Source organism: Dermacentor andersoni, unplaced genomic scaffold (genome assembly GCF_023375885.2).
Source record: "Dermacentor andersoni unplaced genomic scaffold, qqDerAnde1_hic_scaffold ctg00000039.1, whole genome shotgun sequence".
Lineage (NCBI taxonomy): Eukaryota > Metazoa > Arthropoda > Arachnida > Ixodida > Ixodidae > Dermacentor > Dermacentor andersoni.
The window spans coordinates 26,863,284-26,935,199 of record NW_027314752.1 but is presented as its reverse complement, the minus strand read 5'-3'; positions in this window follow the sequence as shown (position 1 = coordinate 26,935,199).

The window sequence follows — 71,916 nt, the reverse complement described above, 5'->3', positions numbered from 1 at the left end:
AATTCGTCCTGGTCCGGGACCTAAACCCGGGACCACCGCTTTTCCGGGGCAGCCGCTCTACCATCTGAGCTAACCAGGCGGCTAGCAGACGGCAGGGCGATGTCGAATTTGTCGACAACAAGAAGCAAAGGCAAGCGTTTGACGTAGTAGTTCTGCGGAAACCCGCAAGCTGGAGAGAAGTAATGAATAAACGGAAACTGAGACATCCACCCGTTCGTAGGAATTGCTACAAAGGAAACCCATACGGGTTTCTCGAAAGAAAAGCCTCATAGTTGAAGAAAAATTCATCCTGGTCCGGGACCACTGCCTTTCCGGGGCAGCCGGTCTACCATCTGAGCTAAGCAGGCGGCTAGCAGATGGCAGGGCGAAGTCGAATTTGTCGAAAACACGAAGCAAAAGCAATAGTTTGACGTAGTTTTTCTGCGGAAACCCGCAATGTGGAGAGAAGTAATGAATAAACGGAAAATGAGACATCCACCCGTTCGTAGCAATTGCTACAAAGGAAACCCATACGGGTTCCTCGAAAGAAAAGCCTTATAGATGAAGAAAAATTCGTCCTGGTCCGGGACCACCGCATTTCCGGCTACCGGTCTAAAACCTGAGCTAACCAGGCGGCTAGCAGATGGCAGGGCGAAGTCGAATTTGTCGATAACACGAAGCAAAAGCAATAGCTGGACGTAGTAGTTCTGCGGAAACCCGCAAGGTGGAGAGAAGTTATGAATAAACGGAAAATGAGACATCCACCCGTTCGTAGCAATTGCTACAAAGGAAACCCATACGGGTTGCTCGAAAGAAAAGCCTCATAGTTGAAGAAAAATTCGTCCTGGTCCGGGACCACCGCCTTTCCGGGGCAGCCGGTCTACCATCTGAGCTAACCAGCCGCCTAGTAGATGGCAGGGCGAAGTCGAATTTGTCGACAACACGAAGCAAAAGCAATAGTTTGACGTAGTAGTTCTGCGGAAACCCGCAAGGTGGAGAGAAGTAATAAATAAACGGAAAATGAGACATCCACCCGTTCGTAGCGATTGCTACAAAGGAAACCTCTACCGGTTCCTCGAAAGAAAAGCCTCATACTTGAAGAAAAATTTGTCCTGGTCAGGGACCCGAACCCGGGACCACTGCCTTTCCGGGGCAGCCGGTCTACCAATTGAGCTAACCAGGCGGCTAGCAGATGGCAGGGCGAAGTCGAATTTGTCGACAACACGAAGCAAAGGCAAGAGTTTGACGTAGTAGTTCTGCGGAAAAAACGCAAGGTGGAGAGAAGTAATGAATAAACGGAAAATGAGACATCCACCCGTTCGTAGCAATTGCTACAAAGGAAACCAATACAGGTTCCTCGAAAGAAAAGCCTCATAGTTGAAGAAAAATTCGTCCTGGTCCGCGACCACCGCCTTTCAGGGACAGCCGGTCTACCATCTGAGCAAAGCAGTCGGCTGGCAGATGGCAGGGCAAAGTCGAATTTGTCGACAAAACGAAGCAAAACCAATAGTTTGACGTAGTAGTTCTGCGGAAAACCGCAAGGTGGAGAGAAGTAATGAATAAACGGAAAATGAGACATCCACCCGTTCGTAGCAATTGCTACAAAGGAAACCCATACGGATTCCTCGAAAGAAAAGCCTCACAGTTGAAGAAAAATTCGTCCTGGTCCGGGACCACCGCCTTTCCGGGGCAGCCAGTCTACTATCTGAGCTAACCAGGCGGCTAGCAGATGGCAGGGCGAAGTCGAATTTGTCGACAACACGAAGCAAAGGCAAGAGTTTGACGTAGTAGTTCTGCGGAAACCCGCGAGCTGGAGAGAAGTAATGAATCAACGGAAAATAAGACATCCACCCATTCGTAGCAATTGCTACAAAAGAAACCCATATGGGTTCCTCGAATTAAAAGCCTCATAGTTGAAGAAAAATTCGTCCTGGTCCGGCACTCCAACCCGGGACCACCGCCTTTCCGGGGCAGCTGGTCTACCTTCTCAACTAACCAGGCCGCTAGCAGATGGCAGGGCGAAGTCGAATTCGTCGACAACACGAAGCAAAGGCAAGAGTTTGACGTAGTAGTTCTGCGGAAACCCGCAAGGTGGAGAGAAGTAATGAATAAACGGAAAATGAGACATCCACCCGTTCGTAGCAATTGCTACAAAGGAAACCCATACGGGTTTCTCGAAAGAAAAGCCTCATAGTTGAAGAAAAATTCATCCTGGTCCCGGACCACCGCCTTTCCGGGGCAGCCGGTCTACCATCTGAGCTAAGCAGGCGGCTAGCAGATGGCAGGGCGAAGTCGAATTTGTCGACAACACGAAGCAAAAGCAATAGTTTGACGTAGTTTTTCTGCGGAAACCCGCAAGGTGGAGAGAAGTAATGAATAAACGGAAAATGAGACATCCACCCGTTCGTAGCAATTGCTACAAAGGAAACCCATACGGGTTGCTCGAAAGAAAAGCCTCATAGTTGAAGAAAAATTCGTCCTGGTCCGGGACCACCGCCTTTCCAGGGCAGCCGGTCTACCATCTGGGCTAACCAGGCGGATAGCAGATGGCAGGGCGAAGTCGAATTTGTCGACAACACGAAGCAAAGGCAAGAGTTTGACGTAGTAGTTCTGCGGGAACCCGCGAGCTGGAGAGAAGTAATGAATCAACGGAAAATAAGACATCCACCCATTCGTAGCAATTGCTACAAAAGAAACCCATATGGGTTCCTCGAATTAAAAGCCTCATAGTTGAAGAAAAATTCGTCCTGGTCCGGCACTCCAACCCGGGACCACCGCCTTTCCTGGGCAGCTGGTCTACCATCTGAGCTAACCAGGCGGCTAGCAGATGGCAGGGCGAAGTCGAATTTGTCGACAACACGAAGCAGAGGCAAGAGTTTGACGTAGTAGTTCTGCAGAAACCCGCAAGGTGGAGAGAAGTAATGAATAAACGGAAAATGAGACATCCACCCGTTCGTAGCAATTGCTACAAAGGAAACCAATACGGGTTTCTCGAAAGGAAAGCCTCATAGTTGAAGAAAAATTCACCCTGGTCCGGGACCACCGCCTTTCCGGGGCAGCCAGTCCACTATCTGAGCTAACCAGGCGGCTAGCAGATGGCAGGGCGAAGTCGAATTCGTCGACAACACGAAGCAACGGCAAGAGTTTGACGTAGAAGTTCTGCGGAAACCCGCAAGGTGGAGAGAAGTAATGAATAAACGGAAAATGAGACATCCACCCGTTCGTAGCAATTGCTACAAAGGAAACCAATACGGGTTCCTCGAAAGAAAAGCCTCATAGTTGAAGAAAAATTTGTCCTGGTCCGGGACTCCAACCCGGGACCACCGCCTTTCCGGGGCAGCTGGTCTACCTTCTCAACTAACCAGGCGGCTAGCAGATGGCAGGGCGAAGTCGAATTTGTCGACAACACGAAGCAAAGGCAAGAGTTTGACGTAGTAGTTCCGCGGAAACCCGCAAGGTGGAGAGAAGTAATGAATAAACGGAAAGTGAGACATCCACCCGTACGTAGCAATTGGTACAATGGAAACCCACATGGGTTCCTCGAAAGAAAAGCCTCATAGTTGAAGAAAAATTCGTCCTGGTCCGGGACTCCAACCCAGGGCCACCACCTTTCCGGGGCAGCCGGTCTACCATCTGAGCTAACCAGGCGGCTAGCAGATGGCAGGGCGAAGTCGAATTTGTCGACAACACGAAGCAAAGGCAAGAGTTTGACGTAGTAGTTCTGCGGAAACCCGCAATGTGCAGAGAAGTAATGAATAAACGGAAAATGAGACATCCACCCGTTCGTAGGAATTGCTACAAAGGAAACCCATACGGGTTCCTCGAAAGAAAAGCCTCATAGTTGAAGAAAAACTCGTCCTGGTCCGGGACCACCGCCTTTCCGGGGCAGCCGGTCTACCATCTGAGCTAACCAGGCGGATAGCAGATGGCAGGGCGAAGTCGAATTTGTCGACAACACGAAGCAAAGGCAAGAGTTTGACGTAGTAGTTCTGCGGAAACCCGCAAGCTGGAGAGAAGTAATGAATCAACGGAAAATGAGACATCCACCCATTCGTAGCAATTGCTACAAAGGAAACCCATACGGGTTCCTCGAATTAAAAGCCTCATAGTTGAAGAAAAATTTGTCCTGGTCCGGGACTCCAACCCGGGACCACCGCCTTTCCGGGGCAGCTGGTCTACCTTCTCAACTAACCAGGCGGCTAGCAGATGGCAGGGCGAAGTCGAATTCGTCGACAACACGAAGCAAAGGCAAGAGTTTGACGTAGTAGTTCTGCGGAAACCCGCAAGGTGGAGAGAAGTAATGAATAAACGGAAAATGAGACATCCACCCGTTCGTAGCAATTGCTACAAAGGAAACCCATACGGGTTCCTCGAAAGAAAAGCCTCATACTTGAAGAAAAATTCGTCCTGGTCCGGGAATCCAACTCGGGACCACCGCCTTTCCGGGGCAGCCGGTCTACCATCTGAGCTAACCAGGCGGCTAGCAGATGGCCGGGCGAAGTCGAATTTGTCGACAACACGAAGCAAAGGCAGGAGTTTGACGTAGTAGTTCTGCGGAAAAAACGCAAGGTGGAGAGAAGTAATGAATAAACAGAAAATGAGACATCCACCCGTTCGTAGCAATTGCTACAAAGGAAAACCATACGGGTTCCTCGAAAGAAAAGCCTCATAGTTCAAGAAAAATTCGTCCTGGTCCGGGAATCCAACCCGTCACCACCGCCTTTCCGGGGCAGCCGGTCTACCTTGTGAGCTTACCAGGCGGCTAGCAGACGGCAGGGCGAAGTCGAATTTGTCGACAACTCGAAGCAAAGGCAAGAGTTTGACGTAGTAGTTCTGCGGAAACCCGCAATGTGCAGAGAAGTAATGAATAAACGGAAAATGAGACATCCACCCGTTCGTAGGAATTGCTACAAAGGAAACCCATACGGGTTCCTCGAAAGAAAAGCCTCATAGTTGAAGAAAAACTCGTCCTGGTCCGGGACCACCGCCTTTCCGGGGCAGCCGGTCTACCATCTGAGCTAACGAGGCGGATAGCAGATGGCAGGGCGAAGTCGAATTTGTCGACAACACGAAGCAAAGGCAAGAGTTTGACGTAGTAGTTCTGCGGAAACCCGCAAGCTGGAGAGAAGTAATGAATCAACGGAAAATGAGACATCCACCCATTCGTAGCAATTGCTACAAAGGAAACCCATACGGGTTCCTCGAATTAAAAGCCTCATAGTTGAAGAAAAATTTGTCCTGGTCCGGGACTCCAACCCGGGACCACCGCCTTTCCGGGGCAGCTGGTCTACCTTCTCAACTAACCAGGCGGCTAGCAGATGGCAGGGCGAAGTCGAATTCGTCGACAACACGAAGCAAAGGCAAGAGTTTGACGTAGTAGTTCTGCGGAAACCCGCAAGGTGGAGAGAAGTAATGAATAAACGGAAAATGAGACATCCACCTGTTCGTAGCAATTGCTACAAAGGAAACCCATACGGGTTCCTCGAAAGAAAAGCCTCATACTTGAAGAAAAATTCGTCCTGGTCCGGGAATCCAACTCGGGACCACCGCCTTTCCGGGGCAGCCGGTCTACCATCTGAGCTAACCAGGCGGCTAGCAGATGGCCGGGCGAAGTCGAATTTGTCGACAACACGAAGCAAAGGCAGGAGTTTGACGTAGTAGTTCTGCGGAAAAAACGCAAGGTGGAGAGAAGTAATGAATAAACAGAAAATGAGACATCCACCCGTTCGTAGCAATTGCTACAAAGGAAAACCATACGGGTTCCTCGAAAGAAAAGCCTCATAGTTCAAGAAAAATTCGTCCTGGTCCGGGAATCCAACCCGTCACCACCGCCTTTCCGGGGCAGCCGGTCTACCTTGTGAGCTTACCAGGCGGCTAGCAGACGGCAGGGCGAAGTCGAATTTGTCGACAACTCGAAGCAAAGGCAAGAGTTTGACGTAGTAGTTCTTCGCAAACCAGCAAAGTGGAGAGAAGTAATGAATAAACGGAAAATGAGACATTCACCCGTTCGAAGCAATTACTACAAAGGAAACCTATACCGGTTCCTGAAAAGAAAAGCCTCATACTTGAAGAAAAATTCGTCCTGGTCCGGGACCTAAACCCGGGACCACCGCTTTTCCGGGGCAGCCGCTCTACCATCTGAGCTAACCAGGCGGCTAGCAGACGGCAGGGCGATGTCGAATTTGTCGACAACAAGAAGCAAAGGCAAGCGTTTAACGTAGTAGTTCTGCGGAAACCCGCAAGCTGGAGAGAAGTAATGAATAAACGGAAACTGAGACATCCACCCGTTCGTAGGAATTGCTACAAAGGAAACCCATACGGGTATCTCGAAAGAAAAGCCTCATAGTTGAAGAAAAATTCATCCTGGTCCGGGACCACTGCCTTTCCGGGGCAGCCGGTCTACCATCTGAGCTAAGCAGGCGGCTAGCAGATGGCAGGGCGAAGTCGAATTTGTCGAAAACACGAAGCAAAAGCAATAGTTTGACGTAGTTTTTCTGCGGAAACCCGCAATGTGGAGAGAAGTAATGAATAAACGGAAAATGAGACATCCACCCGTTCGTAGCAATTGCTACAAAGGAAACCCATACGGGTTCCTCGAAAGAAAAGCCTTATAGATGAAGAAAAATTCGTCCTGGTCCGGGACCACCGCATTTCCGGCTACCGGTCTAAAACCTGAGCTAACCAGGCGGCTAGCAGATGGCAGGGCGAAGTCGAATTTGTCGATAACACGAAGCAAAAGCAATAGCTGGACGTAGTAGTTCTGCGGAAACCCGCAAGGTGGAGAGAAGTTATGAATAAACGGAAAATGAGACATCCACCCGTTCGTAGCAATTGCTACAAAGGAAACCCATACGGGTTGCTCGAAAGAAAAGCCTCATAGTTGAAGAAAAATTCGTCCTGGTCCGGGACCACCGCCTTTCCGGGGCAGCCGGTCTACCATCAGAGCTAACCAGCCGCCTAGTAGATGGCAGGGCGAAGTCGAATTTGTCGACAACACGAAGCAAAAGCAATAGTTTGACGTAGTAGTTCTGCGGAAACCCGCAAGGTGGAGAGAAGTAATAAATAAACGGAAAATGAGACATCCACCCGTTCGTAGCGATTGCTACAAAGGAAACCTCTACCGGTTCCTCGAAAGAAAAGCCTCATACTTGAAGAAAAATTTGTCCTGGTCAGGGACCCGAACCCGGGACCACTGCCTTTCCGGGGCAGCCGGTCTACCAATTGAGCTAACCAGGCGGCTAGCAGATGGCAGGGCGAAGTCGAATTTGTCGACAACACGAAGCAAAGGCAAGAGTTTGACGTAGTAGTTCTGCGGAAAAAACGCAAGGTGGAGAGAAGTAATGAATAAACGGAAAATGAGACATCCACCCGTTCGTAGCAATTGCTACAAAGGAAACCAATACAGGTTCCTCGAAAGAAAAGCCTCATAGTTGAAGAAAAATTCGTCCTGGTCCGTGACCACCGCCTTTCAGGGACAGCCGGTCTACCATCTGAGCAAAGCAGTCGGCTGGCAGATGGCAGGGCAAAGTCGAATTTGTCGACAAAACGAAGCAAAACCAATAGTTTGACGTAGTAGTTCTGCGGAAAACCGCAAGGTGGAGAGAAGTAATGAATAAACGGAAAATGAGACATCCACCCGTTCGTAGCAATTGCTACAAAGGAAACCCATACGGATTCCTCGAAAGAAAAGCCTCACAGTTGAAGAAAAATTCGTCCTGGTCCGGGACCACCGCCTTTCCGGGGCAGCCAGTCTACTATCTGAGCTAACCAGGCGGCTAGCAGATGGCAGGGCGAAGTCGAATTCGTCGACAACACGAAGCAAAGGCAAGAGTTTGACGTAGTAGTTCTGCGGAAACCCGCAAGGTGGAGAGAAGTAATGAATAAACGGAAAATGAGACATCCACCCGTTCGTAGCAATTGCTACAAAGGAAACCCATACGGGTTCCTCGAAAGAAAAGCCTCATAGTTGAAGAAAAATTCGTCCTGGTCCGGGACTCCAACTCGGGACCACCGCCTTTCCGGGGCAGCCGGTCTACCTTGTGAGCTTACCAGGCGGCTAGCAGACGGCAGGGCGAAGTCGAATTTGTCGACAACTCGAAGCAAAGGCAAGAGTTTGACGTAGTAGTTCTTCGCAAACCAGCAAAGTGGAGAGAAGTAATGAATAAACGGAAAATGAGACATTCACCCGTTCGAAGCAATTACTACAAAGGAAACCTATACCGGTTCCTGAAAAGAAAAGCCTCATACTTGAAGAAAAATTCGTCCTGGTCCGGGACCTAAACCCGGGACCACCGCTTTTCCGGGGCAGCCGCTCTACCATCTGAGCTAACCAGGCGGCTAGCAGACGGCAGGGCGATGTCGAATTTGTCGACAACAAGAAGCAAAGGCAAGCGTTTGACGTAGTAGTTCTGCGGAAACCCGCAAGCTGGAGAGAAGTAATGAATAAACGGAAACTGAGACATCCACCCGTTCGTAGGAATTGCTACAAAGGAAACCCATACGGGTTTCTCGAAAGAAAAGCCTCATAGTTGAAGAAAAATTCATCCTGGTCCGGGACCACTGCCTTTCCGGGGCAGCCGGTCTACCATCTGAGCTAAGCAGGCGGCTAGCAGATGGCAGGGCGAAGTCGAATTTGTCGAAAACACGAAGCAAAAGCAATAGTTTGACGTAGTTTTTCTGCGGAAACCCGCAATGTGGAGAGAAGTAATGAATAAACGGAAAATGAGACATCCACCCGTTCGTAGCAATTGCTACAAAGGAAACCCATACGGGTTCCTCGAAAGAAAAGCCTTATAGATGAAGAAAAATTCGTCCTGGTCCGGGACCACCGCATTTCCGGCTACCGGTCTAAAACCTGAGCTAACCAGGCGGCTAGCAGATGGCAGGGCGAAGTCGAATTTGTCGATAACACGAAGCAAAAGCAATAGCTGGACGTAGTAGTTCTGCGGAAACCCGCAAGGTGGGGAGAAGTTATGAATAAACGGAAAATGAGACATCCACCCGTTCGTAGCAATTGCTACAAAGGAAACCCATACGGGTTGCTCGAAAGAAAAGCCTCATAGTTGAAGAAAAATTCGTCCTGGTCCGGGACCACCGCCTTTCCGGGGCAGCCGGTCTACCATCTGAGCTAACCAGCCGCCTAGTAGATGGCAGGGCGAAGTCGAATTTGTCGACAACACGAAGCAAAAGCAATAGTTTGACGTAGTAGTTCTGCGGAAACCCGCAAGGTGGAGAGAAGTAATAAATAAACGGAAAATGAGACATCCACCCGTTCGTAGCGATTGCTACAAAGGAAACCTCTACCGGTTCCTCGAAAGAAAAGCCTCATACTTGAAGAAAAATTTGTCCTGGTCAGGGACCCGAACCCGGGACCACTGCCTTTCCGGGGCAGCCGGTCTACCAATTGAGCTAACCAGGCGGCTAGCAGATGGCAGGGCGAAGTCGAATTTGTCGACAACACGAAGCAAAGGCAAGAGTTTGACGTAGTAGTTCTGCGGAAAAAACGCAAGGTGGAGAGAAGTAATGAATAAACGGAAAATGAGACATCCACCCGTTCGTAGCAATTGCTACAAAGGAAACCAATACAGGTTCCTCGAAAGAAAAGCCTCATAGTTGAAGAAAAATTCGTCCTGGTCCGCGACCACCGCCTTTCAGGGACAGCCGGTCTACCATCTGAGCAAAGCAGTCGGCTGGCAGATGGCAGGGCAAAGTCGAATTTGTCGACAAAACGAAGCAAAACCAATAGTTTGACGTAGTAGTTCTGCGGAAAACCGCAAGGTGGAGAGAAGTAATGAATAAACGGAAAATGAGACATCCACCCGTTCGTAGCAATTGCTACAAAGGAAACCCATACGGATTCCTCGAAAGAAAAGCCTCACAGTTGAAGAAAAATTCGTCCTGGTCCGGGACCACCGCCTTTCCGGGGCAGCCAGTCTACTATCTGAGCTAACCAGGCGGCTAGCAGATGGCAGGGCGAAGTCGAATTCGTCGACAACACGAAGCAAAGGCAAGAGTTTGACGTAGTAGTTCTGCGGAAACCCGCAAGGTGGAGAGAAGTAATGAATAAACGGAAAATGAGACATCCACCCGTTCGTAGCAATTGCTACAAAGGAAACCCATACGGGTTCCTCGAAAGAAAAGCCTCATAGTTGAAGAAAAATTCGTCCTGGTCCGGGACTCCAACTCGGGACCACCGCCTTTCCGGGGCAGCCGGTCTACCATCTGAGCTAACCAGGCGGCTAGCAGATGGCCGGGCGATGTCGAATTTGTCGACAACACGAAGGAAAGGCAAGAGTTTGACGTAGTAGTTCTGCGGAAAAAACGCAAGGTGGAGAGAAGTAATGAATAAACGGAAAATGAGACATCCACCCGTTCGTAGCAATGGCTACAAAGGAAACCCATACGGATTCCTCGAAAGAAAAGCCTCATAGTTGAAGAAAAATTCGTCCTGGTCCGGGACCACCGCCTTTCCGGGGCAGCCAGTCTACCATCTGAGCTAACCAGGTGGCTAGCAGATGGCAGGGCGAAGTCGAATTCGTCGACAACACGAAGCAAAGGCAAGAGTTTGACGTAGTAGTTCTGCGGAAACCCGCAAGGTGGAGAGAAGTAATGAATAAACGGAAAATGAGACATCCACCGGTTCGTAGCAATTGCTACAAAGGAAAGCCATACGGGTTCCTCGAAAGAAAAGCCTTATAGATGAAGAAAAATTCGTCCTGGTCCGGGACCACCGCCTTTCCGGCTACCGGTCTAAAACCTGAGCTATCCAGGCGGCTAGCAGATGGCAGGGCCAAGTCGAATTTGTCGACAACACGAAGCAAAAGCAATAGTTTGACGTAGTAGTTCTGCGGAAACCCGCAAGGTGGAGAGAAGTTATGAATAAACGGAAAATGAGACATCCACCCGTTCGTAGCAATTGTTACAAAGGAAACCCAGACGGATTCCTCGAAAGAAAAGCCTCATAGTTGAAGAAAACTTCGTCCTGGTCCGGGACCACCGCCTTTCCGGGGCAGCCGGTCTACCATCTGAGCTAACCAGGCGGCTAGCAGATGGCAGGGCGAAGTCGAATTCGTCGACAACACGAAGCAAAGGCAAGAGTTTGACGTAGTAGTTCTGCGGAAACCCGCAAGGTGGAGAGAAGCTATGAATAAACGGAAAATGAGACATCCACCCGTTCGTAGCAATTGCTACAAAGGAAACCCATACGGGTTGCTCGAAAGAAAAGCCTCACAGTTGAAGAAAAATTCGTCCTGGTCCGGGACCACCGCCTTTCCGGGGCGGCCAGTCTACTATCTGAGCTAACCAGGCGGCTAGCAGATGGCAGGGCGAAGTCGAATTCGTCGACAACACGAAGCAAAGGCAAGAGTTTGACGTAGTAGTTCTGCGGAAACCCGCAAGGTGGAGAGAAGTAATGAATAAACGGAAAATGAGACATCCACCCGTTCGTAGCAATTGCTACAAAGGAAACCCATACGGGTTCCTCGAAAGAAAAGCCTCATAGTTGAAGAATAATTCGTCCTGGTCCGGGACTCCAACCCGTGACCACCGCCTTTCCAGGGCAGCCGGTCTACCATGTGAGCTTACCAGGCGGCTAGCAGACGGCAGCGCGAAGTCGAATTTGTCGACAACACGAAGCAAAGGCAAGAGTTTGACGTAGTAGTTCTTCGGAAACCAGCAAAGTGGAGAGAAGTAATGAATAAACGGAAAATGAGACATTCACCCGTTCGTAGCAATTGCTACAAAGGAAACCCATACGGGTTTCTCGAAAGAAAAGCCTTATAGTTGAAGAAAAATTCATCCTGGTCCGGGACCACCGCCTTTCCGGGGCAGCCGGTCTACCATCTGAGCTAAGCAGGCGGCTAGCAGATGGCAGGGCGAAGTCGAATTTGTCGACAACACGAAGCAAAAGCAATAGTTTGACGTAGTTTTTCTGCGGAAACCCGCAAGGTGGAGAGAAGTAATGAATAAACGGAAAATGAGACATCCACCCGTTCGTAGCAATTGCTACAAAGGAAACCCATACGGGTTGCTCGAAAGAAAAGCCTCATAGTTGAAGAAAAATTCGTCCTCGTCCGGGACCACCGCCTTTCCGGGGCAGCCGGTCTACCATCTGAGCTAACCAGGCGGATAGCAGATGGCAGGGCGAAGTCGAATTTGTCGACAACACGAAGCAAAGGCAAGAGTTTGACGTAGTAGTTCTGCGGAAACCCGCAAGCTGGAGAGAAGTAATGAATCAACGGAAAATGAGACATCCACCCATTCGTAGCAATTGCTACAAAAGAAACCCATATGGGTTCCTCGAATTAAAAGCCTCATAGTTGAAGAAAAATTCGTCCTGGTCCGGCACTCCAACCCGGGACCATCGCCTTTCCGGGGCAGCTGGTCTACCATCTGAACTAACCAGGCGGCTAGCAGATGGCAGGGCGAAGTCGAATTTGTCGACAACACGAAGCAAAGGCAAGAGTTTGACGTAGTAGTTCCGCGGAAACCCGCAAGGTGGAGAGAAGTAATGAATAAACGGAAAGTGAGACATCCACCCGTACGTAGCAATTGGTACAATGGAAACCCATATGGGTTCCTCGAAAGAAAAGCCTCATAGTTGAAGAAAAATTCGTCCTGGTCCGGGACTCCAACCCAGGGTAACCACCTTTCCGGGGCAGCCGGTCTACCATCTGAGCTAACCAGGCGGCTAGCAGATGGCAGGGCGAAGTCGAATTTGTCGACAACACGAAGCAGAGGCAAGAGTTTGACGTAGTAGTTCTGCGGAAACCCGCAAGGTGGAGAGAAGTAATGAATAAACGGAAAATGAGACATCCACCCGTTGGTAGCGACTGCTACAAAGGAAACCTCTACCGGTTCCTCGAAAGAAAAGCCTCATACTTGAAGAAAAATTCGTCCTGGTCCGGGACCCAAACGCGGGACCACCGCTTTTCCGGGGCAGCCGCTCTACCATCTGAGCTAACCAGGCGGCTAGTAGACGGGAGGGCGATGTCGAATTTGTCGACAACACGAAGCAAAGGCAAGAGTTTGACGTACTAGTTCTGCGGAAACCCGCAAGCTGGAGAGAAGTAATGAATAAACGGAAAATGAGACATCCACCCGTTCGTAGCAATTGCTACAAAGGAAACCAATACGGGTTCCTCGAAAGAAAAGCCTTATAGATGAAGAAAAATTCGTCCTGGTCCGGGACCACCGCCTTTCCGGGGAGCCGGTCTACCATCTGAGCTAACCCGGCGGCTAGCAGATGGCAGGGCGAAGTCGAATTTGTCGACAACACGAAGCAAAGGCAAGAGTTTGACGTACTAGTTCTGCGGAAACCCGCAAGCTGGAGAGAAGTTATGAATCAACGGAAAATGCGACATCCACCCATTAGTAGCAATAGCTACAAAGGAAACCCATACGGGTTCCTCGAATTAAAAGCCTCATAGTTGAAGAAAAATTTGTCCTGGTCCGGGACTCCAACCCGGGACCACCGCCTTTCTGGGGCAGCTGGTCTACCTTCTCAACTAACCAGGCGGCTAGCAGATGGCAGGGCGAAGTCGAATTTGTCGACAACACGAAGCAAAGGCAAGAGTTTGACGTAGTAGTTCCGCGGAAACCCGCAAGGTGGAGAGAAGTAATGAATAAACGGAAAGTGAGACATCCACCCGTACGTAGCAATTGGTACAATGGAAACCCACATGGGTTCCTCGAAAGAAAAGCCTCATAGTTGATGAAAAATTCGTCCTGGTCCGGGACTCCAACCCAGGGCCACCACCTTTCCGGGGCAGCCGGTCTACCATCTGAGCTAACCAGGCGGCTAGCAGATGGCAGGGCGAAGTCGAATTTGTCGACAACACGAAGCAAAGGCAAGAGTTTGACGTAGTAGTTCTGTGGAAACCCGCAATGTGCAGAGAAGTAATGAATAAACGGAAAATGAGACATCCACCCGTTCGTAGGAATTGCTACAAAGGAAACCCATACGGGTTCCTCGAAAGAAAAGCCTCATAGTTGAAGAAAAACTCGTCCTGGTCCGGGACCACCGCCTTTCCGGGGCAGCCGGTCTACCATCTGAGCTAACCAGGCGGATAGCAGATGGCAGGGCGAAGTCGAATTTGTCGACAACACGAAGCAAAGGCAAGAGTTTGACGTAGTAGTTCTGCGGAAACCCGCAAGCTGGAGAGAAGTAATGAATCAACGGAAAATGAGACATCCACCCATTCGTAGCAATTGCTACAAAGGAAACCCATACGGGTTCCTCGAATTAAAAGCCTCATAGTTGAAGAAAAATTTGTCCTGGTCCGGGACTCCAACCCGGGACCACCGCCTTTCCGGGGCAGCTGGTCTACCTTCTCAACTAACCAGGCGGCTAGCAGATGGCAGGGCGAAGTCGAATTCGTCGACAACACGAAGCAAAGGCAAGAGTTTGACGTAGTAGTTCTGCGGAAACCCGCAAGGTGGAGAGAAGTAATGAATAAACGGAAAATGAGACATCCACCCGTTCGTAACAATTGCTACAAAGGAAACCCATACGGGTTCCTCTAAAGAAAAGCCTCATACTTGAAGAAAAATTCGTCCTGGTCCGGGAATCCAACTCGGGACCACCGCCTTTCCGGGGCAGCCGGTCTACCATCTGAGCTAACCAGGCGGCTAGCAGATGGCCGGGCGAAGTCGAATTTGTCGACAACACGAAGCAAAGGCAAGAGTTTGACGTAGTAGTTCTGCGGAAAAAACGCAAGGTGGAGAGAAGTAATGAATAAACGGAAAATGAGACATCCACCCGTTCGTAGCAATTGCTACAAAGGAAAACCATACGGGTTCCTAGAAAGAAAAGCCTCATAGTTGAAGAAAAATTCGTCCTGGTCCGGGAATCCAACCCGTCACCACCGCCTTTCCGGGGCAGCCGGTCTACCATGTGAGCTTACCAGGCGGCTAGCAGACGGCAGGGCGAAGTCGAATTTGTCGACAACTCGAAGCAAAGGCAAGAGTTTGACGTAGTAGTTCTTCGCAAACCAGCAAAGTGGAGAGAAGTAATGAATAAACGGAAAATGAGACATTCACCCGTTCGAAGCAATTGCTACAAAGGAAACCTATACCGGTTCCTGAAAAGAAAAGCCTCATACTTGAAGAAAAATTCGTCCTGGTCCGGGACCTAAACCCGGGACCACCGCTTTTCCGGGGCAGCCGCTCTACCATCTGAGCTAACCAGGCGGCTAGCAGACGGCAGGGCGATGTCGAATTTGTCGACAACAAGAAGCAAAGGCAAGCGTTTGACGTAGTAGTTCTGCGGAAACCCGCAAGCTGGAGAGAAGTAATGAATAAACGGAAACTGAGACATCCACCCGTTCGTAGCAATTGCTACAAAGGAAACCCATACGGGTTTCTCGAAAGAAAAGCCTCATAGTTGAAGAAAAATTCATCCTGGTCCGGGACCACCGCCTTTCCGGGGCAGCCGGTCTACCATCTGAGCTAAGCAGGCGGCTAGCAGATGGCAGGGCGAAGTCGAATTTGTCGAAAACATGAAGCAAATGCAATAGTTTGACGTAGTTTTTCTGCGGAAACCCGCAATGTGGAGAGAAGTAATGAATAAACGGAAAATGAGACATCCACCCGTTCGTAGCAATTGCTACAAAGGAAACCCATACGGGTTCCTCGAAAGAAAAGCCTTATAGATGAAGAAAAATTCGTCCTGGTCCGGGACCACCGCATTTCCGGCTACCGGTCTAAAACCTGAGCTAACCAGGCGGCTAGCAGATGGCAGGGCGAAGTCGAATTTGTCGACAACACGAAGCAAAAGCAATAGCTGGACGTAGTAGTTCTGCGGAAACCCGCAAGGTGGAGAGAAGTTATGAATAAACGGAAAATGAGACATCCACCCGTTCGTAGCAATTGCTACAAAGGAAACCCATACGGGTTGCTCGAAAGAAAAGCCTCATAGTTGAAGAAAAATTCGTCCTGGTCCGGGACCACCGCCTTCCCGGGGCAGCCGGTCTACCATCTGAGCTAACCAGCCGCCTAGTAGATGGCAGGGCGAAGTCGAATTTGTCGACAACACGAAGCAAAGGCAAGAGTTTGACGTAGTAGTTCTGCGGAAAAAACGCAAGGTGGAGAGAAGTAATGAATAAACGGAAAATGAGACATCCACCCGTTCGTAGCAATTGCTACAAAGGAAACCAATACAGGTTCCTCGAAAGAAAAGCCTCATAGTTGAAGAAAAATTCGTCCTGGTCCGCGACCACCGCCTTTCAGGGACAGCCGGTCTACCATCTGAGCAAAGCAGTCGGCTAGCAGATGGCAGGGCAAAGTCGAATTTGTCGACAAAACGAAGCAAAACCAATAGTTTGACGTAGTAGTTCTGCGGAAAACCGCAAGGTGGAGAGAAGTAATGAATAAACGGAAAATGAGACATCCACCCGTTCGTAGCACTTGCTACAAAGGAAACCCATACGGATTCCTCGAAAGAAAAGCCTTACAGTTGAAGAAAAATTCGTCCTGGTCCGGGACCACCGCCTTTCCGGGGCAGCCGGTCTACTATCTGAGCTAACCAGGCGGCTAGCAGATGGCAGGGCGAAGTCGAATTCGTCGACAACACGAAGCAAAGGCAAGAGTTTGACGTAGTAGTTCTGCGGAAACCCGCAAGGTGGAGAGAAGTAATGAATAAACGGAAAATGAGACATCCACCCGTTCGTAGCAATTGCTACAAAGGAAACCCATACGGGTTCCTCGAAAGAAAAGCCTCATAGTTGAAGAAAAATTCGTCCTGGTCCGGGACCCAAACCCGGGACCACCGCTTTTCCGGGGCAGCCGCTCTACCATCTGAGCTAACCAGGCGGCTAGCAGATGGCAGGGCGAAGTCGAATTTGTCGAAAACACGAAGCAAAAGCAATAGTTTGACGTAGTTTTTCTGCGGAAACCCGCAAGGTGGAGAGAAGTAATGAATAAACGGAAAATGAGACATCCACCCATTCGTAGCAATTGCTACAAAGGAAACCCATACGGGTTCCTCGAAAGAAAAGCCTTATAGATAAAGAAAAATTCGTCCTGGTCCGGGACCACCGCATTTCCGGCTACCGGTCTAAAACCTGAGCTAACCAGGCGGCTCGCAGATGGCAGGGCGAAGTCGAATTTGTCGACAACACGAAGCAAAAGCAATAGTTTGACGTAGTAGTTCTGCGGAAACCCGCAAGGTGGAGGGAAGTTATGAATAAACGGAAAATGAGACATCCACCAGTTCGAAGCAATTGCTACAAAGGAAACCCAGACGGATTCCTCGAAAGAAAAGCCTCATAGTTGAAGAAAACTTCGTCCTGGTCCGGGACCACCGCCTTTCCGGGGCAGCCGGTCTACCATCTGAGCTAACCAGGCGGCTAGCAGATTGGCAGGGCGAAGTCGAATTCGTCGACAACACGAAGCAAAGGCAAGAGTTTGACGTAGTAGATCTGCGGAAACCCGCAAGGTGGAGAGAAGCAATGAATAAACGGAAAATGAGACATCCACCCGTTCGTAGCAATTGCTACAAAGGAAACCCATACGGGTTCCTCGAAAAAAAAGCCTTATAGATGAAGAAAAGTTCGTCCTGGTCCGGGACCACCGCCTTTCCGGGGCAGCCGGTCTACCATCTGAGCTAACCAGGCGGATAGCAGATGGCAGGGCGAAGTCGAATTTGCCGACAACCCGAAGCAAAGGCAAGAGTTTGACGTAGTAGTTCTGCGTAAACCCGCAAGCTGGAGAGAAGTATAGAATCAACGGAAAATGAGACATCCACCCATTCGTAGCAATTACTACAAAAGAAACGCATATGGGTTCCTCGAATTAAAAGCCTCATATTTGAAGAAAAATTCGTCCTGGTCCGGCACTCCAACCCGGGACCACCGCCTTTCCGGGGCAGCTGGTCTACCATCTGAACTAACCAGGCGGCTAGCAGATGGCAGGGCGAAGTCGAATTTGTCGACAACACGAAGCAAAGGCAAGAGTTTCACGTAGTAGTTCCGCGGAAACCCGCAAGGTGGAGAGAAGTAATGAATAAACGGAAAGTGAGACATCCACCCGTACGTAGCATTTGGTACAATGGAAACCCATATGGGTTCCTCGAAAGAAAAGCCTCATAGTTGAAGAAAAACTCGTCCTGGTCCGGGACCACCGCCTTTACGGGGCAGCTGCTCTACCATCTGAGCTAACCAGGCGGCTAGAAGATGGCAGGGCGAAGTCAAATTTGTCGACAACACGAAGCAAAGGCAAGAGTTTGACGTAGTAGTTCTGCGGAAACCCGCAAGGTGGAGAGAAGTAATGAATAAACGGAAAATGAGACATAAACCCGTTCGTAGCAATTGCTACAATGGAAACCCATACGGGTTCCTCGAAAGAAAAGCATCATAGTTGAAGAAAAATTCGTCCTGGTCCGGGACCCAAACGCGGGACCACCGCTTTTCCGGGGCAGCCGCTCTACCATCTGAGCTAACCAGGCGGCTAGCAGACGGCAGGGCGATGTCGAATTTGTCGACAACACGAAGCAAAGGCAAGCGTTTGACGTAGTAGTTCTGCGGAAACCCGCAAGCTGGAGAGAAGTAATGAATAAACGGAAACTGAGACATCCACCCGTTCGTAGCAATTGCTACAAAGGAAACCCATACGGGTTTCTCGAAAGAAAAGCCTCATAGTTGAAGAAAAATTCATCCTGGTCTGGGACCACCGCCTTTCCGGGGCAGCCGGTCTACCATCTGAGCTAAGCAGGCGGCTAGCAGATGGCAGGGCGAAGTCGAATTTGTCGACAACACGAAGCAAAAGCAATAGTTTGACGTAGTTTTTCTGCGGAAACCCGCAAGGTGGAGAGAAGTAATGAATAAACGGAAAATGAGACATCCACCCGTTCGTAGCAATTGCTACAAAGGAAACCCATACGGATTCCTCGAAAGAAAAGCCTCATAGTTGAAGAAAAATTCGTCCTGGTCCGGGACCACCGCCTTTCCGGGGCAGCCAGTCTACCATCTGAGCTAACCAGGCGGCTAGCAGATGGCAGGGCGAAGTCGAATTTGTCGACAACACGAAGCAAAGGCAAGAGTTTGACGTAGTAGTTCTGTGGAAACCCGCAATGTGGAGAGAAGCTATGAATAAACGGAAAATGAGACATCCACCCGTTCGTAGCAATTGCTACAAAGGAAACCCATACGGGTTCCTCGAAAGAAAAGCCTTATAGATGAAGAAAAATTCGTCCTGGTCCGGGACCACCGCATTTCCGGCTACCGGTCTCAAACCTGAGCTAACCAGGCGGCTAGCAGATGGCAGGGCGAATCGAATTTGTCGACAACACGAAGCAAAAGCAATAGTTTGACGTAGTAGTTCTGCGGAAACCCGCAAGGTGGAGAGAAGTTATGAATAAACGGAAAATGAGACATCCACCCGTTCGTAGCAATTGCTACAAAGGAAACCCATACTTGTTGCTCGAAAGAAAAGCCTCATAGTTGAAGAAAAATTCGTCCTGGTCCGGGACCACCCCCTTTCCGGGGCAGCCGGTCTACCATCTGAGCTAACCAGCCGCCTAGTAGATGGCAGGGCGAAGTCGAATTTGTCGACAACACGAAGCAAAAGCAATAGTTTGACGTAGTTTTTCTGCGGAAACCCGCAAGGTGGAGGGAAGTTATGAATAAACGGAAAATGAGACATCCACCCGTTCGTAGCAATTGCTACAAAGGAAACCCAGACGGATTCCTCGAAAGAAAAGCCTCATAGTTGAAGAAAAATTCGTCCTGGTCCGGGACCACCGCCTTTCCGGGGCAGCCAGTCTACCATCTGAGCTAACCAGGCGGCTAGCAGATGGCAGGGCGAAGTCGAATTCGTCGTCAACACGAAGCAAAGGCAAGAGTTTGACGTAGTAGATCTGCGGAAACCCGCAAGGTGGAGAGAAGCAATGAATAAACGGTAAATGAGACATCCACCCGTTCGTAGCAATTGCTACAAAGGAAACCCATACGGGTTCCTCGAAAGAAAAGCCTCATAGTTGAAGAAAAATTCGTCCTGGTCCGGGACTCCAACGCGTGACCACCGCCTTTCCGGGGCAGCCGGTCTAACATGTGAGCTTACCAGGCGGCTAGCAGACGGCAGGGCGAAGTCGAATTTGTCGACAACACGAAGCAAAGGCAAGAGTTTGACGTAGTAGTTCTTCGGAAACCAGCAAGGTGGAGAGAAGTAATGAATAAACGGAAAATGAGACATCCACCCGTTCGTAGCAATTGCTACAAAGGAAACCCATACGGATTCCTCGAAAGAAAAGCCTCATAGTTGAAGAAAAATTCGTCCTGGTCCGGGACCACCGCCTTGCCGGGGCAGCCAGTCTACCATCTGAGCTAACCAGGCGGCTAGCAGATGGCAGGGCGAAGTCGAATTCGTCGTCAACACGAAGCAAAGGCAAGAGTTTGACGTAGTAGATCTGCGGAAACCCGCGAGGTGGAGAGAAGCAATGAATAAACGGTAAATGAGACATCCACCCGTTCGTAGCAATTGCTACAAAGGAAACCCATACGGGTTCCTCGAAAGAAAAGCCTTATAGATGAAGAAAAGTTCGTCCTGGTCCGGGACCACCGCCTTTCCGGGGCAGCCGGTCTACCATCTGAGCTAACCAGGCGGATAGCAGATGGCAGGGCGAAGTCGAACTTGTCGACAACACGAAGCAAAGGCAAGAGTTTGACGTAGTAGTTCTGCGGAAACCCGCAAGCTGGAGAGAAGTAATGAATAAACGGAGAGTGAGACATCCACCCGTACGTAGCAATTGGTACAATGGAAACCCATATGGCTTCCTCGAAAGAAAAGCCTCATAGTTGAAGAAAAATTCGTCCTGGTCCGGGACTCCAACCCAGGGCCACCACCTTTCCGGGGCAGCCGGTCTACCATCTGAGCTAACCAGGCGGCTAGCAGATGGCAGGGCGAAGTCGAATTTGTCGACAACACGAAGCAGAGGCAAGAGTTTGACGTAGTAGTTCTGCGGAAACCAGCAAGGTGGAGAGAAGTAATGAATAAACGGAAAATGAGACATCCACCCGTTCGTAGCGACTGCTACAAAGGAAACCTCTACCGGTTCCTCGAAAGAAAAGCCTCATACTTGAAGAAAAATTCGTCCTGGTCCGGGACCCAAACGCGCGACCACCGCTTTTCCGGGGCAGCCGCTCTACCATCTGAGCTAATCAGGCGGCTAGCAGACGGGAGGGCGAAGTCGAATTTGTCGACAACACGAAGCGAAGGCAAGCGTTTGACGTAGTAGTTCTGCGGAAACCCGCAAGCTGGAGAGAAGTAATGAATAAACGGAAACTGAGACATCCACCCGTTCGTAGCAATTGCTACAAAGGAAACCCATACGGGTTTCTCGAAAGAAAAGCCTCATAGTTGAAGAAAAATTCATCCTGGTCCGGGACCACCGCCTTTCCGGGGCAGCCAGTCCACTATCTGAGCTAACCAGGCGGCTAGCAGATGGCAGGGCGAAGTCGAATTCGTCGACAACACGAAGCAACGGCAAGAGTTTGACGTAGTAGTTCTGCGGAAACCCGCAAGGTGGAGAGAAGTAATGAATAAACGGAAAATGAGACATAAACCCGTTCGTAGCAATTGCTACAATGGAAACCCATATGGGTTCCTCGAAAGAAAAGCCTCATAGCTGAAGAAAAATTCGTCCTCGTCCGGGACTCCAACTCGGGACCACCGCCTCTCCGGGGTAGCCGGTCTACCATCTGAGCTAACCAGGCGGCTAGCAGATGGCAGGGCGAAGTCGAATTTGTCGACAACACGAAGCAAAGGCAAGAGTTTGACGTAGTAGTTCTGCGGAAAAAACGGAAGGTGGAGAGAAGTAATGAATAAACGGACAATGAGACATCCACCCGTTCGTAGCAATTGCTACAAAGGAAAACCATACGGGTTGCTCGAAAGAAAAGCCTCATAGTTGAAGAAAAATTCGTCCTGGTCCGGGACTCCAACCCGTGACCACCGCCCTTCCGGGGCAGCCGGTCTACCATGTGAGCTTACCAGGCGGCTAGCAGACGGCAGGGCGAAGTCGAATTTGTCGACAACACGAAGCAAAGGCAAGAGTTTGACGTAGTAGTTCTTCGGAAACCAGCAAAGTGGAGAGAAGTAATGAATAAACGGAAAATGAGACATTCACCCGTTCGAAGCAATTGCTACAAAGGAAACCTATACCGGTTCCTGAAAAGAAAAGCCTCATACTTGAAGAAAATTCGTCCTGGTCCGGGACTCAAACCCGGGACCACCGCTTTTCCGGGGCAGCCGGTCTACCATCTGAGCTAACCAGGCGGCTAGCAGACGGCAGTGCGATGTCAAATTTGTCGACAACACGAAGCAAAGGCAAGCGTTTGACGTAGTAGTTCTGCGGAAACCCGCAATCTGGAGAGAAGTAATGAATAAACGGAAACTGAGACATCCACCCGTTCGTAGCAATTGCTACAAAGGAAACCCATACGGGTTTCTCGAAAGAAAAGCCTCATAGTTGAAGAAAAATTCATCCTGGTTCGGGACCACCGCCTTTCCGGGGCAGCCGGTCTACCATCTGAGCTAAGCAGGCGGCAAGCAGATGGCAGGGCGAAGTCGAATTTGTCGACAACACGAAGCAAAAGCAATAGTTTGACGTAGTTTTTCTGCGGAAACCCGCAAGGTGGAGAGAAGTAATGAATAAACGGAAAATGAGACATCCACCCGTTCGTAGCAATTGCTACAAAGGAAACCCATACGGATTCCTCAAAAGAAAAGCCTCATAGTTGAAGAAAAATTCGTCCTGGTCCGGGACCACCGCCTTTCCGGGGCAGCCAGTCTACCATCTGAGCTAACCAGGCGGCTAGCAGATGGCAGGGCGAAGTCGAATTCGTCGACAACACGAAGCAAAGCAAGAGTTTGACGTAGTAGTTCTGCGGAAACCCGCAAGGTGGAGAGAAGTAATGAATAAATGGAAAATGAGACATCCACCGGTTCGTAGCAATTGCTACAAAGGAAAGCCATACGGGTTCCTCGAAAGAAAAGCCTTATAGATGAAGAAAAATTCGTCCTGGTCTGGGACCACCGCCTTTTCGGCTACCGGTCTAAAACATGAGCTATCCAGGCGGCTAGCAGATGGCAGGGCGAAGTCGAATTTGTCGACAACACGAAGCGAAAGCAATAGTTTGACGTAGTAGTTCTGCGGAAACCCGCAAGGTGGAGAGAAGTTATGAATAAACGGAAAATGAGACATCCACCCGTTCGTAGCAATTGTTACAAAGGAAACCCAGACCGATTCCTCGAAAGAAAAGCCTCATAGTTGAAGAAAACTTCGTCCTGGTCCGGGACCACCGCCTTTCCGGGGCAGCCGGTCTACCATCTGAGCTAACCAGGCGGCTAGCAGATGGCAGGGCGAAGTCGAATTCGTCGACAACACGAAGGAAAGGCAAGAGTTTGACGTAGTAGTTCTGCGGAAACCCGCAAGGTGGAGAGAAGTTATGAATAAACGGAAAATGAGACATCCACCCGTTCGTAGCAATTGCTACAAAGGAAACCCAGACGGATTCCTCGAAAGAAAAGCCTCATAGTTGAAGAAAACTTCGTCCTGGTCCGGCACCACCGCCTTTCCGGGGCAGCCGGTCTACCATCTGAGCTAACCAGGCGGCTAGCAGATTGGCAGGGCGAAGTCAAATTCGTCGACAACACGAAGCAAAGGCAAGAGTTTGACGTAGTAGATCTGCGGAAAGCCGCAAGGTGGAGAGAAGCAATGAATAAACGGAAAATGAGACATCCACCCGTTCGTAGCAATTGCTACAAAGGAAACCCATACGGGTTTCTCGAAAGAAAAGCCTCATAGTTGAAGAAAAATTCATCCTGGTCCGGGACCACCGCCTTTCCGGGGAGCCGGACTACCATCTGAGCTAACCACGCGGCTAGCAGATGGCAGGGCGAAGTCGAATTTGTCGACAACACGAAGCAAAGGCAAGAGTTTGACGTACTAGTTCTGCGGAAACCCGCAAGCTGGAGAGAAGTAATGAATCAATGGAAAATGAGACATCCACCCATTAGTAGCAATAGCTACAAAGGAAATCCATACGGGTTCCTCGAATTAAACGCCTCATAGTTGAAGAAAAATTTGTCCTGGTCCGGGACTCCAACCCGGGACCACCGCCTTTCCGGGGCAGCTGGTCTACCTTCTCAACTAACCAGGCGGCTAGCAGATGGCAGGGCGAAGTCGAATTTGTCGACAACACGAAGCAGAGGCAAGAGTTTGACGTAGTAGTTCTGCGGAAACCCGCAAGGTGGAGAGAAGTAATGAATAAACGGAAAGTGAGACATCCATCCGTACGTAGCAATTGGTACAATGGAAACCCATATGGGTTCTTTGAAAGAAAAGCCTCATAGTTGAAGAAAAATTCGTCCTGGTCCGGGACTCCAACCCAGGGCCACCACCTTTCCGGGGCAGCCGGTCTACCATCTGAGCTAAGCAGGCGGCTAGCAGATGGCAGGGCGAAGTCGAATTTGTCGACAACACGAAGCAGAGGCAAGAGTTTGACGTAGTAGTTCTGCGGAAACCCGCAAGGTGGAGAGAAGTAATGAATAAACGGAAAATGAGACATCCACCCGTTCGTAGCGACTGCTACAAAGGAAACCTCTACCGGTTCCTCGAAAGAAAAGCCTCATACTTGAAGAAAAATTCGTCCTGGTCCGGGACCCAAACGCGGGACCACCGCATTTCCGGGGCAGCCGCTCTACCATCTGAGCTAACCAGGTGGCTAGCAGACGGCAGGGCGAAGTCGAATTTGTCGACAACACGAAGCCAAAGCAAGAGTTTGACGTAGTAGTTCTGCGGAAACCCGCAAGGTGGAGAGAAGTAATGAATAAACGGAAAATGAGACATCCACCCGTTCGTAGCGACTGCTACAAAGGAAACCTCTACCGGTTCCTCGAAAGAAAAGCCTCATACTTGAAGAAAAATTCGTCCCGGTCCGGGACCACCGCCTTTCCGGGGCAGCCACTCTACCATCTGAGCTAACCAGGCGGCTAGAAGATGGCAGGGCGAGGTCAAATTTGTCGACAACACGAAGCAAAGGCAAGAGTTTGACGTACTAGTTCTGCGGAAACCCGCAAGGTGGAGAGAAGTAATGAATAAACGGAAAATGAGACATAAACCCGTTCGTAGCAATTGCTACAATGGAAACCCATATGGGTTCCTCGAAAGAAAAGCCTCATAGTTGAAGAAAAATTCGTCCTGGTCCGGGACTCCAACCCGTGACCACCGCCTTTCGGGGGCAGCCGGTCTACCATTTGAGCTTACCAGGCGGCTAGCAGACGGCAGGGCGAAGTCGAATTTTTCGACAACACGAAGCAAAGGCAAGAGTTTGACGTAGTAGTTCTTCGGAAAGCAGCAAAGTGGAGAGAAGTAATGAATAAACGGAAAATGAGACATTCACCCGTTCGAAGCAATTGCTACAAAGGAAACCTATACCGGTTCCTGAAAAGAAAAGCCTCATACTTGAAGAAAAATTCGTCCTGGTCCGGGACTCCAACCCGTGACCACCGCCTTTCCGGGGCAGCCGGTCTACCATTTGAGCTTACCAGGCGGCTAGCAGACGGTAGGGCGATGTCGAATTTGTCGACAACACGAAGCAAAGGCAAGCGTTTGACGTAGTAGTTCTGCGGAAACCCGCAAGCTGGAGAGAAGTAATGAATAAACGGAAACTGAGACATCCACCCGTTCGTAGCAATTGCTACAAAGGAAACCCAAACGGGTTTCTCGAAAGAAAAGCCTCATAGTTGAAGAAAAATTCATCCTGGTCCGGGACCACCGCCTTTCCGGGGCAGCCGGTCTACCATCTGAGCTAAGCAGGCGGCTAGGAGATGGCAGGGTGAAGTCGAATTTGTCGACAACACGAAGCAAAAGCAATAGTTTGACGTAGTTTTTCTGCGGAAACCCGCAAGGTGGAGAGAAGTAATGAATAAACGGAAAATGAGACATCCACCCGTTCGTAGCAATTGCTACAAAGGAAACCCATACGGATTCCTCGAAAGGAAAGCCTCAAAGTTGAAGAAAAATTCGTCCTGGTCCGGGACTCCAACTCGGGACCACCGCCTTTCCGGGGTAGCCGGTCTAACATCTGAGCCAACTAGGCGGCTAGCAGATGGCAGGGCGAAGTCGAATTTGTCGAAAACACGAAGCAAAGGCAAGAGTTTGACGTAGTAGTTCTGCGGAAACCCGCAAGGTGGAGAGAAGCAATGAATAAACGGAAAATGAGACATCCACCCGTTCGTAGCAATTGCTACAAAGGAAACCCATACGGGTTCCTCGAAAGAAAAGCCTTATAGATGAAGAAAAGTTCGTCCTGGTCCGGGACCACCGCCTTTCCGGGGCAGCCGGTCTACCATCTGAGCTAACCAGGCGGATAGCAGATGGCAGGGCGAAGTCGAATTTGTCGACAACACGAAGCAAAGGCAAGAGTTTGACGTAGTAGTTCTGCGGAAACCCGCAAGCTGGAGAGAAGTAATGAATCAACGGAAAATGAGACATCCACCCATTCGTAGCAATTGCTACAAAAGAAACCCATATGGGTTCCTCGAAATAAAAGCCTCATAGTTGAAGAAAAATTCGTCCTGGTCCGGCACTCCAACCCGGGACCACCGCCTTTCCGGGGCAGCTGGTCTACCATCTGATCTAACCAGGCGGCTAGCAGATGGCAGGGCGAAGTCGAATTTGTCGACAACACGAAGCAAAGGCAAGAGTTTGACGTAGTAGTTCCGCGGAAACCAGCAAGGTGGAGAGAAGTAATGAATAAACGGATAGTGAGACATCCACCCGTACGTAGCAATTGGTACAATGGAAACCCATATGGGTTCCTCGAAAGAAAAGCCTCATAGTTGAAGAAAAATTCGTCCTGGTCCGGGACTCCAACCCGTGACCACCGCCTTTCCGGGGCAGCCGGTCTACCATTTGAGCTTACCAGGCGGCTAGCAGACGGCAGGGCGATGTCGAATTTGTCGACAACACGAAGCAAAGGCAAGCGTTTGACGTAGTAGTTCTGCGGAAACCCGCAAGCTGGAGAGAAGTAATGAATAAACGGAAACTGAGACATCCACCCGTTCGTAGCAATTGCTACAAAGGAAACCCATACGGGTTTCTCGAAAGAAAAGCCTCATAGTTGAAGAAAAATTCATCCTGGTCCGGGACCACCGCCTTCCGGGGCAGCCGGTCTACCATCTGAGCTAAGCAGGCGGCTAGCAGATGGCAGGGCGAAGTCGAATTTGTCGACAACACGAAGCAAAAGCAATAGTTTGACGTAGTTTTTCTGCGGAAACCCGCAAGGTGGAGAGAAGTAATGAATAAACGGAAAATGAGACATCCACCCGTTCGTAGCAATTGCTACAAAGGAAACCCATACGGATTCCTCGAAAGAAAAGCCTCATAGTTGAAGAAAAATTCGTCCTGGTCCGGGACCACCGCCTTTCCGGGGCAGCCAGTCTACCATCTGAGCTAACCAGGCGGCTAGCAGATGGCAGGGCGAAGTCGAATTCGTCGTCAACACGAAGCAAAGGCAAGAGTTTGACGTAGTAGATCTGCGGAAACCCGCAAGGTGGAGAGAAGCAATGAATAAACGGTAAATGAGACATCCACCCGTTCGTAGCAATTGTTACAAAGGAAACCCAGACCGATTCCTCGAAAGAAAAGCCTCATAGTTGAAGAAAACTTCGTCCTGGTCCGGGACCACCGCCTTTCCGGGGCAGCCGGTCTACCATCTGAGCTAACCAGGCGGCTAGCAGATGGCAGGGCGAAGTCGAATTCGTCGACAACACGAAGGAAAGGCAAGAGTTTGACGTAGTAGTTCTGCGGAAACCCGCAAGGTGGAGAGAAGTTATGAATAAACGGAAAATGAGACATCCACCCGTTCGTAGCAATTGCTACAAAGGAAACCCAGACGGATTCCTCGAAAGAAAAGCCTCATAGTTGAAGAAAACTTCGTCCTGGTCCGGCACCACCGCCTTTCCGGGGCAGCCGGTCTACCATCTGAGCTAACCAGGCGGCTAGCAGATTGGCAGGGCGAAGTCAAATTCGTCGACAACACGAAGCAAAGGCAAGAGTTTGACGTAGTAGATCTGCGGAAAGCCGCAAGGTGGAGAGAAGCAATAAATAAACGGAAAATGAGACATCCACCCGTTCGTAGCAATTGCTACAAAGGAAACCCATACGGGTTTCTCGAAAGAAAAGCCTCATAGTTGAAGAAAAATTCATCCTGGTCCGGGACCACCGCCTTTCCGGGGAGCCGGACTACCATCTGAGCTAACCACGCGGCTAGCAGATGGCAGGGCGAAGTCGAATTTGTCGACAACACGAAGCAAAGGCAAGAGTTTGACGTACTAGTTCTGCGGAAACCCGCAAGCTGGAGAGAAGTAATGAATCAATGGAAAATGAGACATCCACCCATTAGTAGCAATAGCTACAAAGGAAATCCATACGGGTTCCTCGAATTAAACGCCTCATAGTTGAAGAAAAATTTGTCCTGGTCCGGGACTCCAACCCGGGACCACCGCCTTTCCGGGGCAGCTGGTCTACCTTCTCAACTAACCAGGCGGCTAGCAGATGGCAGGGCGAAGTCGAATTTGTCGACAACACGAAGCAGAGGCAAGAGTTTGACGTAGTAGTTCTGCGGAAACCCGCAAGGTGGAGAGAAGTAATGAATAAACGGAAAGTGAGACATCCATCCGTACGTAGCAATTGGTACAATAGAAACCCATATGGGTTCTTTGAAAGAAAAGCCTCATAGTTGAAGAAAAATTCGTCCTGGTCCGGGACTCCAACCCAGGGCCACCACCTTTCCGGGGCAGCCGGTCTACCATCTGAGCTAAGCAGGCGGCTAGCAGATGGCAGGGCGAAGTCGAATTTGTCGACAACACGAAGCAGAGGCAAGAGTTTGACGTAGTAGTTCTGCGGAAACCCGCAAGGTGGAGAGAAGTAATGAATAAACGGAAAATGAGACATCCACCCGTTCGTAGCGACTGCTACAAAGGAAACCTCTACCGGTTCCTCGAAAGAAAAGCCTCATACTTGAAGAAAAATTCGTCCTGGTCCGGGACCCAAACGCGGGACCACCGCATTTCCGGGGCAGCCGCTCTACCATCTGAGCTAACCAGGTGGCTAGCAGACGGCAGGGCGAAGTCGAATTTGTCGACAACACGAAGCCAAAGCAAGAGTTTGACGTAGTAGTTCTGCGGAAACCCGCAAGGTGGAGAGAAGTAATGAATAAACGGAAAATGAGACATCCACCCGTTCGTAGCGACTGCTACAAAGGAAACCTCTACCGGTTCCTCGAAAGAAAAGCCTCATACTTGAAGAAAAATTCGTCCCGGTCCGGGACCACCGCCTTTCCGGGGCAGCCGCTCTACCATCTGAGCTAACCAGGCGGCTAGAAGATGGCAGGGCGAGGTCAAATTTGTCGACAACACGAAGCAAAGGCAAGAGTTTGACGTAGTAGTTCTGCGGAAACCCGCAAGGTGGAGAGAAGTAATGAATAAACGGAAAATGAGACATAAACCCGTTCGTAGCAATTGCTACAATGGAAACCCATATGGGTTCCTCGAAAGAAAAGCCTCATAGTTGAAGAAAAATTCGTCCTGGTCCGGGACTCCAACCCGTGACCACCGCCTTTCGGGGGCAGCCGGTCTACCATTTGAGCTTACCAGGCGGCTAGCAGACGGCAGGGCGAAGTCGAATTTTTCGACAACACGAAGCAAAGGCAAGAGTTTGACGTAGTAGTTCTTCGGAAAGCAGCAAAGTGGAGAGAAGTAATGAATAAACGGAAAATGAGACATTCACCCGTTCGAAGCAATTGCTACAAAGGAAACCTATACCGGTTCCTGAAAAGAAAAGCCTCATACTTGAAGAAAAATTCGTCCTGGTCCGGGACTCCAACCCGTGACCACCGCCTTTCCGGGGCAGCCGGTCTACCATTTGAGCTTACCAGGCGGCTAGCAGACGGTAGGGCGATGTCGAATTTGTCGACAACACGAAGCAAAGGCAAGCGTTTGACGTAGTAGTTCTGCGGAAACCCGCAAGCTGGAGAGAAGTAATGAATAAACGGAAACTGAGACATCCACCCGTTCGTAGCAATTGCTACAAAGGAAACCCAAACGGGTTTCTCGAAAGAAAAGCCTCATAGTTGAAGAAAAATTCATCCTGGTCCGGGACCACCGCCTTTCCGGGGCAGCCGGTCTACCATCTGAGCTAAGCAGGCGGCTAGGAGATGGCAGGGTGAAGTCGAATTTGTCGACAACACGAAGCAAAAGCAATAGTTTGACGTAGTTTTTCTGCGGAAACCCGCAAGGTGGAGAGAAGTAATGAATAAACGGAAAATGAGACATCCACCCGTTCGTAGCAATTGCTACAAAGGAAACCCATACGGATTCCTCGAAAGGAAAGCCTCAAAGTTGAAGAAAAATTCGTCCTGGTCCGGGACTCCAACTCGGGACCACCGCCTTTCCGGGGTAGCCGGTCTAACATCTGAGCCAACTAGGCGGCTAGCAGATGGCAGGGCGAAGTCGAATTTGTCGAAAACACGAAGCAAAGGCAAGAGTTTGACGTAGTAGTTCTGCGGAAACCCGCAAGGTGGAGAGAAGCAATGAATAAACGGAAAATGAGACATCCACCCGTTCGTAGCAATTGCTACAAAGGAAACCCATACGGGTTCCTCGAAAGAAAAGCCTTATAGATGAAGAAAAGTTCGTCCTGGTCCGGGACCACCGCCTTTCCGGGGCAGCCGGTCTACCATCTGAGCTAACCAGGCGGATAGCAGATGGCAGGGCGAAGTCGAATTTGTCGACAACACGAAGCAAAGGCAAGAGTTTGACGTAGTAGTTCTGCGGAAACCCGCAAGCTGGAGAGAAGTAATGAATCAACGGAAAATGAGACATCCACCCATTCGTAGCAATTGCTACAAAAGAAACCCATATGGGTTCCTCGAAATAAAAGCCTCATAGTTGAAGAAAAATTCGTCCTGGTCCGGCACTCCAACCCGGGACCACCGCCTTTCCGGGGCAGCTGGTCTACCATCTGATCTAACCAGGCGGCTAGCAGATGGCAGGGCGAAGTCGAATTTGTCGACAACACGAAGCAAAGGCAAGAGTTTGACGTAGTAGTTCCGCGGAAACCAGCAAGGTGGAGAGAAGTAATGAATAAACGGATAGTGAGACATCCACCCGTACGTAGCAATTGGTACAATGGAAACCCATATGGGTTCCTCGAAAGAAAAGCCTCATAGTTGAAGAAAAATTCGTCCTGGTCCGGGACTCCAACCCGTGACCACCGCCTTTCCGGGGCAGCCGGTCTACCATTTGAGCTTACCAGGCGGCTAGCAGACGGCAGGGCGATGTCGAATTTGTCGACAACACGAAGCAAAGGCAAGCGTTTGACGTAGTAGTTCTGCGGAAACCCGCAAGCTGGAGAGAAGTAATGAATAAACGGAAACTGAGACATCCACCCGTTCGTAGCAATTGCTACAAAGGAAACCCATACGGGTTTCTCGAAAGAAAAGCCTCATAGTTGAAGAAAAATTCATCCTGGTCCGGGACCACCGCCTTCCGGGGCAGCCGGTCTACCATCTGAGCTAAGCAGGCGGCTAGCAGATGGCAGGGCGAAGTCGAATTTGTCGACAACACGAAGCAAAAGCAATAGTTTGACGTAGTTTTTCTGCGGAAACCCGCAAGGTGGAGAGAAGTAATGAATAAACGGAAAATGAGACATCCACCCGTTCGTAGCAATTGCTACAAAGGAAACCCATACGGATTCCTCGAAAGAAAAGCCTCATAGTTGAAGAAAAATTCGTCCTGGTCCGGGACCACCGCCTTTCCGGGGCAGCCAGTCTACCATCTGAGCTAACCAGGCGGCTAGCAGATGGCAGGGCGAAGTCGAATTCGTCGTCAACACGAAGCAAAGGCAAGAGTTTGACGTAGTAGATCTGCGGAAACCCGCAAGGTGGAGAGAAGCAATGAATAAACGGTAAATGAGACATCCACCCGTTCGTAGCAATTGTTACAAAGGAAACCCAGACCGATTCCTCGAAAGAAAAGCCTCATAGTTGAAGAAAACTTCGTCCTGGTCCGGGACCACCGCCTTTCCGGGGCAGCCGGTCTACCATCTGAGCTAACCAGGCGGCTAGCAGATGGCAGGGCGAAGTCGAATTCGTCGACAACACGAAGGAAAGGCAAGAGTTTGACGTAGTAGTTCTGCGGAAACCCGCAAGGTGGAGAGAAGTTATGAATAAACGGAAAATGAGACATCCACCCGTTCGTAGCAATTGCTACAAAGGAAACCCAGACGGATTCCTCGAAAGAAAAGCCTCATAGTTGAAGAAAACTTCGTCCTGGTCCGGCACCACCGCCTTTCCGGGGCAGCCGGTCTACCATCTGAGCTAACCAGGCGGCTAGCAGATTGGCAGGGCGAAGTCAAATTCGTCGACAACACGAAGCAAAGGCAAGAGTTTGACGTAGTAGATCTGCGGAAAGCCGCAAGGTGGAGAGAAGCAATAAATAAACGGAAAATGAGACATCCACCCGTTCGTAGCAATTGCTACAAAGGAAACCCATACGGGTTTCTCGAAAGAAAAGCCTCATAGTTGAAGAAAAATTCATCCTGGTCCGGGACCACCGCCTTTCCGGGGAGCCGGACTACCATCTGAGCTAACCACGCGGCTAGCAGATGGCAGGGCGAAGTCGAATTTGTCGACAACACGAAGCAAAGGCAAGAGTTTGACGTACTAGTTCTGCGGAAACCCGCAAGCTGGAGAGAAGTAATGAATCAATGGAAAATGAGACATCCACCCATTAGTAGCAATAGCTACAAAGGAAATCCATACGGGTTCCTCGAATTAAACGCCTCATAGTTGAAGAAAAATTTGTCCTGGTCCGGGACTCCAACCCGGGACCACCGCCTTTCCGGGGCAGCTGGTCTACCTTCTCAACTAACCAGGCGGCTAGCAGATGGCAGGGCGAAGTCGAATTTGTCGACAACACGAAGCAGAGGCAAGAGTTTGACGTAGTAGTTCTGCGGAAACCCGCAAGGTGGAGAGAAGTAATGAATAAACGGAAAGTGAGACATCCATCCGTACGTAGCAATTGGTACAATAGAAACCCATATGGGTTCTTTGAAAGAAAAGCCTCATAGTTGAAGAAAAATTCGTCCTGGTCCGGGACTCCAACCCAGGGCCACCACCTTTCCGGGGCAGCCGGTCTACCATCTGAGCTAAGCAGGCGGCTAGCAGATGGCAGGGCGAAGTCGAATTTGTCGACAACACGAAGCAGAGGCAAGAGTTTGACGTAGTAGTTCTGCGGAAACCCGCAAGGTGGAGAGAAGTAATGAATAAACGGAAAATGAGACATCCACCCGTTCGTAGCGACTGCTACAAAGGAAACCTCTACCGGTTCCTCGAAAGAAAAGCCTCATACTTGAAGAAAAATTCGTCCTGGTCCGGGACCCAAACGCGGGACCACCGCATTTCCGGGGCAGCCGCTCTACCATCTGAGCTAACCAGGTGGCTAGCAGACGGCAGGGCGAAGTCGAATTTGTCGACAACACGAAGCCAAAGCAAGAGTTTGACGTAGTAGTTCTGCGGAAACCCGCAAGGTGGAGAGAAGTAATGAATAAACGGAAAATGAGACATCCACCCGTTCGTAGCGACTGCTACAAAGGAAACCTCTACCGGTTCCTCGAAAGAAAAGCCTCATACTTGAAGAAAAATTCGTCCCGGTCCGGGACCACCGCCTTTCCGGGGCAGCCGCTCTACCATCTGAGCTAACCAGGCGGCTAGAAGATGGCAGGGCGAGGTCAAATTTGTCGACAACACGAAGCAAAGGCAAGAGTTTGACGTAGTAGTTCTGCGGAAACCCGCAAGGTGGAGAGAAGTAATGAATAAACGGAAAATGAGACATAAACCCGTTCGTAGCAATTGCTACAATGGAAACCCATATGGGTTCCTCGAAAGAAAAGCCTCATAGTTGAAGAAAAATTCGTCCTGGTCCGGGACTCCAACCCGTGACCACCGCCTTTCGGGGGCAGCCGGTCTACCATTTGAGCTTACCAGGCGGCTAGCAGACGGCAGGGCGAAGTCGAATTTTTCGACAACACGAAGCAAAGGCAAGAGTTTGACGTAGTAGTTCTTCGGAAAGCAGCAAAGTGGAGAGAAGTAATGAATAAACGGAAAATGAGACATTCACCCGTTCGAAGCAATTGCTACAAAGGAAACCTATACCGGTTCCTGAAAAGAAAAGCCTCATACTTGAAGAAAAATTCGTCCTGGTCCGGGACTCCAACCCGTGACCACCGCCTTTCCGGGGCAGCCGGTCTACCATTTGAGCTTACCAGGCGGCTAGCAGACGGTAGGGCGATGTCGAATTTGTCGACAACACGAAGCAAAGGCAAGCGTTTGACGTAGTAGTTCTGCGGAAACCCGCAAGCTGGAGAGAAGTAATGAATAAACGGAAACTGAGACATCCACCCGTTCGTAGCAATTGCTACAAAGGAAACCCATACGGATTCCTCGAAAGAAAAGCCTCAAAGTTGAAGAAAAATTCGTCCTGGTCCGGGACTCCAACTCGGGACCACCGCCTTTCCGGGGTAGCCGGTCTAACATCTGAGCCAACTAGGCGGCTAGCAGATGGCAGGGCGAAGTCGAATTTGTCGAAAACACGAAGCAAAGGCAAGAGTTTGACGTAGTAGTTCTGCGGAAACCCGCAAGGTGGAGAGAAGCAATGAATAAACGGAAAATGAGACATCCACCCGTTCGTAGCAATTGCTACAAAGGAAACCCATACGGGTTCCTCGAAAGAAAAGCCTTATAGATGAAGAAAAGTTCGTCCTGGTCCGGGACCACCGCCTTTCCGGGGCAGCCGGTCTACCATCTGAGCTAACCAGGCGGATAGCAGATGGCAGGGCGAAGTCGAATTTGTCGACAACACGAAGCAAAGGCAAGAGTTTGACGTAGTAGTTCTGCGGAAACCCGCAAGCTGGAGAGAAGTAATGAATCAACGGAAAATGAGACATCCACCCATTCGTAGCAATTGCTACAAAAGAAACCCATATGGGTTCCTCGAAATAAAAGCCTCATAGTTGAAGAAAAATTCGTCCTGGTCCGGCACTCCAACCCGGGACCACCGCCTTTCCGGGGCAGCTGGTCTACCATCTGATCTAACCAGGCGGCTAGCAGATGGCAGGGCGAAGTCGAATTTGTCGACAACACGAAGCAAAGGCAAGAGTTTGACGTAGTAGTTCCGCGGAAACCAGCAAGGTGGAGAGAAGTAATGAATAAACGGAAAGTGAGACATCCACCCGTACGTAGCAATTGGTACAATGGAAACCCATATGGGTTCCTCGAAAGAAAAGCCTCATAGTTGAAGAAAAATTCGTCCTGGTCCGGGACTCCAACCCGTGACCACCGCCTTTCCGGGGCAGCCGGTCTACCATTTGAGCTTACCAGGCGGCTAGCAGACGGCAGGGCGATGTCGAATTTGTCGACAACACGAAGCAAAGGCAAGCGTTTGACGTAGTAGTTCTGCGGAAACCCGCAAGCTGGAGAGAAGTAATGAATAAACGGAAACTGAGACATCCACCCGTTCGTAGCAATTGCTACAAAGGAAACCCATACGGGTTTCTCGAAAGAAAAGCCTCATAGTTGAAGAAAAATTCATCCTGGTCCGGGACCACCGCCTTTCCGGGGCAGCCGGTCTACCATCTGAGCTAAGCAGGCGGCTAGCAGATGGCAGGGCGAAGTCGAATTTGTCGACAACACGAAGCAAAAGCAATAGTTTGACGTAGTTTTTCTGCGGAAACCCGCAAGGTGGAGAGAAGTAATGAATAAACGGAAAATGAGACATCCACCCGTTCGTAGCAATTGCTACAAAGGAAACCCATACGGATTCCTCGAAAGAAAAGCCTCATAGTTGAAGAAAAATTCGTCCTGGTCCGGGACCACCGCCTTTCCGGGGCAGCCAGTCTACCATCTGAGCTAACCAGGCGGCTAGCAGATGGCAGGGCGAAGTCGAATTCGTCGTCAACACGAAGCAAAGGCAAGAGTTTGACGTAGTAGATCTGCGGAAACCCGCAAGGTGGAGAGAAGCAATGAATAAACGGTAAATGAGACATCCACCCGTTCGTAGCAATTGCTACAAAGGAAACCCATACGGGTTCCTCGAAAGAAAAGCCTTATAGATGAAGAAAAGTTCGTCCTGGTCCGGGACCACCGCCTTTCCGGGGCAGCCGGTCTACCATCTGAGCTAACCAGGCGGATAGCAGATGGCAGGGCGAAGTCGAATTTGTCGACAACACGAAGCAAAGGCAAGAGTTTGACGTAGTAGTTCTGCGGAAACCCGCAAGCTGGAGAGAAGTAATGAATAAACGGAAAGTGAGACATCCACCCGTACGTAGCAATTGGTACAATGGAAACCCATATGGCTTCCTCGAAAGAAAAGCCTCATAGTTGAAGAAAAATTCGTCCTGGTCCGGGACTCCAACCCAGGGCCACCACCTTTCCGGGGCAGCCGGTCTACCATCTGAGCTAACCAGGCGGCTAGCAGATGGCAGGGCGAAGTCGAATTTGTCGACAACACGAAGCAGAGGCAAGAGTTTGACGTAGTAGTTCTGCGGAAACCCGCAAGGTGGAGAGAAGTAATGAATAAACGGAAAATGAGACATCCACCCGTTCGTAGCGACTGCTACAAAGGAAACCTCTACCGGTTCCTCGAAAGAAAAGCCTCATACTTGAAGAAAAATTCGTCCTGGTCCGGGACCCAAACGCGCGACCACCGCTTTTCCGGGGCAGCCGCTCTACCATCTGAGCTAATCAGGCGGCTAGCAGACGGGAGGGCGAAGTCGAATTTGTCGACAACACGAAGCGAAGGCAAGCGTTTGACGTAGTAGTTCTGCGGAAACCCGCAAGCTGGAGAGAAGTAATGAATAAACGGAAACTGAGACATCCACCCGTTCGTAGCAATTGCTACAAAGGAAACCCATACGGGTTTCTCGAAAGAAAAGCCTCATAGTTGAAGAAAAATTCATCCTGGTCCGGGACCACCGCCTTTCCGGGGCAGCCAGTCCACTATCTGAGCTAACCAGGCGGCTAGCAGATGGCATGGCGAAGTCGAATTCGTCGACAACACGAAGCAACGGCAAGAGTTTGACGTAGTAGTTCTGCGGAAACCCGCAAGGTGGAGAGAAGTAATGAATAAACGGAAAATGAGACATAAACCCGTTCGTAGCAATTGCTACAATGGAAACCCATATGGGTTCCTCGAAAGAAAAGCCTCATAGCTGAAGAAAAATTCGTCCTGGTCCGGGACTCCAACTCGGGACCACCGCCTCTCCGGGGTAGCCGGTCTACCATCTGAGCTAACCAGGCGGCTAGCAGATGGCAGGGCGAAGTCGAATTTGTCGACAACACGAAGCAAAGGCAAGAGTTTGACGTAGTAGTTCTGCGGAAAAAACGGAAGGTGGAGAGAAGTAATGAATAAACGGACAATGAGACATCCACCCGTTCGTAGCAATTGCTACAAAGGAAAACCATACGGGTTTCTCGAAAGAAAAGCCTCATAGTTGAAGAAAAATTCATCCTGGTTCGGGACCACCGCCTTTCCGGGGCAGCCGGTCTACCATCTGAGCTAAGCAGGCGGCAAGCAGATGGCAGGGCGAAGTCGAATTTGTCGACAACACGAAGCAAAAGCAATAGTTTGACGTAGTTTTTCTGCGGAAACCCGCAAGGTGGAGAGAAGTAATGAATAAACGGAAAATGAGACATCCACCCGTTCGTAGCAATTGCTACAAAGGAAACCCATACGGATTCCTCAAAAGAAAAGCCTCATAGTTGAAGAAAAATTCGTCCTGGTCCGGGACCACCGCCTTTCCGGGGCTGCCAGTCTACCATCTGAGCTAACCAGGCGGCTAGCAGATGGCAGGGCGAAGTCGAATTCGTCGACAACACGAAGCAAAGGCAAGAGTTTGACGTAGTAGTTCTGCGGAAACCCGCAAGGTGGAGAGAAGTAATGAATAAATGGAAAATGAGACATCCACCGGTTCGTAGCAATTGCTACAAAGGAAAGCCATACGGGTTCCTCGAAAGAAAAGCCTTATAGATGAAGAAAAATTCGTCCTGGTCCGGGACCACCGCCTTTCCGGCTACCGGTCTAAAACATGAGCTATCCAGGCGGCTAGCAGATGGCAGGGCGAAGTCGAATTTGTCGACAACACGAAGCGAAAGCAATAGTTTGACGTAGTAGTTCTGCGGAAACCCGCAAGGTGGAGAGAAGTTATGAATAAACGGAAAATGAGACATCCACCCGTTCGTAGCAATTGTTACAAAGGAAACCCAGACCGATTCCTCGAAAGAAAAGCCTCATAGTTGAAGAAAACTTCGTCCTGGTCCGGGACCACCGCCTTTCCGGGGCAGCCGGTCTACCATCTGAGCTAACCAGGCGGCTAGCAGATGGCAGGGCGAAGTCGAATTCGTCGACAACACGAAGGAAAGGCAAGAGTTTGACGTAGTAGTTCTGCGGAAACCCGGAAGGTGGAGAGAAGTTATGAATAAACGGAAAATGAGACATCCACCCGTTCGTAGCAATTGCTACAAAGGAAACCCAGACGGATTCCTCGAAAGAAAAGCCTCATAGTTGAAGAAAACTTCGTCCTGGTCCGGCACCACCGCCTTTCCGGGGCAGCCGGTCTACCATCTGAGCTAACCAGGCGGCTAGCAGATTGGCAGGGCGAAGTCAAATTCGTCGACAACACGAAGCAAAGGCAAGAGTTTGACGTAGTAGATCTGCGGAAAGCCGCAAGGTGGAGAGAAGCAATGAATAAACGGAAAATGAGACATCCACCCGTTCGTAGCAATTGCTACAAAGGAAACCCATACGGGTTTCTCGAAAGAAAAGCCTCATAGTTGAAGAAAAATTCATCCTGGTCCGGGACCACCGCCTTTCCGGGGAGCCGGACTACCATCTGAGCTAACCACGCGGCTAGCAGATGGCAGGGCGAAGTCGAATTTGTCGACAACACGAAGCAAAGGCAAGAGTTTGACGTAGTAGTTCCGCGGAAACCAGCAAGGTGGAGAGAAGTAATGAATAAACGGAAAGTGAGACATCCACCCGTACGTAGCAATTGGTACAATGGAAACCCATATGGGTTCCTCGAAAGAAAAACCTCATAGTTGAAGAAAAATTCGTCCTGGTCCGGGACTCCAACCCGTGACCACCGCCTTTCCGGGGCAGCCGGTCTACCATTTGAGCTTACCAGGCGGCTAGCAGACGGCAGGGCGATGTCGAATTTGTCGACAACACGAAGCAAAGGCAAGCGTTTGACGTAGTAGTTCTGCGGAAACCCGCAAGCTGGAGAGAAGTAATGAATAAACGGAAACTGAGACATCCACCCGTTCGTAGCAATTGCTACAAAGGAAACCCATACGGGTTTCTCGAAAGAAAAGCCTCATAGTTGAAGAAAAATTCATCCTGGTCCGGGACCACCGCCTTTCCGGGGCAGCCGGTCTACCATCTGAGCTAAGCAGGCGGCTAGCAGATGGCAGGGCGAAGTCGAATTTGTCGACAACACGAAGCAAAAGCAATAGTTTGACGTAGTTTTTCTGCGGAAACCCGCAAGGTGGAGAGAAGTAATGAATAAACGGAAAATGAGACATCCACCCGTTCGTAGCAATTGCTACAAAGGAAACCCATACGGATTCCTCGAAAGAAAAGCCTCATAGTTGAAGAAAAATTCGTCCTGGTCCGGGACCACCGCCTTTCCGGGGCAGCCAGTCTACCATCTGAGCTAACCAGGCGGCTAGCAGATGGCAGGGCGAAGTCGAATTCGTCGTCAACACGAAGCAAAGGCAAGAGTTTGACGTAGTAGATCTGCGGAAACCCGCAAGGTGGAGAGAAGCAATGAATAAACGGTAAATGAGACATCCACCCGTTCGTAGCAATTGCTACAAAGGAAACCCATACGGGTTCCTCGAAAGAAAAGCCTTATAGATGAAGAAAAGTTCGTCCTGGTCCGGGACCACCGCCTTTCCGGGGCAGCCGGTCTACCATCTGAGCTAACCAGGCGGATAGCAGATGGCAGGGCGAAGTCGAATTTGTCGACAACACGAAGCAAAGGCAAGAGTTTGACGTAGTAGTTCTGCGGAAACCCGCAAGCTGGAGAGAAGTAATGAATAAACGGAAAGTGAGACATCCACCCGTACGTAGCAATTGGTACAATGGAAACCCATATGGCTTCCTCGAAAGAAAAGCCTCATAGTTGAAGAAAAATTCGTCCTGGTCCGGGACTCCAACCCAGGGCCACCACCTTTCCGGGGCAGCCGGTCTACCATCTGAGCTAACCAGGCGGCTAGCAGATGGCAGGGCGAAGTCGAATTTGTCGACAACACGAAGCAGAGGCAAGAGTTTGACGTAGTAGTTCTGCGGAAACCCGCAAGGTGGAGAGAAGTAATGAATAAACGGAAAATGAGACATCCACCCGTTCGTAGCGACTGCTACAAAGGAAACCTCTACCGGTTCCTCGAAAGAAAAGCCTCATACTTGAAGAAAAATTCGTCCTGGTCCGGGACCCAAACGCGCGACCACCGCTTTTCCGGGGCAGCCGCTCTACCATCTGAGCTAATCAGGCGGCTAGCAGATGGCATGGCGAAGTCGAATTCGTCGACAACACGAAGCAACGGCAAGAGTATGACGTAGTAGTTCTGCGGAAACCCGCAAGGTGGAGAGAAGTAATGAATAAACGGAAAATGAGACATAAACCCGTTCGTAGCAATTGCTACAATGGAAACCCATATGGGTTCCTCGAAAGAAAAGCCTCATAGCTGAAGAAAAATTCGTCCTGGTCCGGGACTCCAACTCGGGACCACCGCCTTTCCGGGGTAGCCGGTCTACCATCTGAGCTAACCAGGCGGCTAGCAGATGGCAGGGCGAAGTCGAATTTGTCGACAACACGAAGCAAAGGCAAGAGTTTGACGTAGTAGTTCTGCGGAAAAAACGGAAGGTGGAGAGAAGTAATGAATAAACGGACAATGAGACATCCACCCGTTCGTAGCAATTGCTACAAAGGAAAACCATACGGGTTTCTCGAAAGAAAAGCCTCATAGTTGAAGAAAAATTCATCCTGGTTCGGGACCACCGCCTTTCCGGGGCAGCCGGTCTACCATCTGAGCTAAGCAGGCGGCAAGCAGATGGCAGGGCGAAGTCGAATTTGTCGACAACACGAAGCAAAAGCAATAGTTTGACGTAGTTTTTCTGCGGAAACCCGCAAGGTGGAGAGAAGTAATGAATAAACGGAAAATGAGACATCCACCCGTTCGTAGCAATTGCTACAAAGGAAACCCATACGGATTCCTCAAAAGAAAAGCCTCATAGTTGAAGAAAAATTCGTCCTGGTCCGGGACCACCGCCTTTCCGGGGCAGCCAGTCTACCATCTGAGCTAACCAGGCGGCTAGCAGATGGCAGGGCGAAGTCGAATTCGTCGACAACACGAAGCAAAGGCAAGAGTTTGACGTAGTAGTTCTGCGGAAACCCGCAAGGTGGAGAGAAGTAATGAATAAATGGAAAATGAGACATCCACCGGTTCGTAGCAATTGCTACAAAGGAAAGCCATACGGGTTCCTCGAAAGAAAAGCCTTATAGATGAAGAAAAATTCGTCCTGGTCCGGGACCACCGCCTTTCCGGCTACCGGTCTAAAACATGAGCTATCCAGGCGGCTAGCAGATGGCAGGGCGAAGTCGAATTTGTCGACAACACGAAGCGAAAGCAATAGTTTGACGTAGTAGTTCTGCGGAAACCCGCAAGGTGGAGAGAAGTTATGAATAAACGGAAAATGAGACATCCACCCGTTCGTAGCAATTGTTACAAAGGAAACCCAGACCGATTCCTCGAAAGAAAAGCCTCATAGTTGAAGAAAACTTCGTCCTGGTCCGGGACCACCGCCTTTCCGGGGCAGCCGGTCTACCATCTGAGCTAACCAGGCGGCTAGCAGATGGCAGGGCGAAGTCGAATTCGTCGACAACACGAAGGAAAGGCAAGAGTTTGACGTAGTAGTTCTGCGGAAACCCGGAAGGTGGAGAGAAGTTATGAATAAACGGAAAATGAGACATCCACCCGTTCGTAGCAATTGCTACAAAGGAAACCCAGACGGATTCCTCGAAAGAAAAGCCTCATAGTTGAAGAAAACTTCGTCCTGGTCCGGCACCACCGCCTTTCCGGGGCAGCCGGTCTACCATCTGAGCTAACCAGGCGGCTAGCAGATTGGCAGGGCGAAGTCAAATTCGTCGACAACACGAAGCAAAGGCAAGAGTTTGACGTAGTAGATCTGCGGAAAGCCGCAAGGTGGAGAGAAGCAATGAATAAACGGAAAATGAGACATCCACCCGTTCGTAGCAATTGCTACAAAGGAAACCCATACGGGTTTCTCGAAAGAAAAGCCTCATAGTTGAAGAAAAATTCATCCTGGTCCGGGACCACCGCCTTTCCGGGGAGCCGGACTACCATCTGAGCTAACCACGCGGCTAGCAGATGGCAGGGCGAAGTCGAATTTGTCGACAACACGAAGCAAAGGCAAGAGTTTGACGTACTAGTTCTGCGGAAACCCGCAAGCTGGAGAGAAGTAATGAATCAATGGAAAATGAGACATCCACCCATTAGTAGCAATAGCTACAAAGGAAATCCATACGGGTTCCTCGAATTAAACGCCTCATAGTTGAAGAAAAATTTGTCCTGGTCCGGGACTCCAACCCGGGACCACCGCCTTTCCGGGGCAGCTGGTCTACCTTCTCAACTAACCAGGCGGCTAGCAGATGGCAGGGCGAAGTCGAATTTGTCGACAACACGAAGCAGAGGCAAGAGTTTGACGTAGTAGTTCTGCGGAAACCCGCAAGGTGGAGAGAAGTAATGAATAAACGGAAAGTGAGACATCCACCCGTACGTAGCAATTGGTACAATGGAAACCCATATGGGTTCTTTGAAAGAAAAGCCTCATAGTTGAAGAAAAATTCGTCCTGGTCCGGGACTCCAACCCAGGGCCACCACCTTTCCGGGGCAGCCGGTCTACCATCTGAGCTAAGCAGGCGGCTAGCAGATGGCAGGGCGAAGTCGAATTTGTCGACAACACGAAGCAGAGGCAAGAGTTTGACGTAGTAGTTCTGCGGAAACCCGCAAGGTGGAGAGAAGTAATGAATAAACGGAAAATGAGACATCCACCCGTTCGTAGCGACTGCTACAAAGGAAACCTCTACCGGTTCCTCGAAAGAAAAGCCTCATACTTGAAGAAAAATTCGTCCTGGTCCGGGACCCAAACGCGGGACCACCGCATTTCCGGGGCAGCCGCTCTACCATCTGAGCTAACCAGGTGGCTAGCAGACGGCAGGGCGAAGTCGAATTTGTCGACAACACGAAGCCAAAGCAAGAGTTTGACGTAGTAGTTCTGCAGAAACCCGCAAGGTGGAGAGAAGTAATGAATAAACGGAAAATGAGACATCCACCCGTTCGTAGCGACTGCTACAAAGGAAACCTCTACCGGTTCCTCGAAAGAAAAGCCTCATACTTGAAGAAAAATTCGTCCCGGTCCGGGACCACTGCCTTTCCGGGGCAGCCGCTCTACCATCTGAGCTAACCAGGCGGCTAGAAGATGGCAGCACGAGGTCAAATTTGTCGACAACACGAAGCAAAGGCAAGAGTTTGACGTAGTAGTTCTGCGGAAACCCGCAAGGTGGAGAGAAGTAATGAATAAACGGAAAATGAGACATAAACCCGTTCGTAGCAATTGCTACAATGGAAACCTATATGGGTTCCTCGAAAGAAAAGCCTCATAGTTGAAGAAAAATTCGTCCTGGTCCGGGACTCCAACCCGTGACCACCGCCTTTCGGGGGCAGCCGGTCTACCATTTGAGCTTACCAGGCGGCTAGCAGACGGCAGGGCGAAGTCGAATTTTTCGACAACACGAAGCAAAGGCAAGAGTTTGACGTAGTAGTTCTTCGGAAAGCAGCAAAGTGGAGAGAAGTAATGAATAAACGGAAAATGAGACATTCACCCGTTCGAAGCAATTGCTACAAAGGAAACCTATACCGGTTCCTGAAAAGAAAAGCCTCATACTTGAAGAAAAATTCGTCCTGGTCCGGGACTCCAACCCGTGACCACCGCCTTTCCGGGGTAGCCGGTCTACCATTTGAGCTTACCAGGCGGCTAGCAGACGGCAGGGCGATGTCGAATTTGTCGACAACACGAAGCAAAGGCAAGCGTTTGACGTAGTAGTTCTGCGGAAACCCGCAAGCTGGAGAGAAGTAATGAATAAACGGAAACTGAGACATCCACCCGTTCGTAGCAATTGCTACAAAGGAAACCCAAACGGGTTTCTCGAAAGAAAAGCCTCATAGTTGAAGAAAAATTCATCCTGGTCCGGGACCACCGCCTTTCCGGGGCAGCCGGACTACCATCTGAGCTAAGCAGGCGGCTAGGAGATGGCAGGGTGAAGTCGAATTTGTCGACAACACGAAGCAAAAGCAATAGTTTGACGTAGTTTTTCTGCGGAAACCCGCAAGGTGGAGAGAAGTAATGAATAAACGGAAAATGAGACATCCACCCGTTCGTAGCAATTGCTACAAAGGAAACCCATACGGATTCCTCGAAAGAAAAGCCTGAATGTTGAAGAAAAATTCGTCCTCGTCCGGGACTCCAACTCGGGACCACCGCCTTTCCGGGGTAGCCGGTCTAACATCTGAGCCAACTAGGCGGCTAGCAGATGGCAGGGCGAAGTCGAATTTGTCGAAAACACGAAGCAAAGGCAAGAGTTTGACGTAGTAGTTCTGCGGAAACCCGCAAGGTGGAGAGAAGCAATGAATAAACGGAAAATGAGACATCCACCCGTTCGTAGCAATTGCTACAAAGGAAACCCATACGGGTTCCTCGAAAGAAAAGCCTTATAGATGAAGAAAAGTTCGTCCTAGTCCGGGACCACCGCCTTTCCGGGGCAGCCGGTCTACCATCTGAGCTAACCAGGCGGATAGCAGATGGCAGGGCGAAGTCGCATTTGTCGACAACACGAAGCAAAGGCAGGAGTTTGACGTAGTAGTTCTGCGGAAACCCGCAAGCTGGAGAGAAGTAATGAATCAACGGAAGATGAGACATCCACCCATTCGTAGCAATTGCTACAAAAGAAACCCATATGGGTTCCTCGAAATAAAAGCCTCATAGTTGAAGAAAAATTCGTCCTGGTCCGGCACTCCAACCCGGGACCACCGCCTTTCCGGGGCAGCTGGTCTACCATCTGATCTAACCAGGCGGCTAGCAGATGGCAGGGCGAAGTCGAATTTGTCGACAACACGAAGCAAAGGCAAGAGTTTGACGTAGTAGTTCCGCGGAAACCCGCAAGGTGGAGAGAAGTAATGAATAAACGGAAAGTGAGACATCCACCCGTACGTAGCAATTGGTACAATGGAAACCCATATGGGTTCCTCGAAAGAAAAGCCTCATAGTTGAAGAAAAATTCGTCCTGGTCCGGGACTCCAACCCGTGACCACCGCCTTTCCGGGGCAGCCGGTCTACCATTTGAGCTTACCAGGCGGCTAGCAGACGGCAGGGCGATGTCGAATTTGTCGACAACACGAAGCAAAGGCAAGCGTTTGACGTAGTAGTTCTGCGGAAACCCGCAAGCTGGAGAGAAGTAATGAATAAACGGAAACTGAGACATCCACCCGTTCGTAGCAATTGCTACAAAGGAAACCCATACGGGTTTCTCGAAAGAAAAGCCTCATAGTTGAAGAAAAATTCATCCTGGTCCGGGACCACCGCCTTTCCGTGGCAGCCGGTCTACCATCTGAGCTAAGCAGGCGGCTAGCAGATGGCAGGGCGAAGTCGAATTTGTCGACAACACGAAGCAAAAGCAATAGTTTGACGTAGTTTTTCTGCGGAAACCCGCAAGGTGGAGAGAAGTAATGAATAAACGGAAAATGAGACATCCACCCGTTCGTAGCAATTGCTACAAAGGAAACCCATACGGATTCCTCGAAAGAAAAGATTATAGTTGAAGAAAACTTCGTCCTGGTCCGAGACCACCGCCTTCCGGGGCAGCCAGTCTACCATCTGAGCTAACCAGGCTGCTAGCAGATGGCAGGGCGAAGTCGAATTTTTCGACAACACGAAGCAAAGGCAAGAGTTTGACGTAGTAGTTCTTCGGAAAGCAGCAAAGTGGAGAGAAGTAATGAATAAACGGAAAATGAGACATTCACCCGTTCGAAGCAATTGCTACAAAGGAAACCTATACCGGTTCCTGAAAAGAAAAGCCTCATACTTGAAGAAAAATTCGTCCTGGTCCGGGACTCCAACCCGTGACCACCGCCTTTCCGGGGCAGCCGGTCTACCATTTGAGCTTACCAGGCGGCTAGCAGACGGCAGGGCGATGTCGAATTTGTCGACAACACGAAGCAAAGGCAAGCGTTTGACGTAGTAGTTCTGCGGAAACCCGCAAGCTGGAGAGAAGTTATGAATAAACGGAAAATGAGACATCCACCCGTTCGTAGCAATTGTTACAAAGGAAACCCATACGGGTTGCTCGAAAGAAAAGCCTCATAGTTGAAGAAAAATTCGTCCTGGTCTGGGACCACCGCCTTTCCGGGGCAGCCGGTATACCATCTCAGCTAACCAGGCGGCTAGCAGATGGCAGGGCGAAGTCGAATTTATCGACAACACGAAGCAAAGCAATAGTTTGACGTAGTAGTTCGGCGGAAACCCACAAGGTGGAGGGAAGTTATGAATAAACGGAAAATGAGACATCCACCCGTTCGTAGCAATTGCTACAAAGGAAACCCAGACGGATTCCTCGAAAGAAAAGCCTTATAGATGAAGAAAAGTTCGTCCTGGTCCGGGACCACCGCCTTTCCGGGGCAGCCGGTCTACCATCTGAGCTAACCAGGCGGATAGCAGATGGCAGGGCGAAGTCGAATTTGTCGACAACACGAAGCAAAGGCAAGAGTTTGACGTAGTAGTTCTGTGGAAACCCGCAAGCTGGAGAGAAGTAATGAATCAACGGAAAATGAGACATCCACCCATTCGTAGCAATTGCTACAAAAGAAACCCATATGGGTTCGTCGAATTAAAAGCCTCATAGTTGAAGAAAAATTCGTCCTGGTCCGGCACTCCAACCCGGGACCACCGCCTTTCCGGGGCAGCTGGTCTACCATCTGAACTAACCAGGCGGCTAGGAGATGGCAGGGCGAAGTCGAATTTGTCGACAACGCGAAGCAAAGGCAAGAGTTTGACGTAGTAGTTCCGCGGAAACCCGCAAGGTGGAGAGAAGTAACGAATAAACGGAAAGTGAGACATCCACCCGTACGTAGCAATTGGTACAATGGAAACCCATATGGGTTCCTCGAAAGAAAAGCCTCATAGTTGAAGAAAAATTCGTCCTGGTCCGGGACTCCAACCCAGGGCCACCACCTTTCCGGGGCAGCCGGTCTACCATCTGAGCTAATCAGGCGGCTAGCAGATGGCAGGGCGAAGTCGAATTTGTCGACAACACGAAGCAGAGGGAAGAGTTTGACGTAGTAGTTCTGCGGAAACCCGCAAGGTGGAGAGAAGTAATGAATAAACGGAAAATGAGACATCCACCCGTTCGTAGCGACTGCTACAAAGGAAACCTCTACCAGTTCCTCGAAAGAAAAGCCTCATACTTGATGAAAAATTAGTCCTGGTCCGGGACAGAAACGCGGGACCACCGCTTTTCCGGGGCAGCCGCTCTACCATCTGAGCTAACCAGGCGGCTAGCAGACGGGAGGGCGATGTCGAATTTGTCGACAACACGAAGCAAAGGCAAGCGTTTGACGTAGTAGTTCTGCGGAAACCCGCAAGGTGGAGCGAAGTTATGAATAACCGGAAAATGAGACATCCACCCGTTCGTAGCAATTGCTACAAAGGAAACCCATGCGGGTTCCTCGATAGAAAAGCCTCATAGTTGAAGAAAAACTCGTCCTGGTCCGGGACCACCGCCTTTCCGGGGCAGCCGCTCTACCATCTTAGCTAACCAGGCGGCTAGAAGATGGCAGGGCGAAGTCATATTTGTCGACAACACGAAGCAAAGGCAAGAGTTTGACGTAGTAGTTCTGCGGAAACCCGCAAGGTGGAGAGAAGTAATGAATAAACGTAAAATGAGACATAAACCCGTTCGTAGCAATTGCTACAATGGAAACCCATATGGGTTCCTCGAAAGAAAAGCCTCATAGTTGAAGAAAAATTCGTCCTGGTCCGGGACTCCAACTCGGGACCACCGCCTTTCCGGGGAAGCCGCTCTACCATCTGAGCTAACCAGGCGGCTTGCAGACGGGAGGGCGATGTCGAATTTGTCGACAAACCGAAGGAAAGGCAAGCGTTTGACGTAGTAGTTCTGCGGAAACCCGCAAGCTGGAAAAAAGTAATGAATAAACGGAAATTGAGACATCCACCCGTTCGTAGCAATTGCTACAAAGGAAACCCATACGGGTTTCTCGAAAGAAAAGCCTCATAGTTGAAGAAAAATTCATCCTGGTCCGGGACCACCGCCTTTCCGGGGCAGCCAGTCCACTATCTGAGCTAACCAGGCGGCTAGCAGATGGCAGGACGAAGTCGAATTCATCGACAACACGAAGCAACGGCAAGAGTTTGACGTAGAAGTTCTGCGGAAACCCGCAAGGTGGAGAGAAGTAATGAATAAACGGAAAATGAGACATCCACCCGTTCGTAGCAATTGCTACAAAGGAAACCCATACGGGTTCCTCGAAAGAAAAGCCTTATAGATGAAGAAAAATTCGTCCTGGTCCGGGACCACCGCCTTTCCGGGGAGCCGGTCTACCATCTGAGCTAACCAGGTGGCTAGCAGATGGCAGGGCGAAGTCGAATTTGTCGACAACACGAAGCAAAGGCAAGAGTTTGACGTACTAGTTCTGCGGAAACCCGCAAGCTGGAGAGAAGTAATGAATCAACGGAAAATGAGACATCCACCCATTAGTAGCAATTGCTACAAAGGAAACCCCTACGGGTTCCTCGAAAGAAAGGCCTTATAGATGAAGAAAAATTCGTCCTGGTCCGGGACCACCGCCTTTCCGGCTACCGGTCAAAAACCTGAGCTACCAAGGCGGCTAACAGATGGCAGGGCGAAGTCGAATTTGTCGACAACACGAAGCAAAAGCAATAGTTTGACGTAGTAGTTCTGCGGAAACCCGCAAGGTGGAGACAAGTTCTGAATAAACGGAAAATGAGACATCCACCCGTTCGTAGCAATTGCTACAAAGGTAACCCATACGGGTTGCTCGAAAGAAAAGCCTCATAGTTGAAGAAAAATTCGTGCTGTTCCGGGACCACCGCCTTTCCGGGGCAGCCGGTATACCATCTGAGCTAACCAGGCGGCTAGCAGATGGCAGGGCGAAGTCGAATTTCTCGACAACACGAAGCAAAGCAATAGTTTGACGTAGTAGTTCGGCGGAAACCCACAAGTTGGAGGGAAGTTATGAATAAACGGAAAATGATACACCCACCCGATCGTAGCAATTGCTACAAAGGAAACCCAGACGGATTCCTCGAAAGAAAAGCCTCATAGTTGAAGAAAACTTCGTCCTGGTCCGGCACCACCGCCTTTCCGGGGCAGCCGGTCTACCATCTGAGCTAACCAGGCGGCTAGCAGATGGCAGGGCGAAGTCGAATTCGTCGACAACACGAAGCAAAGGCAAGAGTTTGACGTAGTAGTTCTGCGGAAACCCGCAAGGTGGAGAGAAGCTATGAATAAACGGAAAATGAGACATCCACCCGTTCGTAGCAATTGCTACAAAGGAAACCCATACGGGTTCCTCGAAAGAAAAGCCTTATACATGAAGAAAAGTTGGTCCTGGTCCGGCACCACCGCCTTTCCGGGGCAGCCGGTCTACCATCTGAGCTAACCACGCGGATAGCAGATGGCAGGGCGAAGTCGAATTTGTCGACAACACGAAGCAAAGACAAGAGTTTGACGTAGTAGTTCTGCGGAAACCCGCAAGCTGGAAAGAAGTAATGAATCAACGGAAAATGAGACATCCACCCATTCGTAGCAATTGCTACAAAGGAAACCCATACGGGTTGCTGGAAAGAAAAGCATCATAGTTGAAGAAAAATTCGCCCTGGTCCGGGACCACCGCCTTTCCGGGGCAGCCGGTCTTCCATCTGAGCTAACCAGGCGGCTAGCAGATGGCAACGCGAAGTCGAACTTGTCGACAACACGAAGCAAAAGCAAGAGTTTGACGTAGTAGTTCTGCGAAAACCCGCAAGGTGGAGTGAGGTTATGAATAAACGGAAAATGAGACATCCACCCGTTCGTAGCAATTGGTACAAAGGAAACCCATACGGGTTGCTCGAAAGAAAAGCCTCATAGTTGAAGAAAAATTCGTCCTGGTCCGGGACATCCGCCTTTCCGGGGCAGCCGGTCTACCATCTGAGCTAACCAGGCGGCTAGCAGATGGCAGGGCGAAGTCGAACTTGTCGACAACACGAAGCAAAGGCAAGAGTTAGACGTAGTAGTTCTGCGGAAACCCGCAAGGTGGAGAGAAGTAATCAATAAACGGAAAATGATACATCCACCCGTTCGAAGCAATTGCTACAAAGGAAACCTATACCGGCTCCTCGAAAGAAAAGCCTTATACTTGAAGAAAAATTCGTCCTGGTCCGGGACCCGAACCTGGGACCACCGCCTTTCCGGGGCAGCCGCTCTACCATCTGAGCTAACCAGGCGGCTAGCAGATGGCAAGTTGAAGTCGAATTTGTCGACAACACGAAGCAAAGGCAAGGGTTTGACGTAGTAGTTCTGCGGAAACCCGCAATCTGGAGAGAAGTAATGAATCAACGGAAAATGAGGCATCCACCCATTCGTAGCAATTGCTACAAAGGAAACCCATACGGGTTCCTCGAATTAAAAGCCTCATATATGAAGAAAAATTCGTCCTGGTCCGGGACTCCAACCCGGGACCACCGCCTTTCCGGGGCAGCTGGTCTACCATCTGAGCTAACCAGGCGGCTAGCAGATGGGAGGGCGAAGTCGAATTTGTCGACAACACGAAGCAAAGGCAAGAGTTTGACGTAGTAGTTCAGCGGAAACCCGCAAGGTGGAGAGAAGTAATGAATAAACGGAAAGTGAGACATCCACCCGTACGTAGCAATTGGTACAATGGAAACCCATATGGGTTCCTCGAAAGAAAAGCCTCATAGTTGAAGAAAAATTCATCCTGGTCCGGGACCACCGCCTTTCCGGGGCAGCCGGTCTAACATCTGAGCTAAGCAGGCGGCTAGGAGATGGCAGGGTGAAGTCGAATTTGTCGACAACACGAAGCAAAAGCAATAGTTTGACGTAGTTTTTCTGCGGAAACCCGCAAGGTGGAGAGAAGTAATGAATAAACGGAAAATGAGACATCCACCCGTTCGTAGCAATTGCTACAAAGGAAACCCAGACGGATTCCTCGAAAGAAAAGCCTCAAAGTTGAAGAAAAATTCGTCCTGGTCCGGGATTCCAACTCGGGACCACCGCCTTTCCGGGGTAGCCGGTCTAACATCTGAGCTAACTAGGCGGCTAGCAGATGGCAGGGCGAAGTCGAATTTGTCGAAAACACGAAGCAAAGGCAAGAGTTTGACGTAGTAGTTCTGCGGAAACCCGCAAGGTGGAGAGAAGCAATGAATAAACGGAAAATGAGACATCCACCCGTTCGTAGCAATTGCTACTATGGCAAAGAAGTCCGACACGGTTGTGGACGACACGAAGGACGCGGACAAGAAGACGCAACAGCGTAGGCTTAGCCAGTCAAAACCAGGAACAGCGTCTAGCCCGAGCCCCACTTCAGTAGCGCTGGCGATCCGGCTGCGGAGCTCGGCACGGCGCACTTCTTCCTTACAACTTCCCCCCTCGCTGAAGACGGAGCCGCACAGGAGGCCTAAGGCGTCGTGAGGACGAAGGGCTCGTGATACGGCTTGAGCCGCTCTACGTGCACAATTTCCCGGCCTCGGCGGCGCAGGTCCGTAGGGGGCGTCAGAGGTTCGATAACGTAGTTCACCGGAGAAGTTTGGCGTAGAACCCGGTAAGGTCCATGATAGCGGGATACAAACTTGGAGGAGACACCTTGTGTCGAAGTAGGAGGCACCCACAACCAAACAAGAGCGTCAGGCGAAAACTGGTGGTGGGGGCGCCCGTCGTCATGACGAAATTTTTGTAGCGCTTGTTCTTGCGTTGTAAGGGCGCGAGCTAGTTGCCGACATTCCTCTGCATACCGGGCGGCTTCGGAAGCCGGCGTACCCTCTGATAAGTCGGGACGGTAAGGGAGAATAGTGTCAATGGGAAATGATGGTTCCCGGCCATATAGAAGAAAGAAGGGAGAAAAGCCCGTCGTTGACTGAGGTGCCGTGTTGTAGGCGTACGTGACATAGGGAAGGATGAGGTCCCAGTTGGTGTGGTTGGAGGCGACATACATCGAAAGCATGTCGCCAAGAGTTCGGTTAAAGCGCTCTGTCAATCCGTTTGTTTGCGGGTGAAATTGCGGTGGTACAGTGATAAATGACGCGGCATTCAGCAAGAAGTTCTTGAATCACGTCGGCGAGAAAGACGCGACCTCGGTCGCTCAGGAGTTCGCGGGGAGCGCCGTGACGTAGAACGAAGCGGTGAAGGAGGAAGGAAGCAACGTCACGAGCCGTCGCGGCTGGCAGAGCGGCCGTTTCTGCATACCTCGTGAGGTGGTCTACAGCTACAATGACCCAGCGATTACCAGCAGCTGTGTATGGCAGAGGTCCGTATAAGTCTATCCCAACCCGGTCAAAGGGCCGCGAAGGGCATGGCAGAGGTTGCATTGGTCCAGAAGGGCGGCAAGGATCAGGCTTGCGGCGTTGACATTCTGTGCAAGAGCGAATATACTTTTGCACAAATGTGTACATACCACGCCAATAAAACCTGTGGCGTAGTCTGGTGTAGGTCTTGAAGAGACCAGCGTGTGCGCACTGAGGGTCGGCGTGGAAAGCGGCGCATACATCAGTGCGGAGCTGCCGAGGTATTACAAGCAGCCATTTGCGGCCGTCGGAACCGTAGTTACGGCGATAGACAATTCCGTCGCGGATGGCGAAGTGCGAAGCTTGTCGGCGCAACGCTCGGGATGGTGGGCGTGCAGGCGAATTAGAGATGGAATCTATCAAAGATGAAATCCAGGAGTCCTTGCGCTGCTCCAAAGCCATGTCGACAGAAGCGAATGGGAGAAGTGGGTCGTCTAGGACAGACACACTGACAATGTCGGCGTGGACAGGCGAGCGCGAAAGAGCATCGGCATCGGCGTGCTGCTTGCCTGAGCGGTAGACAACCCGGATATCGTACTCTTGGAGCCTCAGTGCCCACCGGGCTAGGCGGCCGCAGGGATCCTTCAGAGACGACAACCAGCAAAGTGCGTGGTGATCGGTAACGACATCGAAGGACCGGCCGTACAGGTAAGGGCGAAATTTTGTGATGGCCCAGATGATCGCGAGACATTCTTTTTCCGTGACGGAATAGTTCGCTTCAGCTTTCGTCAGGGTACGGCTTGCGTAAGCAACAACATATTCTGGGCAGCCGGGCTTGCGCTGCGCGAGCACAGCGCCAAGACCAACACCGCTAGCATCCGTATGGATTTCCGTGGGAGCAGTTGGATCGAAATGGCGCAGTATCGGTGGTGTTGTGAGCAGGCGACGTAGCGTCGCGAAGGCATCATCGCAAGTCGGGGACCAGGCGGAAAGATTGGGGTCACCCCGAAGAAGCTCTGTCAGAGGTGCCATAATCGAAGCGAAATTGCGAATAAAGCGGCGGAAGTACGAGCAGAGGCCAATGAAACTGCGCAAGTCTTTTAGAGACGTTGGCTTCGGGAATTCTTTAACAGCACGGAGCTTAGCGGCATCAGGGAGAACGCCGTCCTTCGACACGACATGTCCGAGAATTGTCAGCTTGCGTGCCCCAAAGTGACATTTTTTCAGATTTAGTTGGAGGCCAGCGTCACTGAGGCAGCGTAAAACCTGCTCCAAGCGATGAAGGTGAGTATGAAAATCTGGTGCGAACACTACTACATCATCCAAATAACACAAGCACGTGTGCCATTTGAGACCTCGAAGAATAGTGTCCATCATCCGCTCAAAAGTCGCGGGCGCGTTGCAAAGACCGAATGGCATCACACGAAATTCGTATAAGCCATCTGGTGTGATGAAAGCAGTTTTAGGCTTATCCTCTGCAGCCATAGGCACCTGCCAATAACCAGAGCGTAGATCGAGGGAGGAAAAGAACTCTGCACCTTGTAAGCTGTCGAGGGCGTCGTCGATCCGCGGCAATGGATAAACATCCTTTCTGGTTATTTTGTTTAGGCGACGGTAATCCACGCAAAAGCGGATCGAGCCATCCTTCTTTTTAACTAAAACAACTGGCGATGCCCATGGGCTGTCGGACGGTTCAATGACACCACGCTTTAGCATGTCACCGACTTGCTCATCAATGACGCGTCGTTCTGTCGACGAGACGCGGTAGGGTCGCTGCCGTAGCGGTGGGTGAGAACCGGTGTCAATACGGTGACATACAGTCGTCGTTCGGCCCAGAGAAGTGCTATGGCTGTCAAAAGCAGGGCGAAATTTCTCGAGGAGACGGAGAAGGTGATGGCGTTGCGTGGGGCTTAAGGCGTTGTCGATGACGTGGCTGAAAACGTCTTCAGGCGATGTGGCAGGAACGGGACCACAGTAGAGGGTGTTGACCTCTGACGATCCATCAGAAAGTTCCGACGTGGTAATGGTGTCGTAAGGCTCCACAGAGCCGAGAGATTCGCCGCGAAGCAACGCAATCGGGAATGGGAAGTGGTTGTGTATAGGAAGGTGAGTAGCACCAGCTTGAAGGCTAAGCAACGCAGTTGGGAGTGGTGAGAGGTGGCGGTGAACAAAAGCAGTGGAAGGCGTGAAGAGTACGGTAGAGTCGGAGGCAACGGAACAGGATACAGGAGCCAGAACGGATGCATGCGGAGGAATATGGATGTCGTCAGTGAGGGACAACTTGGTGCCGGAAAGCGAAACGTCATCAGACATGGCATTGCCAAGCGAAGAGAAGGCGACTTCTGCACGGGAGCAATCAATAATAGCTTGGTGACGGGAGAGAAAGTCCCAACCTAAAATAATATCGTGGGAACAGTGGGGAAGAACGACGAACTCGACTGTGTAGAGCACTCCTTGAATTTCAAGTCTGGCGGTGCACGCAGCCACCGGCTGGACGTGCTGTGCTGTGGCCGTGCGGAGTAAAGGACCGAAGAAAGGCGTCATGACTTTGCGTAATGAGCGGCATAGTTTTTCGGAAATTACAGATATGGCGGCACCTGTGTCAATGAGGGCAAGCAAAGAGACTCCTTCAAAAGCGACATCAATAACGTTCGGCGGGGAAAGAAGAGGGCTTGAGCATTGTGACGATGACGCAGTTCTTGCCTCTGGAACTGCGCCACTTAGTTTTCCGTGTCAGCGGTAGAGGGACGTCGACGCATCGGGGAGAGCGAGCGACGACGAGGAGAAGGAGAACGGCGGTCGGAAGCTGGGCGAAGGCTTGGGCGGGGAAGGGGTAAATCGCGGTCTGGAGCGTAAGACGACGGATGGTCGTACGCGGCTGTGCGTGGGTCGTCACGTGGATGAAGTGGACGGCGGCGGCACAGGCGTGCGACGTGTCCGGGAATACCGCACGAATAGCAGATGGGCCGATTGTCCGGTGTGCGCCAGGGATTAATTACTCGATGGGCTGGAGGTCGTGGTGGCGTGGGGGTAAAAACAGGGCTAGGCATCGGAGGCGAAGCCCGGAAGGTCGGTGGTCGTGGTCGTGCGACGGCGGCGGCGTAAGTCAATGGGGCGGTGAGTTGAGGCGCCCGTTCCAGAGGAAGGACCTCGGACACTTGTTCTTCTATAACGTGTCGTAGGGTCGGACTAAGAGACGAACTGGACTCCGGTGGGTTGGAGATCAGGGAGAGCTGGCGAGCAACTTCTTCCCGGACGAAAGCCTTGATTTGCGAGAGGAGGGTGGCATCTGGAAAAGGAGAGGTCAAGCCGGACAACGATTCCTGATGGGAAACAGGACGGCGGGTGAGGAGGCGTTGACGGCGGAGCTCGTCATAGCTTTGGCACAGTTCAATAACTTGGGCAACAGTAGAGGGGCTCTTGGAAATGAGCATCTGAAACGCGTCCTCGTCGATACCCTTCATGATATGCTTGATTTTATTGCCCTCAGTCATGGATGCATCGACGCGTTTACAGAGATCGATGACATCTTCGATGTAGCTGGTAAAGTTCTCACCAGGCTGCTGAGAGCGCGACTGCAGACGCTGCTCGGCACGAAGCTTTTGTACAGCAGGGCGACCGAAGACCTCGCTGAACTTTGTCTTGAACACCGTCCAGCTTGGGACTTCGCTTTCGTGGTTCCGAAACCACAAGTGGGCAATTCCGGTGAGGTAGAAAGGGACGGTGGTCAATTTCGTGAGGTCATCCCATTTGTTGTTCCGACTGACGCGTTCGTATGAGGAGAGCCAGTCATCAACGTCGTGGTCGTCAGTGCCGCTAAAGATAGGAGGGTCCCGCTGGCGGAATGTGCCGGGGCAGACGGTAGACTGGGGAGCAGGTGGTGGGAAGCTCGTGGCGCTTTCGGTGGTCATGATGGCAGGGAGAGTCCGGCTGCGCAATTCCAGGATTGCAGGAGACCCAGCAAACCTCCACCAATTATGGCAAAGAAGTCCGACACGGTTGTGGACGACACGAAGGACGCGGACAAGAAGACGCAACAGCGTAGGCTTAGCCAGTCAAAACCAGGAACAGCGTCTAGCCCGAGCCCCACTTCAGTAGCGCTGGCGATCCGGCTGCGGAGCTCGGCACGGCGCACTTCTTCTACCTTACACTACAAAGGAAACCCATACGGGTTCCTCGAAAGAAAAGCCTTATAGATGAAGAAAAGTTCGTCCTGGTCCGGGACCACCGCCTTTCCGGGGCAGCCGGTCTACCATCTGAGCTAACCAGGCGGATAGCAGATGGCAGGGCGAAGTCGAATTTGTCGACAACACGAAGCAAAGGCAAGAGTTTGACGTAGTAGTTCTGCGGAAACCCGCAAGCTGGAGAGAAGTAATGAATCAACGGAAAATGAGACATCCACCCATTCGTAGCAATTGCTACAAAAGAAACCCATATGGGTTCCTCGAAATAAAAGCCTCATAGTTGAAGAAAAATTCGTCCTGGTCCGGCACTCCAACCCGGGACCACCGCCTTTCCGGGGCAGCTGGTCTACCATCTGATCTAACCAGGCGGCTAGCAGATGGCAGGGCGAAGTCGAATTTGTCGACAACACGAAGCAAAGGCAAGAGTTTGACGTAGTAGTTCCGCGGAAACCCGCAAGGTGGAGAGAAGATATGAATAAACGGAAAGTGAGACATCCACCCGTACGTAGCAATTGGTACAATGGAAACCCACATGGGTTCCTCGAAAGAAAAGCCTCATAGTTGAAGAAAAATTCGTCCTGGTCCGGGACTCCAACCCGTGACCACCGCCTTTCCGGGGCAGCCGGTCTACCATTTGAGCTTACCAGGCGGCTAGCAGACGGCAGGGCGATGTCGAATTTGTCGACAACACAAAGCAAAGGCAAGCGTTTGACGTAGTAGTTCTGCGGAAACCCGCAAGCTGGAGAGAAGTAATGAATAAACGGAAACTGAGACATCCACCCGTTCGTAGCAATTGCTACAAAGGAAACCCATACGGGTTTCTCGAAAGAAAAGCCTCATAGTTGAAGAAAAATTCATCCTGGTCCGGGACCACCGCCTTTCCGGGGCAGCCGGTCTACCATCTGAGCTAAGCAGGCGGCTAGCAGATGGCAGGGCGAAGTCGAATTTGTCGACAACACGAAGCAAAAGCAATAGTTTGACGTAGTTTTTCTGCGGAAACCCGCAAGGTGGAGAGAAGTAATGAATAAACGGAAAATGAGACATCCACCCGTTCGTAGCAATTACTACAAAGGAAACCCATACGGATTCCTCGAAAGAAAAGATTATAGTTGAAGAAAACTTCGTCCTGGTCCGGGACCACCGCCTTTCCGGGGCAGCCAGTCTACCATCTGAGCTAACCAGGCGGCTAGCAGATGGCAGGGCGAAGTCGAATTCGTCGACAACACGAAGCAAAGGCAAGAGTTTGACGTAGTAGTTCTGCGGAAACCCGCAAGGTGGAGAGAAGTTATGAATAAACGGAAAATGAGACATCCACCCGTTCGTAGCAATTGTTACAAAGGAAACCCATACGGGTTGCTCGAAAGAAAAGCCTCATAGTTGAAGAAAAATTCGTCCTGGTCTGGGACCACTGCCTTTCCGGGGCAGCCGGTATACCATCTCAGCTAACCAGGCGGCTAGCAGATGGCAGGGCGAAGTCGAATTTGTCGACAACACGAAGCAAAGCAATAGTTTGACGTAGTAGTTCGGCGGAAACCCACAAGGTGGAGGGAAGTTATGAATAAACGGAAAATGAGACATCCACCCGTTCGTAGCAATTGCTACAAAGGAAACCCAGACGGATTCCTCGAAAGAAAAGCCTTATAGATGAAGAAAAGTTCGTCCTGGTCCGGGACCACCGCCTTTCCGGGGCAGCCGGTCTACCATCTGAGCTAACCAGGCGGATAGCAGATGGCAGGGCGAAGTCGAATTTGTCGACAACACGAAGCAAAGGCAAGAGTTTGACGTAGTAGTTCTGCGGAAACCCGCAAGCTGGAGAGAAGTAATGAATCAACGGAAAATGAGACATCCACCCATTCGTAGCAATTGCTACAAAAGAAACCCATATGGGTTCGTCGAATTAAAAGCCTCATAGTTGAAGAAAAATTCGTCCTGGTCCGGCACTCCAACCCGGGACCACCGCCTTTCCGGGGCAGCTGGTCTACCATCTGAACTAACCAGGCGGCTAGCAGATGGCAGGGCGAAGTCGAATTTGTCGACAACGCGAAGCAAAGGCAAGAGTTTGACGTAGTAGTTCCGCGGAAACCCGCAAGGTGGAGAGAAGTAACGAATAAACGGAAAGTGAGACATCCACCCGTACGTAGCAATTGGTACAATGGAAACCCATATGGGTTCCTCGAAAGAAAAGCCTCATAGTTGAAGAAAAATTCGTCCTGGTCCGGGACTCCAACCCAGGGCCACCACCTTTCCGGGGCAGCCGGTCTACCATCTGAGCTAACCAGGCGGCTAGCAGATGGCAGGGCGAAGTCGAATTTGTCGACAACACGAAGCAGAGGCAAGAGTTTGACGTAGTAGTTCTGCGGAAACCCGCAAGGTGGAGAGAAGTAATGAATAAACGGAAAATGAGACATCCACCCGTTCGTAGCGACTGCTACAAAGGAAACCTCTACCGGTTCCTCGAAAGAAAAGCCTCATACTTGATGAAAAATTAGTCCTGGTCCGGGACACAAACGCGGGACCACCGCTTTTCCGGGGCAGCCGCTCTACCATCTGAGCTAACCAGGCGGCTAGCAGACGGGAGGGCGATGTCGAATTTGTCGACAACACGAAGCAAAGGCAAGCGTTTGACGCAGTAGTTCTGCGGAAACCCGCAAGGTGGAGCGAAGTTATGAATAAAAGGATAATGAGACATCCACCCGTTCGTAGCAATTGCTACAAAGGAAACCCATACGGGTTCCTCGAAAGAAAAGCCTCATAGTTGAAGAAAAACTCGTCCTGGTCCGGGACCACCGCCTTTCCGGGGCAGCCGCTCTACCATCTGAGCTAACCAGGCGGCTAGAAGATGGCAGGGCGAAGTCATATTTGTCGACAACACGAAGCAAAGGCAAGAGTTTGACGTAGTAGTTCTGCAGAAATCCGCAAGGTGGAGAGAAGTAATGAATAAACGTAAAATGAGACATAAACCCGTTCGTAGCAATTGCTACAATGGAAACCCATATGGGTTCCTCGAAAGAAAAGCCTCATAGTTGAAGAAAAATTCGTCCTGGTCCGGGACTCCAACTCGGGACCACCGCCTTTCCGGGGAAGCCGGTCTAACATCTGAGCTAACTAGGCGGCTAGCAGATGGCAGGGCGAAGTCGAATTTGTCGACAACACGAAGCAAAGGCAAGAGTTTGACGTAGTAGTTCTGCGGAAACCCGCAAGGTGGAGAGAAGCAATGAATAAACGGAAAATGAGACATCCACCCGTTCTTAGCAATTGCTACAAAGGAAACCCATACGGGTTCCTCGAAAGAAAAGCCTTATAGATGAAGAAAAGTTCGTCCTGGTCCGGGACCACCGCCTTTCCGGGGGAGCCGGTCTACCATCTGAGCTAACCAGGCGGATAGCAGATGGCAGGGCGAAGTCGAATTTGTCGACAACACGAAGCAAAGGCAAGAGTTTGACGTAGTAGTTCTGCGGAAACCCGCAAGCTGGAGAGAAGTAATGAATCAACGGAAAATGAGACATCCACCCATTCGTAGCAATTGCTACAAAAGAAACCCATATGGATTCTTCGAATTAAAAGCCTCATAGTTGAAGAAAAATTCGTCCTGGTCCGGCACTCCAACCCGGGACCACCGCCTTTCCGGGGCAGCTGGTCTACCATCTGATCTAACCAGGCGGCTAGCAGATGGCAGGGCGAAGTCGAATTTGTCGACAACACGAAGCAAAGCAATAGTTTGACCTAGTAGTTCGGCGGAAACCCACAAGGTGAAGGGAAGTTATGAATAAACGGAAAATGATACACCCACCCGATCGTAGCAATTGCTACAAAGGAAACCCAGACGGATTCCTCGAAAGAAAAGCCTCATAGTTGAAGAAAACTTCGTCCTGGTCCGGGACCACCGCCTTCCGGGGCAGCCGGTCTACCATCTGAGCTAACCAGGCGGCTAGCAGATGGCAGGGCGAAGTCGAATTCGTCGACAACACGAAGCAAAGGCAAGAGTTTGACGTAGTAGTTCTGCGGAAACCCGCAAGGTGAAGAGAAGTAATGAATAAACGGAAAATGAGACATCCACTCGTTCATAGCGACTGCTACAAAGGAAACCTCTACCGGTTCCTCGAAAGAAAAGCCTCATACTTGAAGAAAAATTCGTCCTGGTCCGGGACCCAAACGCGGGACCACCGCTTTTCCGGGGCAGCCGCTCTACCATCTGAGTTAACCAGGCGGCTAGCAGACGGGAGGGCGATGTCGAATTTGTCGACAACACGAAGGAAAGGCAAGCGTTTGACGTAGTAGTTCTGTGGAAACCCGCAAGCTGGAGAAAAGTAATGAATAAACGGAAATTGAGACATCCACCCGTTCGTAGCAATTGCTACAAAGGAAACCCATACGGGTTTCTCGAAAGAAAAGCCTCATAGTTGAAGAAAAATTCATCCTGGTCCGGGACCACCGCCTTTCCGGGGCAGCCAGTCCACTATCTGAGCTAACCAGGCGGCTAGCAGATGGCAGGACGAAGTCGAATTCGTCGACAACACGAAGCAACGGCAAGAGTTTGACGTAGAAGTTCTGCGGAAACCCGCAAGGTGGAAAGAAGTAATGAATAAACGGAAAATGAGACATCCACCCGTTCGTAGCAATTGCTACAAAGGAAACCCCTACGGGTTCCTCGAAAGAAAAGCCTTATAGATGAAGAAAAATTCGTCCTGGTCCGGGACCACCGCCTTTCCGGGGAGCCGGTCTACCATCTGAGCTAACCAGGTGGCTAGCAGATGGCAGGGCGAAGTCGAATTTGTCGACAACACGAAGCAAAGGCAAGAGTTTGACGTACTAGTTCTGCGGAAACCCGCAAGCTGGAGAGAAGTAATGAATCAACGGAAAATGAGACATCCACCCATTAGTAGCAATTGCTACAAAGGAAACCCCTACGGGTTCCTCGAAAGAAAGGCCTTATAGATGAAGAAAAATTCGTCCTGGTCCGGGACCACCGCCTTTCCGGCTACCGGTCTAAAACCTGAGCTACCAAGGCGGCTAACAGATGGCAGGGCGAAGTCGAATTTGTCGACAACACGAAGCAAAAGCAATAGTTTGACGTAGTAGTTCTGCGGAAACCCGCAAGGTGGAGACAAGTTATGTATAAACGGAAAATGAGACATCCACCCGTTCGTAGCAATTGCTACAAAGGAAACCCATACGGGTTGCTCGAAAGAAAAGCCTCATAGTTGAAGAAAAATTCGTGCTGTTCCGGGACCACCGCCTTTCCGGGGCAGCCGGTATACCATCTGAGCTAACCAGGCGGCTAGCAGATGGCAGGGCGAAGTCGAATTTCTCGACAACACGAAGCAAAGCAATAGTTTGACGTAGTAGTTCGGCGGAAACCCACAAGGTGGAGGGAAGTTATGAATAAACGGAAAATGATACACCCACCCGATCGTAGCAATTGCTACAAAGGAAACCCAGACGGATTCCTCGAAAGAAAAGCCTCATAGTTGAAGAAAACTTCGTCCTGGTCCGGCACCACCGCCTTTCCGGGGCAGCCGGTCTACCATCTGAGCTAACCAGGCGGCTAGCAGATGGCAGGGCGAAGTCGAATTCGTCGACAACACGAAGCAAAGGCAAGAGTTTGACGTAGTAGTTCTGCGGAAACCCGCAAGGTGGAGAGAAGCTATGAATAAACGGAAAATGAGACATCCACCCGTTCGTAGCAATTGCTACAAAGGAAACCCATACGGGTTCCTCGAAAGAAAAGCCTTATACATGAAGAAAAGTTGGTCCTGGTCCGGCACCACCGCCTTTCCGGGGCAGCCGGTCTACCATCTGAGCTAACCAGGCGGATAGCAGATGGCAGGGCGAAGTCGAATTTGTCGACAACACGAAGCAAAGACAAGAGTTTGACGTAGTAGTTCTGCGGAAACCCGCAAGCTGGAAAGAAGTAATGAATCAACTGAAAATGAGACATCCACCCATTCGTAGCAATTGCTACAAAGGAAACCCATACGGGTTGCTGGAAAGAAAAGCATCATAGTTGAAGAAAAATTCGCCCTGGTCCGGGACCACCGCCTTTCCGGGGCAGCCGGTCTTCCATCTGAGCTAACCAGGCGGCTAGCAGATGGCAACGCGAAGTCGAACTTGTCGACAACACGAAGCAAAAGCAAGAGTTTGACGTAGTAGTTCTGCGAAAACCCGCAAGGTGGAGTGAGGTTATGAATAAACGGAAAATGAGACATCCACCCGTTCGTAGCAATTGGTACAAAGGAAACCCATACGGGTTGCTCGAAAGAAAAGCCTCATAGTTGAAGAAAAATTCGTCCTGGTCCGGGACATCCGCCTTTCCGGGGCAGCCGGTCTACCATCTGAGCTAACCAGGCGGCTAGCAGATGGCAGGGCGAAGTCGAACTTGTCGACAACACGAAGCAAAGGCAAGAGTTAGACGTAGTAGTTCTGCGGAAACCCGCAAGGTGGAGAGAAGTAATGAATCAACGGAAAATGAGACATCCACCCATTCGTAGCAATTGCTACAAAGGAAACCCATACGGGTTCCTCGAATTAAAAGCCTCATATATGAAGAAAAATTCGTCCTGGTCCGGGACTCCAACCCGGGACCACCGCCTTTCCGGGGTAGCCGGTCTAACATCTGAGCTAACTAGGCGGCTAGCAGATGGCAGGGCGAAGTCGAATTTGTCGAAAACACGAAGCAAAGGCAAGAGTTTGACGTAGTAGTTCTGCGGAAACCCGCAAGGTGGAGAGAAGCAATGAATAAACGGAAAATGAGACATCCACCCGTTCGTAGCAATTGCTACAAAGGAAACCCATACGGGTTCCTCGAAAGAAAAGCCTTATAGATGAAGAAAAGTTCGTCCTGGTCCGGGACCACCGCCTTTCCGGGGCAGCCGGTCTACCATCTGAGCTAACCAGGCGGATAGCAGATGGCAGGGCGAAGTCGAATTTGTCGACAACACGAAGCAAAGGCAAGAGTTTGACGTAGTAGTTCTGCGGAAACCCGCAAGCTGGAGAGAAGTAATGAATAAACGGAAAATGAGACATCCACCCATTCGTAGCAATTGCTACAAAAGAAACCCATATGGGTTCCTCGAAATAAAAGCCTCATAGTTGAAGAAAAATTCGTCCTGGTCCGGCACTCCAACCCGGGACCACCGCCTTTCCGGGGCAGCTGGTCTACCATCTGATCTAACCAGGCGGCTAGCAGATGGCAGGGCGAAGTCGAATTTGTCGACAACACGAAGCAAAGGCAAGAGTTTGACGTAGTAGTTCGGCGGAAACCCGCAAGGTGGAGAGAAGTAATGAATAAACGGAAAGTGAGACATCCACCCGTACGTAGCAATTGGTACAATGGAAACCCACATGGGTTCCTCGAAAGAAAAGCCTCATAGTTGAAGAAAAATTCGTCCTGGTCCGGGACTCCAACCCGTGACCACCGCCTTTCCGGGGCAGCCGGTCTACCATTTGAGCTTACCAGGCGGCTAGCAGACGGCAGGGCGATGTCGAATTTGTCGACAACACAAAGCAAAGGCAAGCGTTTGACGTAGTAGTTCTGCGGAAACCCGCAAGCTGGAGAGAAGTAATGAATAAACGGAAACTGAGACATCCACCCGTTCGTAGCAATTGCTACAAAGGAATCCCATACGGGTTTCTCGAAAGAAAAGCCTCATAGTTGAAGAAAAATTCATCCTGGTCCGGGACCACCGCCTTTCCGGGGCAGCCGGTCTACCATCTGAGCTAAGCAGGCGGCTAGCAGATGGCAGGGCGAAGTCGAATTTGTCGACAACACGAAGCAAAAGCAATAGTTTGACGTAGTTTTTCTGCGGAAACCCGCAAGGTGGAGAGAAGTAATGAATAAACGGAAAATGAGACATCCACCCGTTCGTAGCAATTACTACAAAGGAAACCCATACGGATTCCTCGAAAGAAAAGATTATAGTTGAAGAAAACTTCGTCCTGGTCCGGGACCACCGCCTTTCCGGGGCAGCCAGTCTACCATCTGAGCTAACCAGGCGGCTAGCAGATGGCAGGGCGAAGTCGAATTCGTCGACAACACGAAGCAAAGGCAAGAGTTTGACGTAGTAGTTCTGCGAAAACCCGCGAGGTGGAGAGAAGTTATGAATAAACGGAAAATGAGACATCCTCCCGTTCGTAGCAATTGTTACAAAGGAAACCCATACGGGTTGCTCGAAAGAAAAGCCTCATAGTTGAAGAAAAATTCGTCCTGGTCTGGGACCACTGCCTTTCCGGGGCAGCCGGTATACCATCTCAGCTAACCAGGCGGCTAGCAGATGGCAGGGCGAAGTCGAATTTGTCGACAACACGAAGCAAAGCAATAGTTTGACGTAGTAGTTCGGCGGAAACCCACAAGGTGGAGGGAAGTTATGAATAAACGGAAAATGAGACATCCACCCGTTCGTAGCAATTGCTACAAAGGAAACCCAGACGGATTCCTCGAAAGAAAAGCCTTATAGATGAAGAAAAGTTCGTCCTGGTCCGGGACCACCGCCTTTCCGGGGCAGCCGGTCTACCATCTGAGCTAACCAGGCGGATAGCAGATGGCAGGGCGAAGTCGAATTTGTCGACAACACGAAGCAAAGGCAAGAGTTTGACGTAGTAGTTCTGCGGAAACCCGCAAGCTGGAGAGAAGTAATGAATCAACGGAAAATGAGACATCCACCCATTCGTAGCAATTGCTACAAAAGAAAACCATATGGGTTCGTCGAATTAAAAGCCTCATAGTTGAAGAAAAATTCGTCCTGGTCCGGCACTCCAACCCGGGACCACCGCCTTTCCGGGGCAGCTGGTCTACCATCTGAACTAACCAGGCGGCTAGCAGATGGCAGGGCGAAGTCGAATTTGTCGACAACGCGAAGCAAAGGCAAGAGTTTGACGTAGTAGTTCCGCGGAAACCCGCAAGGTGGAGAGAAGTAACGAATAAACGGAAAGTGAGACATCCACCCGTACGTAGCAATTGGTACAATGGAAACCCGTATGGGTTCCTCGAAAGAAAAGCCTCATAGTTGAAGAAAAATTCGTCCTGGTCCGGGACTCCAACCCAGGGCCACCACCTTTCCGGGGCAGCCGGTCTACCATCTGAGCTAACCAGGCGGCTAGCAGATGGCAGGGCGAAGTCGAATTTGTCGACAACACGAAGCAGAGGCAAGAGTTTGACGTAGTAGTTCTGCGGAAACCCGCAAGGTGGAGAGAAGTAATGAATAAACGGAAAATGAGACATCCACCCGTTCGTAGCGACTGCTACAAAGGAAACCTCTACCGGTTCCTCGAAAGAAAAGCCTCATACTTGATGAAAAATTAGTCCTGGTCCGGGACACAAACGCGGGACCACCGCTTTTCCGGGGCAGCCGCTCTACCATCTGAGCTAACCAGGCGGCTAGCAGACGGGAGGGCGATGTCGAATTTGTCGACAACACGAAGCAAAGGCAAGCGTTTGACGTAGTAGTTCTGCGGAAACCCGCAAGGTGGAGCGAAGTTATGAATAAACGGAAAATGAGACATCCACCCGTTCGTAGCAATTGCTTCAAAGGAAACCCAGACGGATTCCGCGAAAGAAAAGCCTCATAGTTGAAGAAAACTTCGTCCTGGTCCGGCACCACCGCCTTTCCGGGGCAGCCGGTCTACCATCTGAGCTAACCAGGCGGCTAGCAGATTGGCAGGGCGAAGTCGAATTCGTCGACAACACGAAGCAACGGCAAGAGTTTGACGTAGTAGTTCTGCGGAAACCCGCAAGGTGGAGAGAAGTAATGAATAAACGGAAAATGAGACATCCACCCGTTCGTAGCAATTGCTACAAAGGAAACCCATACGGGTTCCTCGAAAGAAAAGCCTCATAGTTGAAGAAAAACTCGTCCTGGTCCGGGACCACCGCCTTTCCGGGGCAGCCGCTCTACCATCTGAGCTAACCAGGCGGCTAGAAGATGGCAGGGCGAAGTCATATTTGTCGACAACACGAAGCAAAGGCAAGAGTTTGACGTAGTAGTTCTGCGGAAACCCGCAAGGTGGAGAGAAGTAATGAATAAACGTAAAATGAGACATAAACCCGTTCGTAGCAATTGCTACAATGGAAACCCATATGGGTTCCTCGAAAGAAAAGCCTCATAGTTGAAGAAAAATTCGTCCTGGTCCGGGACTCCAACTCGGGACCACCGCCTTTCCGGGGAAGCCGGTCTAACATCTGAGCTAACTAGGCGGCTAGCAGATGGCAGGGCGAAGTCGAATTTGTCGACAACACGAAGCAAAGGCAAGAGTTTGACGTAGTAGTTCTGCGGAAACCCGCAAGGTGGAGAGAAGCAATGAATAAACGGAAAATGAGACATCCACCCGTTCGTAGCAATTGCTACAAAGGAAACCCATACGGGTTCCTCGAAAGAAAAGCCTTATAGATGAAGAAAAGTTCGTCCTGGTCCGGGACCACCGCCTTTCCGGGGCAGCCGGTCTACCATCTGAGCTAACCAGGCGGATAGCAGATGGCAGGGCGAAGTCGAATTTGTCTGCAACACGAAGCAAAGGCAAGAGTTTGACGTAGTAGTTCTGCGGAAACCCGCAAGCTGGAGAGAAGTAATGAATCAACGGAAAATGAGACATCCACCCATTCGTAGCAATTGCTACAAAAGAAACCCATATGGATTCTTCGAATTAAAAGCCTCATAGTTGAAGAAAAATTCGTCCTGGTCCGGCACTCCAACCCGGGACCACCGCCTTTCCGGGGCAGCTGGTCTACCATCTGAACTAACCAGGCGGCTAGCAGATGGCAGGGCGAAGTCGAATTTGTCGACAACACGAAGCAAAGCAATAGTTTGACCTAGTAGTTCGGCGGAAACCCACAAGGTGGAGGGAAGTTATGAATAAACGGAAAATGATACACCCACCCGATCGTAGCAATTGCTACAAAGGAAACCCAGACGGATTCCTCGAAAGAAAAGCCTCATAGTTGAAGAAAACTTCGTCCTGGTCCGGGACCACCGCCTTTCCGGGGCAGCCGGTCTACCATCTGAGCTAACCAGGCGGCTAGCAGATGGCAGGGCGAAGTCGAATTCGTCGACAACACGAAGCAAAGGCAAGAGTTTGACGTAGTAGTTCTGCGGAAACCCGCAAGGTGAAGAGAAGTAATGAATAAACGGAAAATGAGACATCCACTCGTTCATAGCGACTGCTACAAAGGAAACCTCTACCGGTTCCTCGAAAGAAAAGCCTCATACTTGAAGAAAAATTCGTCCTGGTCCGGGACCCAAACGCGGGACCACCGCTTTTCCGGGGCAGCCGCTCTACCATCTGAGCTAACCAGGCGGCTAGCAGACGGGAGGGCGATGTCGAATTTGTCGACAACACGAAGGAAAGGCAAGCGTTTGACGTAGTAGTTCTGCGGAAACCCGCAAGCTGGAGAAAAGTAATGAATAAACGGAAATTGAGACATCCACCCGTTCGTAGCAATTGCTACAAAGGAAACACATACGGGTTTCTCGAAAGAAAGGCCTTATAGATGAAGAAAAATTCGTCCTGGTCCGGGACCACCGCCTTTCCGGCTACCGGTCTAAAACTTGAGCTACCAAGGCGGCTAACAGATGGCAGGGCGAAGTCGAATTTGTCGACAACACGAAGCAAAAGCAATAGTTTGACGTAGTAGTTCTGCGGAAACCCGCAAGGTGGAGACAAGTTATGTATAAACGGAAAATGAGACATCCACCCGTTCGTAGCAATTGCTACAAAGGAAACCCATACGGGTTGCTCGAAAGAAAAGCCTCATAGTTGAAGAAAAATTCGTGCTGTTCCGGGACCACCGCCTTTCCGGGGCAGCCGGTATACCATCTGAGCTAACCAGGCGGCTAGCAGATGGCAGGGCGAAGTCGAATTTCTCGACAACACGAAGCAAAGCAATAGTTTGACGTAGTAGTTCGGCGGAAACCCACAAGGTGGAGGGAAGTTATGAATAAACGGAAAATGATACACCCACCCGATCGTAGCAATTGCTACAAAGGAAACCCAGACGGATTCCTCGAAAGAAAAGCCTCATAGTTGAAGAAAACTTCGTCCTGGTCCGGCACCACCGCCTTTCCGGGGCAGCCGGTCTACCATCTGAGCTAACCAGGCGGCTAGCAGATGGCAGGGCGAAGTCGAATTCGTCGACAACACGAAGCAAAGGCAAGAGTTTGACGTAGTAGTTCTGCGGAAACCCGCAAGGTGGAGAGAAGCTATGAATAAACGGAAAATGAGACATCCACCCGTTCGTAGCAATTGCTACAAAGGAAATCCATACGGGTTCCTCGAAAGAAAAGCCTTATAGATGAAGAAAAGTTGGTCCTGGTCCGGCACCACCGCCTTTCCGGGGCAGCCGGTCTACCATCTGAGCTAACCAGGCGGATAGCAGATGGCAGGGCGAAGTCGAATTTGTCGACAACACGAAACAAAGACAAGAGTTTGACGTAGTAGTTCTGCGGAAACCCGCAAGCTGGAAAGAAGTAATGAATCAACGGAAAATGAGACATCCACCCATTCGTAGCAATTGCTACAAAGGAAACCCATACGGGTTGCTCGAAAGAAAAGCATCATAGTTGAAGAAAAATTCGCCCTGGTCCGGGACCACCGCCTTTCCGGGGCAGCCGGTCTTCCATCTGAGCTAACCAGGCGGCTAGCAGATGGCAACGCGAAGTCGAACTTGTCGACAACACGAAGCAAGAGTTTGACGTAGTAGTTCTGCGAAAACCCGCAAGGTGGAGTGAGGTTATGAATAAACGGAAAATGATACATCCACCCGTTCGAAGCAATTGCTACAAAGGAAACCTATACCGGTTCCTCGAAAGAAAAGCCTTATACTTGAAGAAAAATTCGTCCTGGTCCGGGACCCGTACCTGGGACCACCGCCTTTCCGGGGCAGCCGCTCTACCATCTGAGCTAACCAGGCGGCTAGCAGATGGCAAGTTGAAGTCGAATTTGTCGACAACACGAAGCAAAGGCAAGGGTTTGACGTAGTAGTTCTGCGGAAACCCGCAAGCTGGAGAGAAGTAATGAATCAACGGAAAATGAGACATCCACCCATTCGTAGCAATTGCTACAAAGGAAACCCATACGGGTTCCTCGAATTAAAAGCCTCATATATGAAGAAAAATTCGTCCTGGTCCGGGACCCAAACGCGGGACCACCGCTTTTCCGGGGCAGCCGCTCTACCATCTGAGCTAACCAGGCGGCTAGCAGACGGGAGGGCGATGTCGAATTTGTCGACAACACGAAGGAAAGGCAAGCGTTTGACGTAGTAGTTCTGCGGAAACCCGCAAGCTGGAGAAAAGTAATGAATAAACGGAAATTGAGACATCCACCCGTTCGTAGCAATTGCTACAAAGGAAACCCATACGGGTTTCTCGAAAGAAAAGCCTCATAGTTGAAGAAAAATTCATCCTGGTCCGGGACCACCGCCTTTCCGGGGCAGCCAGTCCACTATCTGAGCTAACCAGGCGGCTAGCAGATGGCAGGACGAAGTCGAATTCGTCGACAACACGAAGCAACGGCAAGAGTTTGACGTAGAAGTTCTGCGGAAACCCGCAAGGTGGAGAGAAGTAATGAATAAACGGAAAATGAGACATCCACCCGTTCGTAGCAATTGCTACAAAGGAAACCCATACGGGTTCCTCGAAAGAAAAGCCTTATAGATGAAGAAAAATTCGTCCTGGTCCGGGACCACCGCCTCTCCGGGGAGCCGGTCTACCATCTGAGCTAACCAGGTGGCTAGCAGATGGCAGGGCGAAGTCGAATTTGTCGACAACACGAAGCAAAGGCAAGAGTTTGACGTACTAGTTCTGCGGAAACCCGCAAGCTGGAGAGAAGTAATGAATCAACGGAAAATGAGACATCCACCCATTAGTAGCAATTGCTACAAAGGAAACCCCTACGGGTTCCTCGAAAGAAAGGCCTTATAGATGAAGAAAAATTCGTCCTGGTCCGGGACCACCGCCTTTCCGGCTACCGGTCTAAAACTTGAGCTACCAAGGCGGCTAACAGATGGCAGGGCGAAGTCGAATTTGTCGACAACACGAAGCAAAAGCAATAGTTTGACGTAGTAGTTCTGCGGAAACCCGCAAGGTGGAGACAAGTTATGAATAAACGGAAAATGAGACATCCACCCGTTCGTAGCAATTGCTACAAAGGAAACCCATACGGGTTGCTCGAAAGAAAAGCCTCATAGTTGAAGAAAAATTCGTGCTGTTCCGGGACCACCGCCTTTCCGGGGCAGCCGGTATACCATCTGAGCTAACCAGGCGGCTAGCAGATGGCAGGGCGAAGTCGAATTTCTCGACAACACGAAGCAAAGCAATAGTTTGACGTAGTAGTTCGGCGGAAACCCACAAGGTGGAGGGAAGTTATGAATAAACGGAAAATGATACACCCACCCGATCGTAGCAATTGCTACAAAGGAAACCCAGACGGATTCCTCGAAAGAAAAGCCTCATAGTTGAAGAAAACTTCGTCCTGGTCCGGCACCACCGCCTTTCCGGGGCAGCCGTTCTACCATCTTAGCTAACCAGGCGGCTAGCAGATGGCAGGGCGAAGTCGAATTCGTCGACAACACGAAGCAAAGGCAAGAGTTTGACGTAGTAGTTCTGCGGAAACCCGCAAGCTGGAAAGAAGTAATGAATCAACGGAAAATGAGACATCCACCCATTCGTAGCAATTGCTACAAAGGAAACCCATACGAGTTGCTCGAAAGAAAAGCATCATAGTTGAAGAAAAATTCGCCCTGGTCCGGGACCACCGCCTTTCCGGGGCAGCCGGTCTTCCATCTGAGCTAACCAGGCGGCTAGCAGATGGCAACGCGAAGTCGAACTTGTCGACAACACGTAGCAAAAGCAAGAGTTTGACGTAGTAGTTCTGCGAAAACCCGCAAGGTGGAGTGAGGTTATGAATAAACGGAAAATGAGACATCCACCCGTTCGTAGCAATTGGTACAAAGGAAACCCATACGGGTTGCTCGAAAGAAAAGCCTCATAGTTGAAGAAAAATTCGTCCTGGTCTGGGACATCCGCCTTTCCGGGGCAGCCGG